This window comes from Filicampus tigris, chromosome 14 (assembly GCF_054856515.1).
Source record: "Filicampus tigris isolate MCC_2025a chromosome 14, RoL_Ftig_1.0, whole genome shotgun sequence".
Lineage (NCBI taxonomy): Eukaryota > Metazoa > Chordata > Actinopteri > Syngnathiformes > Syngnathidae > Filicampus > Filicampus tigris.
Window position 1 is genome coordinate 170,750 of NC_141230.1, and position 72,089 is coordinate 242,838.

General features: G+C 42.5%; 1 long non-coding RNA gene and 1 pseudogene across 2 annotated transcripts; both read right to left on the bottom strand.

Moving 5' to 3' along the window:
* Positions 1–10,191: 10,191 nt before the first annotated feature.
* Positions 10,192–41,538, bottom strand: LOC147136017 (uncharacterized; annotated as a pseudogene). Its single transcript, XR_015089727.1, has 2 exons — positions 41,115–41,538; positions 10,192–13,109 (listed from the first exon to the last, which is right to left on the bottom strand). The product of XR_015089727.1 is annotated as an uncharacterized LOC147136017 (transcript).
* On the bottom strand, positions 15,371–41,107 carry LOC147136018 (uncharacterized). Its single transcript, XR_015089728.1, has 2 exons — positions 39,307–41,107; positions 15,371–15,857 (listed from the first exon to the last, which is right to left on the bottom strand). It is a non-coding gene; the product is annotated as an uncharacterized LOC147136018 (long non-coding RNA).
* Positions 41,539–72,089: the final 30,551 nt, after the last annotated feature.

Genomic DNA, 72,089 nt, shown 5'->3' on the forward strand with positions numbered 1-72,089 from the left:
TTATTGTCTCTGGTGTGGCAGGTGACATACTGTGTGAATGAAGGCAGAGAGGAGGAAGGGGAGGCATGATTGAAGTCACCAGAGATGAGTACCAGGGCATTTGGGTGCTGTGTTTGTAGCCTGCTCACTGCTGCAGTCAAGACATCACAGGCTGTGTCGCTGCTGGCAGCTGGTGGGACGTAGACGGTCACCGCGATCACATGACTAAACTCTCGCGGGATGTAGAATGGCCTCATGCCAACAGCTAGCAGCTCAATATCCCTGCTGCAAAGCTGCTCCTTAATCGTGATGTGCCCAGGATTACACCATCTATCGTTCACAAACACAGCCAGCCCTCCTCCTTTCCTCTTTCCACTCTCCAACGTCCTGTCCGCGCGTATGATTTGGAAGCCGTCCAATTCTACGACCGCGTTCGGCGTTAGCGTTGTTAGCCACGACTCCGTGAATAGCATCAGGCTAGCCTCCCGGAAGAACCTCTCGTGCAGGGTAAGCGCCGCTAGCTCGTCCATCTTGTTGGGGAGCGATCTAACATTCCCCATGATAACAGACGGGAGGACGGGATGGTATCGTCTCCTCCTTTCGCGGCGTTTAACCCCCGCACGAGATCCCCGTCTCTTCCTCCTCAGCTCACGGGGGATATCGGGTCTCGCCCCGGGAGCCGGCGCATGGTTAGCACGGAGTGCTAACAGCTGATTCCGGCTGTAAACAATGGGGGCTCGGCTCCGAGCCAAGTCGCCGGACACGATCGCGCAAAAAATAGCCATCAGCAGCAGCAAGAATACCGCAGTTTGGGTGTCCATTGCTACGCAAGTTACGACTATCAATTATACAAAAAAGGTATGAGGTAGAGTAATATTAAAGAACAAAAACACACGAAAAGGCTCACCGATGAGCCGGAGCTACTGTAGCGGGCTGCCACTCGCGCGGCGCCGGAAGTCTAATGCAGTTAGCCACGTCAAGGCTTCGTTTTTCTAGTATATGGTTTTTGAACACAATCTTATTTGACTTTTGCTCGCTATCTGCAACCTCCGCTAATTCATGAAATGCAGCCAAAATCTTTAACAACGCCTTGGACAGATCAACCTTTTCTTCATCTTGAGGGGAAAAAGCCACACTCCTGCCCACAAGGGTGACAGAGCAGTCACTGACTGGGAGATGCGGAGGCAGTTCACGCAGGCTTAAGTATCGTGCCCACGTATCGATCATCATGGATAGTTGTTGTCCATCTTTCCCAAGGATCTGTGCATTTTTGAATGTCCTTCCTCTAACTCCCTCAATTATGGCCACGAGAGTTCGAGTTGTTCTCCCACAGACATTTCACACAAAGCATAGTTCATATCTTGAATGGCTATCGTCTCTCCTCTCCAGGAGAACTCCCTGCGCCCGCTTCCCACAGCTGTCTGACTCATGTTTTCGGCTGCGCTGAAAATTGTACTAAATATGAAATCTGTCCAAGCTTCGTCAAGCAGGCAGGTATAAGACACCAACTGTATATTAAACGTTCCACAGTTACAGGAATAAAAGTTATGTACACAACTAAATTAACCAGGTGACCATACGTCGACCACCAAGCCTCCGCTCAGTGGAAACAATAATCTAATATCCCACGGTTGACAGACATGTTACCAAAAATCAAACTCACGCGAAACCATTACACAGATCACAATTATTGACAAAAGCAGATAATCTTCAAACACTTAAATGTTGATTAAAACTGGCGACTCGGACAATCCCCGATTGCCCTATCTCGTGAACGCTGTATGAGCCGTAGTTATTGAAGTCGCCCGCAACACGCTGCTAATCAGCTGTGCGTCTCTCCGAAGCCCTTCAGCGGCACTCGGGTGCCCTTTTGTCACAAGGCTCCCGGGCCTTTCTGGTGGCTACCGTTGGCCAGACAGTCACACCCTCGTCTTCTCTAAACTACGTTAAACATACTGTACAGCAATTGCACCAACAAGCGCCAATACAACAATTAAACAACAACACTGCTTAAGTAAATATCGCCAATAACAACACACAAGCAAAAAAAATATCAACACAGGAAGATAAGATAAGATCAGAAGATAAGAATGCCTTTATTGATCCCACAGTGGGGAAATTTTCATTGTTACAGCAGCAAAGAAATATAGGTCACACAGGGACGGCGGCATAATGTAGCCATTAATGTATAACATTAAAGGCAAACATTCGGGATCAAACCTATGTAAATATAAGCAGTAACATGTGTATACACACCAACATACATCTACATAAAATGTATGAGGAACACTCATTTTGGCCTGTACATAGTACAGAGGAAAAATACTCTAAGTAAGTGACAGTGCTGCAGTGTGTGGGTGAAATGTAAGGAACAGCATTGGATAAAAATAAAACTAGACTAACAGTCGTGGGGAATGTTGAGTATTGCACGGTATTACAGTAGTGGGGAATATTGGGTATTGCACGATATGAGCTCAGGTGCAGGACTGCACAATTGCACTAATGTCTGCCAGTTTGTAGAGAGACTACACAATGTTCTTGTTAAAGAGTCTGACAGCAGCAGGCAAGAAGGAACGGCGGAATCTCTCCTTTGCACAGCGAGGGTGTAACAGTCTGTCACTGAAGGTGCTGTGGAGTGCTGTTAGGGTGCCCTGGAGGGGGTGGTCCGGGTTGCCCAGCATTGATGACAACTTGGCCAAAATCCTCCTGTCCCCCACCGAGTCCACAGAGTCCAGGGAGCAGCCCAGGACAGAGCCGGCCCTCCTGACCAGTTTGTCCAGCCGCTTCTTGTCCCGGGCCGAGACGCCGCCTGCCCAGGTGACCACTCCCTGGAAGATGATCGATGCAACCACCGAGTCATAAAAGTTCCTGAGGAGTGTCCCCTGAACCCCAAAAGACCTCAGTCTCCTGAGTAGGAAGAGTCTGCTCTGACTCTTCCTATAGAGGGCGTCTGTGTTGTCGCACCAGTCCAGTTTATTGTTCAGATGAACACCCAGGTACTTGTAAGTTGAGACTCTCTCAACATCTGTTCCCCGGATATTCACTGGTGCAGGTGAAGAGTGCTGGCGCCTACCGAAATCCACCACCATTTCTTTGGATTTCCCCGCATTGATCAGGAGGCGGTTCTGCTGGCACCAGTCCACAAAACCCTGAGTAAGTTCTCTGTACTCCCGATCATCTCCGCCTGTGATGAGGCCGACAATCGCAGAGTCGTCAGAGAACTTCTGCAGGTGACAGGTAGGGGTGTTGTAGTTGAAGTCCGAGGTGTAGAGGGTGAACAGGAAGGGAGCCAAGACCCTGTGGGGCCCCCGTGCTACAGAGGAGCACGTCAGACACACAGTCCTGTGTCCTCACATACTGTGGCCGGTTTGTGAGGTAGTCCTGGAAACACTTAAAGCACTATTTACAATGCTGCTTAAGTAAATAATGCCAGTATCAACACGCCAGCAACACAAATATCAACAATATACAGCAATACATCTTGAAACACTGCAAGCACTTTATATAACACTGCTTAAGTAAATAATGCCAATATCAACACACAAGCGACAAAAAATATCAATCAGCAATAAATTCATGAATTTATTGAGTATTTATCACTATTTTTCAGCAGTGCTCTTCAACTCTACTTTATGATAGAATCAGCATTGGGAGCTTTCGTGTCAACAGGCATTCCCTTACCTTTTGTTTTTTGCCAGCGCTGGTCTAAAGAATATTGTAGAGTTAAGAGCAAGCCTTCATCTCCAATGGACTCCCTCCTTGGAAGATCACGTCGGGGTCACCAATTTGTTGGAGTTGTTTGCACCAGGGCGCAAACCCAATTATCAATTCACAAAAACAACTCACTGTGTGTTCGTTTTATCTTTCAAAGGCATTCAAATATAAAAATAATAATAAAGACTCACACAAGTTGATTGAATTTTCCGTCTGTTTCTTTCAGTCTCTGTAGTTCAAGAATCTGACAAAAGTCAAGCTGGGCTGCTTTTCTTAACCTCGCTAGGGACTCGTACCCATGACGGGCACAGCGCTATCTGAAATGCAGCCCTCACATACATATATATATATATATATATATACTGCCCTAACAGAGGAAACGAATCTTCTCTCTCAGTGGCGTGTCACTCCAAGTGTTCGGTCATTTTGGCACCTCGAGTCCTGCCCTTGGCTGGCGGCTCCAGAGTCCCAAGGACTCAGCCCTGTGAAACACTCGAGGCCAACATTCCCCTCCACAAGCTTGTATGTTTTTACATGTACAGATAAAAGTGTGCATAACAATGAATGCCTGTTGGTGTGTGCGTGCGTGCGTGTGCGTGTGCGTGTGTGTCTGTGAGCTTACTCAAGACACTGTCTTATGACGGCTAATGTGTAGATAGATAGAAGATATTTAGCTAATTGTGTATGATGACCATAAATGTGCACTGCCATTACCAAAAATGTATAACACAATAACTATCTGATCCATGTATCACTAATACTGTATACTAATGAAACACATGAAATCATGATTGTCCATCTGCAATACAATAATCACTTGACTGTATCTAGCTATCATACCGGCTAATGTCAAATCCCCCATATCCTTCAATATATATATATATATATATATATATATATATATATATAAATGTAAGAATAATAATGCATTTTAGTATTCATGTGTTTGATTTTTAACATTAGGCCAACTTGCTTAGTGTGCTTTGCTTTCACATATGTATGTTAATTACACACACACACACACACACACACCCACACACTCACATAGACAATACAAGTTCATAGTGTTCCAGCTGCTTTCGCTCCCCTTTCCCTTAGAGCTGGAACACCTTTGTTATCAGGGACACCGAAGAATAATAAAAAGAAAGGGGGCGCAGGAGCCGGGCAGAGCGTTTTAGGAACTGTAATCGTACACTTCCCTGCGCTCTCCTTGCAAGTAAAAAGACAATATTGTTGTGGAATGTCTTCTCTCCTCATTGTGTGCATTGTTTATGAATGTCTCATTTGGTGTGAACCTGACAATATATATATATATGTATATATATATATATATATATATATATATATATATATATATATATATATATATATATATATATATATATATACATATGAAAAAAGGAAGAATATAAATACCAAGCTGCAGGCTGTGATCAGAATTTAGCTTTGACCGACCGCGACAGCTGATGATCACGACAGAACGTTCCCTAAAAATGTAAAGTTTTCATTCTCATAATAAAATTGACTTACCTTACTAGAATGCCATAGTGTAATTTATCCAATCCGTGCACTTTAAAACGCTTGTCGTCGTTGTGAAAAGTTAAAGTAAAAACGGACGCTTCTTCTTTCTCTTCTGGGGGAGTTCCGGCAAGATGGCGGACTGAGCTGATGCAACGGCTGTTGCTCTTGGTCAAATTCCTCAAATGTAGTAGTTGAAAACTAATTCCTTTCAAGAAAACTGGGTTACGACAAGAAATATGCCTAAACAGAAAATAGAACAGAAGAACAAAGGGGAAAACTCAACTTCTGACGCAAAAATCGGCGTTGTCTTGCCGGCTAGCAATATGGCTAAAGACGTGCTAGCGGAGGATCATTGCTACACAATGGAAGTTACCAGCAAGCACTCCAACTAAAACTTTGATACGCAAATGGAAGAAGCCGAATGATGATTCTTCGTTGGAGGTCATAATGAAAGTGCTAAACTCAAGATTTAATAAACTGGAAAATCAACTGGATGATATTAAGTCGCAGATTAAAGATAACAGCACGATAATAGACGGCCTAGCTAAGGCGCTGGAGTTTAACGCTGCAGAACTTGACGACTGTAAAAGTAAGGTGACTGATTTGGAAGTGAAAGTGACGAATTTGGAGAAGGAGAACACAGCACTTAAAGAAAAATTGGTTGAACAGGACAGATATGGCAGACGCTGGAATTTGAAAATAAGAGGCATCAAAGAAATGCAAAATGAGAAAATCAGAGAGCAGGTGGTGGATCTACTCAAGAAGATTGCACCTATGTGGGAGCAGAAGATGGACGACATGGTGGACACCGTGCATAGACTGGGAAGAAGGGAGGAGAGAAGAACACGCCAGGTGATCATCCAATTCGTCAAGCGACAACACAGAGATGAGATTTGGAAGATGAAAGGAATCCACTGTGTGTAAGGAGGCTGGAGTTCGTTTTTGTGAAGATATACCAATGGCAGACAAGGTGGCAAGGGAAATTCTATGGCCTCAGATTCAAGATGCAAGGAAAGCTGGAATGAAGGTATCCTTCCTGGGACCTTTCGGTTTCATTAATGGGAAACGGATTGAAATTAAAAACTGAACAAAAGATGTAACCTTGTTGAAGAATTTTCTGAAAGTTACTTGGAGAAGTACATTTATTTAAATTTTCTTAGAGGAATGTCGGTGTTAGGTACATATATTTCAATAAGGTGATTGCACTTTGATAATTCTCTTAAGTGTAATTTAGTCGGTTGTGTGTTTGTTTGTTTGTTTGTTTTAATGCCTTTTTTGAAATCTGAACTTTCTTTTATATCGTTGAATACCGAGGTCTTAATTTTGGAAAGGTTTGAAAGCACAATGTATATTTTTGCAGGAAACACATTCATGTGTGGAAGATGTTTTGTTTTGGAAAAACCAATGGGGTGATAAGGTTATTTTCTCTGATGGGAGTAATAGATCCGGCGGAGTGGCTATTTGTTTTAATAATTGTCCTGTGGAAATTGTTGTTTCTAAAATAGATACAGAGGGTCATTGGATTGTTGTGGTTGTAAATCTGAAAGGGTTTTTGCAATTCTGGTTAATATCTATGGATATCTACATAAAAAGTATGAGGAACCCCTCATTTTAGCCTGTACATAGTACAGAGGAAAAATACTCTAAGTAAGTGACAGTGCTGCCGTGAAATGTAAGGAACAGCATTGGATAAAAATAAAACTAGACTAACAGTAGTGGCGAATGTTGAGTATTCCACGATACAAGCTCAGGTGTAGGACTGCACAATTGCACTAATGTCCGCCAATGTTCTTGTTAAAGAGTCTGACAGCAGCAGGCAAGAAGGAGCGGCGGAATCTCTCCTTTGCACAGCGAGGGTGTAACAATATGTCACTGAAGGAGCTGTGGAGTGCTGTTAGGGTGCCCTGGAGGAGGTGGGCCGGCTTATCCAGCATTGATGACAGCATGGCCATCATCTTCCTGTCCCCAACTGAGTCCACAGAGTCCAGGGAGCAGCCAGGACAGAACCTCCTGACCAATTTGTCCAGCCGCTTCTTGTTCCGGGCCGAGACGCCGCCTGCCCAGGTGACCACTCCCTGGAAAATGACCGATGCAACCACCGAGTCATAAAATTTCCTGAGGAGTGTCCCCTGAACCCCAAAAGACCTCAGTCTCCTGAGTAGGAAGAGTCTGCTCTGACTCTTCCTATAGAGGGCATCTGTGTTGTCGCTCCAGTCCAGTTTATTGTTCATATGAACACCCAGGTACTTGTAAGTTGAGACTCTCATCTGTTCCCCGGATATTCACTGGTGCAGGTGCAGAGTGATAGCGCCTACAGAAATCCACCACCATTTCTTTGGATTTCCCCGCATTGATCAGGAGGCGGTTCTACTGGCACCAGTCAACAAAACCCTGAGTAAGTTCTCTGTACTCCCTATCATCTCCGCCTGTGATGAGCCCCACAATCGCAGAGTCATCAGAGAACTTCTGCAGGTGACAGGTGACCCTGCTGTAGTTGAAGTCCGAGGTGTAGAGGGTGAACAGGAACGGACCCAAGACAGTTCCCTGCGGGGCACCCCTGCTGCAGAGGAGCACGTCAGACACACAGTCCTGTGTCCTCACATAGTGTGGCCGGTTTGTGAGGTAGTCCTGGATCCATGTGGTGAGGTGGTGGGCCACTCCCGCCCGCTCCAGTTTGTCTCCCAATAGGGTGGGCTGGATGGTGTTGAAAGCTCTTGAGAAATCAAAGAACATGATTCTCACAGTGCTCCCCGCCTTCTCCAGGTGGGAGAGTGAAGTGTGGAGTAGGTAGATGATGGCATCATTCACACTGATGCCAGGCTGGTATGTGAACTGAAGTGGGTCAATTGAGCTCACCAGGGAGCTGGAGACAGTGGAGAAAAGAGGGGAGGGGTTGACACACCCAGCAGGAAGAGTAGGTGGAGGCTGCAGCAGGAGAGACATGGGCAGGCATCTGATCTAACCTACTGAAAAAGAGGTTCACCTCATTTGCCCACAGCAGGTCCCTCCCGGTCCGGGTCTTGGGTTGTCGTGGCCTGAGATGGTCTTCAGGCCCCTCCAGACTCCCCTGGCATTATTCTGCAGCAGCTGCTCCTCCATCCTCTTCCTGTAGTACCTTTTCCCCTCTCTGATCCTCCTTCTCAGCTGGCGCTGCACAATCTTCCGCTCCTCTTTGTTGCCTGATGCAAAAGCCCTCTTCTTCTCCTTCAGGAGAGCTTTTATGTCTGGTGTGACCAGGGTTTGTTGTTGGAGAAACACCTTACTGTCCTAGTAGGTATGGTGTTCTCCATGCAGAAATCTATATACTTTTCCTCATTTCACCCAACGTCTCACCATAGATTAATTGACGCCAAGCTTGCAGGAGCGCGGTTTCCTTCGTGGATAGCAAGATGACGGCTTTCAATTTAAAACTTGCATCATACGAACTTCTTCGTGTAGGTTCTGTTGGATTTTGACCCACATTTAATAACTTAACACACTCCAGTTTGTCAGTTAACATCCAAATTTTATTGCTCAACTTCTGCATACCACCTTATGCATAACCTAGTGCATAGCGCCCTCGCCTGTTAAACTCCTCCACCTGCAGTCACATCCTGTTAATGGTGTTATCAATACATAACAGATTTCATGATGAAGGGGCGAGGATTTGAAAATAATTAACTGTTTGTAATTTGTCGTACATGTTCTATCTGCCAAAGAAAAAGTTGCATATTCTTTTTTGCATAGTTTTTTAATTTTCATTCTAAGTTCCGGTTAGAGCGTGCATAGCTGCACCTTTATATAAACCACAAGCTGCTGTTGGAATGTTTTGCAGGTCTCGAGGGCATAAGCCCAATTAGCACTTTACAAAACAACAAAACTACTACAGGTAACTTACTCAACGTGTGTTCGTTTTATCTTTCAAGAAGGTCATGTCATGTCATCTTCCAAACCGCTTATCCTATATAGGGTCGCGGGGAGTTGCTGGAGCCTATCCCAGCCGTCAATGGGCGAAGGCAGACTACACCCCGAACTGGTCGCCAGCCAGTCGCAGGGCACACATAGACACTGTCACTGAGCGGGAATCGATCCCACGCTGCCCGCACACAACTCAGGCGTGTGTACCACTACACTATCAGCGGACCTTTCAAGAAGGTATCCAAAGTAAATAAAGACTCACACAAGTCGATTGAATTTTCTCATCTGTTTTCTTTTCAATCTCTGAAGTTCCGTAATTCTACAATGATTAGATCTGGGCAGCTTTTCCATCTTCGCGAATGCTCTCACTAGATGGGCACGGTCTTAACATGCAGCCCTACTGTCTTCAAAATCTATGTGGGTTGGTCTTCTCCCTGGCTGGCCCTGTCTGTAGGGCTGATCCTCTTCAGCTGGTCCCATGGTCAGATCTGGGCACACTGACTCTAACACTTAACAGATTATGCGATGTCTATAAATGTGTAATTGTCATATTGTTGTTTTTTTGTTAACCTGTTGGCTAATGTAAAGCCATTCATATAGATTTAGATCCGTAAGTGCAAAACCTAGGAAAAAAGTAGCGGCTTATAGTCTGGAAAATATGGTTAATATGACCGTTTAACTTAACACAGTATAAGGTAGGATACATTCTTATTTTATACATGTTACAGTGTATAAAATAAGGTATCCTGCCATAAATTTTGAGTTGAATGTTTTCTTAAAATTATTTAATGAGTAAAAGTGTTTTATAAAATAAATGAAGACAGTTTTAATTTGCTTTTTTTTTTTTTCATAATGAAAAAGATCTCAAAGTCCAATTTAAGGCAATGTCCGCTGATAGTGTAGTGGTACACACGCCTGAGTTGTGTGCGGGCAGCGTGGGATCGATTCCCGCTCAGTGACAGTGTCTATGCGTGCCCTGCGACTGGCTGGCGACCAGTTCGGGGTGTAGTCTGCCTTCGCCCATTGACGGCTGGGATAGGCTCCAGCAACTCCCCGCGACCCTGTATAGGATAAGCGGTTTGGAAGATGACATGACATGACAATTTAAGGCACATCCCCGCCCTTTAAACATGGAGAGTGCATTACAATGCAATCCAGGTCCACAATATTGAAAACGATGTAAAAAAAACAAAAAAAAAACAGAAAGCCAAGGAAACCACTGTTGAACTACAAGCCGGGCACTGTAGCTAATGCTACCAGCTAGCTGCTAGCCACTATCACCGGAGACTTGATGCAGTGAAGGTGTAATTAACTAAAGGTTTGTTAGCGTCCTAGATTAGGTACTGAATATGGTTTCGTGATGGCATTGTGTTGATGTCAGACGCAAGCGTTAAAATTGCAAAAAGGTAAACGGAAGTCAAGTTAGCCGTTACGCCACCACAGGCCAATTTCAAAGTAAAAGTCTAAGACTATTGCATTGGCATCAATGACTCAATGTGTTATTTGACAAGCTTTATTTTGAAGTTAGCCTTAGCGGAGTCGGCGTGTTTATTGAGTATGTTTGCAGCTTCCTTTACATGCCTGAGTGTTGGGACAAGAGGCAGAAAAAAATCCTCCATAAACAATTTGAGGATTTGTTTCACCCCAAGTTTCTAAAATGCTCCCATACATGTGATTTACGTAATCCATGAGGGTTTACAACTTCCTCTGCTGCTATTACAGTGAATGCGGACTAATCACGTCGCCTTAATATGAACGTGCATATTTTTTTTTTCACCAACCGTTGTGCGGTTCGTCGTGGATCACGGATCAAAGATGATCTGTTGCACCAATAGTGACTTGGTTACAGAGCAAACACAATTCAAGTTTCAACGCACGCATATTTGTCGGGCCACTCGGCCAAACTGATGATTTTCTAAATCAACCTTTCTTTTTTCAGTTTTGATAGCTTAAGTGTTTTTACAGAGCGAGCGCCAAAGAGAGGCGCCTCCACGGCTCACTCAGGCTTCTTCCTTTTCTACTCTTGTTTTGGGGGGAAACATCTGGCATAAAAAACACTTGGCCTCTCCCGCTCTGCAATCCTCTCAATTTCATGTGCAGGAAAAAGAGCTCTGAAGCCACTTCCTTATTCTTTTTCTACTGTCGGTAGAGAGGCATAGCACTGCACTACACCACAGCGCCTACTACCTTCCCAGGCGGTGTGTAACATAAGGATGTGTACATGTGGTGAACATCTGTTTTTTTTTTTTTTTTTTTGGCAATCTTTGGGGGTCTAGACCAACATGCTTGGCGGGCCTGATCTACACTGGACAAATCAGATCCATTGTGTTCAATGTTTTACCATTCGTTAATTTACTACACATCCACAAGAGACTTTTAAGAATATACAATACTTACAACACTAGGCAGTTTGATGAAAATCAAAGTCAAAGTAAATAGTTCCAGGTGGAGACATACATTTTCATTTACAGCTTATTTGATCACTGCTATTCTCACCAGCAGAATTGTCTATTAACCCATTAAAGCCTAAAGCGCCTGGCTCAACGGCTCCCAAAAAATTCTGCGACATCCTCCGCGGTCTCGCGACACCGTCACGTGTATACAGTATTCTGATGCATTAAATTGGCTAAGAGCTGGAGAATTGGATTAAAAAACAAGACACAGACGTATCCGCTCTCCCGGCTTTAAAGGTAGAACGATGCAACAGCACTCCTGGCTCTAGTGGTAGAAACGCAGTTATGCGCTCCCATCCTTAATGCGTTAACCCGGTCGTTGTGAGAGAAGTTAAGATGAGCAGGCAAACTATTTCTCACCATTATGGGTTCTTATGTGTTTTCTTAAGCATCCCTTATCAAAGAATCTTTGACAACAAATTGAGCAAGCATTTTTTTTCTCGCCAGTGTGTATTCTTGAGTGTCTTCTTAAGCTTCCATTCTCAGAAAATCTCTGACCACAAGCTGAGCAGGCAAAAGGTTTCTCACCAGAGTGCGTTCTCATGTGTGTTTTTAAGTTTCCCTTCTGAGAGAATTTTTGCCCACAAGCTGAGCAGGCAAAAGGTTTCTCTCCAGTGTGAGTTCTTGTGTGATTTGTTAACTGTATTTTAGTGGAGAATGTTTGACTACAAACTGAACAGGCAAAAGGTTTCTCACCAGTGTGCGTTCTTGTGTGTGTTGTCAAGTTTCCCTTATCAGAGAATCTTTGACAACAAACTGAGCACACAAAAGGTTTCTCTCCAGTATGTATTCTTGTGTGGGTTTTTAAGCTTCCGTTCTCAGAGAATCTTTGACCACAAATTGGGCAGACAAAAGGTTTTTCTCCAGTGTGGGTTCTTGTATGTGTTGTCAAATTGGTTTTTTGAGAATATCTTTGACCACAAACTGAGCAAACAAATGGTTTCTCCCCAGTGTGTGTTCTTCTGTGTACTTTTAAGTATCCCTTCTGAGTGAATCGTTTACCGCAATCTGAGCAGGCAAAAGGTTTTTCTCCAGTGTGTATTCTCAAGTGTTGTTTCAAACCCCACTTATAAGCAAATGTTTTACCACACTGAGAACATTTCCAGCATTTGTCATTAGTGTGACTTGTCACACCTTCAGTCTCATCAACATCGTCATCATCAGTGTCAAGAATGTGTGACATTGTATCCTCAAAATCTGATATTGGAGCTATGTTTGCCTGTGATTCTCCACTGTTGTCTTCATCGTCCTTTGTTGTCATGTGTTGACTTGGGCTACTGCTGCTCGGAGGTTCTGCACCTCTGCTATTCTCACTGTGACCGTCATTGTCAATCTTCAAACAGACACCAGTTAATGGTGACTTGATTATATCGTTCTCTTTTTTAATACATGGGGGCTCATGCTCGTCCTCTTTGATGTGGGTGGGCTCTGACTCCTCTTTGTTTTGAATGTCAAGGAGCTCTGGGGAATCTTTGTCCTCCACTTCCTCTTTAATGTGAAAGGACTCTGGCTCCTGCTGCTCAGGATGAACAATTTCACTGTCGTCTACAGGACACAAGATAACAAACACATTTGGTTTATCAGGTAAGCCAGATGTGTGAAACAACCAAGTCTAAAATAAAGTTCTTAAAACAATATGCATCCAGAATAGTAAGACAGTGGACCCTGCATATATATGGGGGCGGGTAAACTGTTTTCTGACTCAACTGGACTATTTCTAGAGTTCTTATTCTTTTCTTTTGACCAAGTTTATGTGTTTAAAATCACCCAAATGTTGATTTCTGACTGACAGTAATTGATGACTAAAGACGTTAGAATTTGTTTTACTGAATGCCAATTAAATAAAGATCCATGCTTGCCTGACTGCTTGCCCGCTAAATGTCAGAAATATAACCAGTCGGGGTTCGTGTGCGCATTCATGCTCTTGTCCGCTTCAGCCTGTGTAAGAGGAGAAGCGATCGCCACGGTATTTTTGATTTTGTGGCGGTGATCATGATGAGATCACGTTTTATGTCAATAAATCCAAACTATTGTGAAGAGCACGTTTATACTTTCACAGGTTGAAGTGGACAAGAGTAGTAATGTGCATTTGCATTTTGGTGGCGATAGGTCGACGTTTTAGACAACAGAACTGATAAAGCGAGCAATATTACCACACTTGCCTCCCTCCCATGACGTTAGACCGAAAACATAACATAAGCCACGCTCCAAAAGGAGGCGGGGCAATTTTGTAAATCTAATCACATAAAAAGACCTTAAATCATGAGTCTTTGGGGGCGGGGGGCACTTTAGTACTGATGTCATTTTTACATGCAAACCTATTATATAATTGCCAATGTTAAGCTCACCAAGTGTCAAGGTGTTCACTTGTGCATTTGCATGTCATTAACAGAGAAATGGCAGTGCACTACTTTTTCATTTTATTATATTTATTGTTGTGCCCTGCGACTGGCTGGCGACCAGTTCGGGGTGTAGTCTGCCTTCGCCCATTGACGGCTGGGATAGGCTCCAGCAACTCCCCGCGACCCTATATAGGATAAGCGGTTTGGAAGATGACATGACATGACATGACATTATATTTATTGTATTCTTTATTATTTGTTTAATTATGGTTATGTACTGTATGAAAAGAGAATACGTTGGATTGGCTGACGTTTGTATTACATATCTTGTTAAAAGTAAAACATTTTTAAACTAGACCTGCAAGCAGCTATAAAGGGCCCTCGTAGCCCTGGCAACATTGGGGTACTGGCACGTTGGGATGCTTGCACGTCGGAACTGGAATTTGTAGAAATGAAATGACATCAGAATAAAAGCAATTTTGTTCAAATATGACCAATATATGGCTCCAAGAGAATTTTTCGCAGGACTTGAGCTGTTACATATACCACCAAATTTCCGTAGATGTAGGTGAAACGTCCAAAAGGGGCTGATTTTTTTTAAAAATTGTAGGGGGCGGTAGCAAGCCAATTTTTTTTTTCAACACGATAAAAAAGAAAAATATTCATGAGTTTACCAGGCCTGATGTGATACAAAGTATCGTGAGATTTGGTGCATGTTTAGACCGTCAAAATCAGCATTGTTTTTTTGGCGAGCTGACGAAATTTTAGCTAGGCACTTAAAAGGGATTCAAGAAAAAATTTATATCACTGTGATCGCTCAGGATGACAAAATTATTCGGGATCAACGGGTAATTAATACAGTGTTTAAGGATTATGACAATGATTTATACACTTCGGAAGCTCCAGGCGATACAGAACCAATTCAAAACTTTTTCAAGGATTTGTATTTTCCACAGGTATTTCCGGAACTAGTCTCAGAATTGAATAAAGAAGTTAGGAATGCGATAGCCGGGCTTCAAGCCGGGAAGTAGTCTGGATTTGCTTTGCAGTTGGCTCCCTTCCTGACTGCTATATATGACGAGTCACTGTCCGTTGGTCAACTTCCACTTACTCTGAATCAGGCTTGCATAATACCTATTAGCGAAAAAAGGACCCATTAAAATGTGGGTCCTATAGGCCTATTTCGTTAGTATATGCAGATTACAAAATACAGTGGTACCCCTGCTTACAAAATTAATTGGTTCTGGAAGAAATTTCCGAACTAGAAAATTTTGTAAGTAGAGACGTGTTTTTCATGTATATGCCCTAATCCGTTCCAAGCACCTCAAAATTCAGACATAAATGTTTTATAAAGCATAAAAATGCATAAAAACATAACAAATTCATGTTACGATTAGATTATTGCACAATAAATGAGAGTTGTGCATAATGTAAAAAAACAAAGAAGAGAGTAAAGAATAAAAATGGTCATATACTTTTTAATTGCTGTCCAAGTCAAGTCAAGTCAAATTTATTTATATAGCCCTTAATCACAACAAAGTCTCAAAGGGCTTTACATATGCACCAGATCATATACACGACATCCCCTGATCTTAACCCCCAGGAGGGCAAGGAAAAACTAAAAAAAAAACATTTGGGGAAAAGTGAGAAATCGTGAGAAGGGACCGCAGTTGGGGGGATCCCCTTCCAGGATGATAAGGCTGCAATGGATGCAGAGTGGGCAACATTGAACACACATTATACAGTGTTTGTTAAAGTGATGTGATAGTTAATCCAATGAAGTGCTGCAGGAAGATGACATCGGTGAGGTGAGCAGGGGCCCAATGGTCAATGTAGAAATCTCCATAGCAGCGCCTCCAAGGATGTGGTCAGCCTCCAATCTTGTAGTAGTCAGTTGCTGTTAGATCGAACAGCAACCTTCAATTCGGTCGTCAACACCTAGTTCCCAAGCCTGGAAAAAGGGGGCAGAAAAAGAATAGAAGCAGCAGTAAAGAGGCCAAAAACAAACAGTTCAACTAAATGCAGAATTGTACAAATAAGTCTTAAGTCGCATTATAAACATTTCTACTGAGGTAGTGCCTCTAATATCCGCGGGTAGGGCATTCCAAAGCATCGGTGCCCGAATAGAAAACGCTCAGGAGCCTGCGAACTTCTTGGCTCTAGCGATCACTAAAAGGTCACTTTGTGACCGAAGGTTTCGGCTCGGAACATATGGTATCTCTAAGTCGACGAGATAGGAAGGTGCTAAGCCGTGCAGTATTTTGTAGGTAAGTAGCAAAACCTTGAAATCGCATCTCAAATGGACTGGGAGCCAATGCAAATTGGCTATCCATCCATCCATTATCTGTACCGCTTCTCCTCACAAGGGTCGCGGGGCGTGCTGGAGCCTATCCCAGCTGTCTTTGGGCAGTAGGCGGGGGACACCCTGAACTGGTTGCCAGCCAATCGCAGGGCACACAGAGACAAACATCCGCACTCACAATCACACCTAGGGGCAATTTAGAGTATCCAATCAACTTACCATGCATGTTTTTGGAATGTGGGAGGAAACCGGAGTGCCCGGAGAAAACCCACGCAGGCACGGGGAGAACATGCAAACTCCACACAGGGAGGCCGGAGCCGGGTTCGACCTCTGAACTGTGAGGCGGACGTGCTAACCAGTCGACCACCGTGCCGCCGCAAATTGGCTAATATCGGAGTAATATTATTGAACTTTCTCGTGCTTGTCAAGTCTTGCTGCGGAATTTTGGACTAACTGCAGACTTTTAATGCTAGACATGGGAAGACCAGAGAGCAAAACGTTACAATAATCGAGGCGAGACGTAACACGTGGATTAAAATTTCTGCATCACTGATCGACAGAATTGGACGAATTTTAGCAATATTACGGAGATGGAAAAATGCAGTTCAAGTAATATTCTTCCTCATCGCTTTTTGCCCTCTTTGATTCATGTTCTCTATCAGAAGTGTTTTTTGCCTGGCGTTTTGTAAAGAACTGATTTAATAATGTGGCGACTGTCGATACATTACGGTTATATTCTTTGGCGAGATTAACCAAACGCATCCCTTTTTCATACTTTTCTATTATCTTTGTTTGAATGGACAAAAAAACCCCTATTTTCTTATTTTTTTTCTTTTCCTCGTTTCTCCATCACTTTCTTGGGGTCCATAGCGAATACGCACGTAAATCTATCGGAACACATCATGGCCCGAGGGGCAAATGATGAGGACGCTGCATACATATCTATCACATATATATCTATCTACCTGTCTATCTACACACATAGACACATACGGTAGACGTCCCTCTTAGCCAATGGGAGCCAGGAAGATGCTAAATAGCCAATGGCAGAGCAGCTATGAGTATGTTGCATTCAGTAAACTCTGGAACTGCGAGTAGCAGCCCATACTTTTACCTTTCGTATCCTGAAATTTCTTTCGTAACAAGCGGTAATATTCTCCTGTTGAGGCGTTTCGTAACTTCAACATTTCGTATGAAGATACGTTCGTAAGTAGAGCAACCAATGTGTACTTGCCAAAATACACATCGTTTGGAGGTTGTTTTCCCTAGCATCATATCCCATGATCAGACAGGTTTTGTTCATCATAGACATTCATTTTTCAACATTCGGTGGCTATTTAATATAATTTACACACCAAGTCGGTCCGACTCGGAATATGTCATATCTTTGGATGCTGAAAAGGCCTTCAACAGAGTGGAATGGAACTATATGCTTGAGACGTTCAAGCCGTTTGGATTAGGAGCTACATTCATCTCTTGGATTAAATTATTATATTCTGGACCTGTGGCCAGAATATTAACTAATAATGTTCTTTCAGAGCCATTACAGTTACCGTGGAACACGCTAAGGATGTCCTTTGAGCCCTTTGCTTTTCGTTCTGGCCATTGAGCCCCTCGCTGTAGCCATTAGATCCAACCGAGTTTTAAAAAAGGATAAATAGAGGAGGCATAGACCATAGGGTCTCGTTGTACGTTGACGCTGCTCGGTCTTCTATTCCACCTGTCCTTGACTCTACAACGATTTGTCAGATTTTCTGGATACACATTGAACCTCCATAAAAGTGAGTTGATGCCTTTAGACATTGACGAATTTGAAATTGGGAATGTTAGCGTGCCCTTTAAAGTGGACACGAGTAACTTTTGTTACTTGGGAATAGTCATAACTAAACAATATAAGGGTCTGCTGGAGCATAATTTTGTAAAGTTGTTGGGTAGGACTAAGACGGTCCTGGCCAATTGGTCTAAACTCCCATTTTCGTTAGCAGCGCGGGTTAATGCCATCAAAATGACAGTGTTGCCCAGATATTTATACCTGTTTCAGTGTTTACCTATTTTCATTCCTGCCTCATATTTCAAGAAACTGGACTCAACTATATCTTCTTACATATGGAACAACAAACAGCCACGCTTACGTAAATAATTTTTGTAGAGGGCTAAAATTGATGGTGGTATGGCCCTTCCTAACTTTCGATTGTATTATTTGGCAGCGGATATAAACTGTATGGCATATTGGTCACACTATCATCAAAATGATAATAGTCCCATTTGGGTGCAAATGGAAGCACTTTCTTGTATCCACATCTCATTATCGATGCACCCTGTCAGCTGCATCACTGCATTTGACAGTGGGGTTTTTTCCATACCTGTCAACTTGTACCTTTTCCCCGTATTTTATACGTTTTTTGATCATTTCAAAATGTGTACGCTGTATAACAATTTTTGTACGGGAAAAAACAATTTAAAACTCGGTTTTTGTTAGACCAATCTTGTCTTGCCCATTTCGGCTCTAATCCGGAGCATCCATTAGCGATTCCGACTGCAAACTTCGGCCGACTTTCACAAGCAAAGATCCCCCCCGCACGTTGAGCGATAAACACTGTGTACGATTCTAGATAGAAATATCCGTTCCGTTTCCCCCACCGCTCCCGCTGAGCAATAAATACTGTGTAAGTTTATATACAGAAATGTACGGGCAAATTACAACTGTTTGTAAGATTCAGCACAGCCCGGGGTTGACAGGTATGGTTTTTGAAAGAATCCTGTAATATTTCACTCTCTTCGGATACTCTCTCAATTCAGGAAAACATTTGGGATGCTCGACACTTGCCTTTTTAGTCCATTAGCCTCAAATCATTGTTTCATACCTTAAAACAGTTGACAAAGCCTTTCTCTTGTGGTCTAATTTGGGTGTTAAGCGGCTTAATGACCTTTTTGTGGATGGTGTATTTGCCTCTTTCGCACGGCTAGTCCAAAGATTCAATATTCCTAATTCACATTTTTTTAGATACTTACATCTTAGAAGTTATGTTAAAACGGTTCTACCTCATTTCCCCAATAAAACTCCTACAACGATTATGGATGATATCATGTCTTTTGATCCAACATACAAAGGGGGTAGCGAGCATATACTTAGTTTAGTTTCCCATATGCAGGCTCCTTCCTTATCTAGAATTAAACACTTGTGGGAACAAGATCTCCAGGCTACACTTGCAGATGGACTTTGGTCTAAGATTTTAAGAAGGGTCCATTCTTCATCGATTTTCGCTCGTCATGCTCTGATTCAGTTTAAGGTAGTTCATCAGGTACACTATTCTAAGGTTAGACTGTCCAAATTCTTTACACAAATGAGCCCCTTGTGTGACAGGTGTAAAATGGCAGACGCAACCCTGATCCATAAATTTTCGTTATGCCCCACCTTAGCCATTTTTTGGAGGGGTGTTTTTGATGCGCTCTCCCTCTGTTAGGAGTTGGAATTGCCCCAGACCCTTTAATAGCGATGTTCGGAGTTTTGCCCGGGGGGTGGCGGCTACCTACTGGGGGGTGTAGGGTCATCGTTTTTTGCTCGACGTTTGATCCTTTTGAGGTGGAAGGAGGCTGCCCCACCCATAATCTCTCACTGGATAAGGGAAGTACTGATGAACCTCAAGCTTGATAAAATCAGATACACTATTCGTGGTTCTGTTATGAAATTTTATAGTACTTGGAAACCCTGTCTTACATTCTTTGATAATACTTGCACCCAATTGCAGGAATGACAAAGACGGTTGCTATGCTTTCTCAAATGTTATTTGAAGCAACAAACAATTCACATAAAAGCCATTCAAAACATGCCACGTTTTTTTGTTTACAAAATGGACAGTCGTAATATTGCAATAATAATGAACAATGAATAATGAAGAATAGCAGTGACCTGCATGTAAGACTGTAAGCACAAAGAGTGGGAATATTTAAAGGAAAAAAAAAAATAATAATAATAATAAATAAGTAAATAGCAATAATAAATAAATAAAGACAATAAAAATAAGATAACATTTGAACGATAGTAATACAAATAAAAAATAATTAAAGTAATGAATGAAGAAGACTAAAATCATAACATTTGATACTACAAACAATAATCACAACCCTTAAGAAACACAATTGTCCATGGCTTGCAAGAAAAAACAAAAACAACAAAAATAAACAATAACAACACTAACTTAACCCCCAAATTCAAACCCAAACCCCAAAAACCTACATCCAGACCTACAACCACTAAATCAAGTATTCCCAAGATAGGAGAGCAATGGATGCCAGATTCGTACAAAACCGTCCAGATTTTACTTACATACCTAATTTTTTCAAGATGACGCGTGTTTGTTAGCTCTGTGAGCCACATTCGAAAGACAGGAACATCTTTACCCTTCCACTGCTATAAAATGAGTTTCTTTGCTATGATCAGTGCATATGATAACAAGCATTTTTGCACATACCATAGACCTTTTGTTTCATTTGAAATCCCCCAAATAATCAGCATTAGACACGGGTCAATCTGGACGCCTAAGACATCTGATAAAAATGAAAAAATGTCAACCCAAAAAGTCTGAAGTTTCGGACCAAGCGCAAATCTATGCAGTAAATTTCCACATTGTGTCATGCTTTTTTTGCAAAGGGGAGAGCAATCAGGATAGATTTTGTGAATTTTCTCCTTTGGATAGTGTAGCCTATGAACAATTTTAAATTGGATCAAACAATGACAGGCGTTTATAGAACGTGTGCTCATATTGTGTAACGCCTCCTGCCAAATGTCCTCAGATAGGGGGATCCCAAATTCTTCTTCCCACTCACCCTTTCTTTTCGCAATTGAGGGAATGGAGACCTCTTGCAATGAGCCATAAAAAAGTGAAATCCTGTGTTCAGAGCCAAGGTAGTCGCACAGACTGCCATCCAAGATGTCGGGTTTGGCTTTCACGAATTGCGGTATGTGAGAGCGCACATAATTTCATATTTGTAGATTTCTGAAAAAATGATTAGGTGGCAGTCCAAATTTCTCCTGCAATTGATGGAAAGACATGAAGCTCTCCTTCGAGTACAAATCTTTCAACTTACTAATTCCTAGTTTTCTCCATAAATTGCAAGCGCCATTGGTACAGGATGGAGCGAAAGACTGATTAGATGAAATGACAAAGTCCTGAGCTTAAAGTATTTCACTATTTGTTTCCCAATCCATATTGTGCTGTGAATCACAAGGCTATCATTATAACATGCAGCTGTCAGAGGGGTGGGTGAGAGCAACACCGTGTCTCCCCTATAGAATAGGGGAGACATTGCTCCCGCTCCATCTGTACACCCACAGGAAGCAATGCTGTCTCATCCAACAGAAGAGCTATTGTACTTAAATTTGTTGCCCAATAATAGTACATGAAGTTCGGAAGTGCCAATCCTCCAAAAGATCTTCACCTACAAAGGTGTTCTTTTTTTATTATATGCGACTTGTAATTCCATATAAACGGCATAATAATGGCATTCATTTTTTTAAAAAGTGACTTGGGCAGAAACACAGGTATATTTTGGACTACATACAAATATGTGGAAGAAAAACCATACCTATTGCATTGACTCTCCCCACCAATGATAGTGGAAGCGTCCTCCAAAACTGAATGTTATTTCTCAGCTTCTCTAAAAGAGTAAGGACGTTTGCATTCACCAGGGAATTGTATTTCCTTGTTATATCAATGCCCAGGTAAGTTATCTTATCCAAAGTCACTTTAAACGGGAGATATGCAAGCCACTCCTGCTTTTCCAATTTTATGGGGAAACAATTCACTTTTACACCAATTAATCCTGTAACCCGCAAAGGTTCCAAATATATCAATGACTGACAAAATTGCAGGTATGGACGTGTGGGGTTCAGTTACATACAAAAAAATGTCATCAGTATAGAGTGGTATAATATTACTCGTATAAGCGGTGTCATGACCAAGTATATCCGGGTGAGTGCGGATTGTCTCTGCCAGAGGTTCCAGGGCAAGAGGAAACAATAGTGGATTGAGAACGCATCCTTGTCTAGTTCCCCCTGCAGTTTAAACTAGGTAGACGTCGTTTGGTTTGTAAGGATTCTGGCAGTAAGATTGTTATACATCAGTCTTATCCATGAAATAAAATCTTGTCCCAATTGAAATTTCTCCAACACAGCAAAAAAGTAAGGCCATTCCACTTGGTCAAACGCCTTTTCGGCGTCTAAACCAAGTACAGTAAGTATTCTCTAGTAAGAAATCATATTTGCATTGCCCAATCTTTCCTTATAACGGAATTTCCTTATGTGGGAAATGACTAAAAACTCCACTATTAAGTACAGGTATATGAATAAAATACAGTACAGTATAACAAACATGGTCCAAATACTGTTGAAAAAAATACTCTAACACCAATGCAGTACAGTACTGTACTTAGAGTAAACTGTACTGTATTTTAATGTTGACTTTTCTCAGACTTAGGAAAAAATTAGTCTCTTTTGAGTTGTCGTATTGGCTTCTTTCTTTGCTGTATGAAAATGTTTGTCTGTGTATCATACAGTTTTGTTGCTAATTGCAAGTAACTGTCCTGTTGATCATTACTGATGTCTGGTGATTCTTGTGCATACAAAAGGACACAATCATTTATTACGCCACTGTACTTCGTCCGTCAAGCCGCAAGCAATTTCCTTTGAGCAGGCAAACTGCTGGAATCGTACTGAGCCAGAATCAATTCCTTGTTTTTCAAAGTCTCGTAGATTTGAGTTTTTCCGACTCCATGTGTCTGCTGGATGTTTTTTACTTTGTGTCCAGCTTCGCTTAATGTATTGCACTCTCTCTTCCATGGTCATTACCGTTCTTCTTCATTTGGACGCCATGAGCTACAGACGAAAATGTAAATGAATACATTTTAAATCTTTTGCAATTCCAGCAAAACGCATGCCAAAGAAATAACATACATGTCGCCGTTTTGGATCCGATAATGGCGGAGCGGTCAAAGTTTTTCCATACTTACTTACTTCCATTGCGAGCCCTGGGTTTGGTTTTGTCGTACTGTCTAAGTATTTGGTTCCAATAGATGGCCAGAAGTCGCATTCAACAAGTTCATTATTTATTTTCCATACTTCCCTTCGTTCACGGCCTTCAAAATAAAAGCATACCAGCAAACCACTATACACAGCAAGGTTGCTACGGCGTATTTCCGGAAGTAGGAAAGACACCAGAAGTGCATGAACTCCACCTTGATGTGCCAGCGTCAAATTTGAGTGCTGCGTGCAGCTTAATATACTCCCGGAAACAAGTTGTTTTGAAACAGTTGAGTTCCAAGTCGGGGGGCGTCGCTTCAGACAGCGACAACAATGGATATCGTGCCTGCTACAACCATAAAGGGACAGAGATGGCCAGACTATGCATTTAATTTTATTGCCAAACTAGTTTGCTTTGCAGCAGCAACGAGCTGCGTGCTGCATCCTCTCTCTCCTCCTATCCATGTGGGAAACTGTATGCCATCGCTACATGTGACATAATGGACCGATCAGAGCAGCAACAATTCCTGATGGGTGCGTGGCATGTGTTGGAGCAACAGCACAATGCGTCGGTCACGTGAATGAATGCGGCAGTTGTCGCTCGCGCCGACACGGGAGTAGAAAGAAGCCTGAAAAGAAGCCTTTCGCTGAGTAGGTTAAATTCGTCCGCCTCGCGGCCACGTCAAACACATGAGGGCTGGACTAAAATCCACTTCGGACCATGCTTCGTCCAGCCATTTTTTAAAATTTGTCAGCCCCCACCACCCGCCCCAAAAATGGGCATCCGGCCGGGCCGGAGGGTACAACCCGCCCAGGGACGGACTGCCCAGCTCTGATCCTTATCTTTAGTAGGCATCCTTGCATTATCAGCCCTTTCCTGATGGGTTTAGAGTTCGCCAAACATCACAAATATTCTTATTTTCCAAGTATGTTTTAACAAAACTGCTGCTCCTACTTAATGTGATTTTCTTTGGAAGAGATTTATCTAAATATGGGTCTAGAACTAAATTAAAGTCCCCTCCTATCACCAAATTGGCATTGACTATATCAGGAGTCATTTTGAATACCTTTCTGAAGAATTCTTGGTCATCAAAATTAGGACCGGAAATATATAGCAATGTAATTGGAGTGGAATGCATCTCACCCGTAACCAGTATATATCTACCATTCTTATCCGCTAAAGTGGATATATGTCTAAAATGCACTAATTTTTTAATAAGTGTGGCCACCCTCCTGTCTTTTGCAGAAAACGTAGAAAGGTATAATTTAGGCCTGCACGATGCGTCTTTTGAACATCGCGATTGCGATGTGCGCATGCACATCGTAGGCGATGTTTTAACTTTTTTTTTTTTTCTTAGAACACGCACTTTTGTTTTGCTTCAAGAAAGCAGCAAGCTAGTCCGTGCTCTTACACAACCTGTCTCGCTCACCCCCTCCTCCTGCCAATCAGTCACCAGACCCTCACCCTCCACTCTGCTGTCTGCTCTGAAAACACTATGGAGGAGACGACAGCGGCAGAAGCGGCAGTGGATTTAGTCCCCAAAAGTAAGTCAACATCCAAAATATTAAAGTATTTCGGCTATAAAAAGGAAGATTCAGAACAACAAAACATCTTTTGCCAACAGTGCCTCACCGTTGTTGCTGCAATCGCCGTCACAAGCCCCTGTATGAGCAGCTCAAACTAAGAAGTGGGACCCGAGGTGAAACTTCATCTACTCGAAAAACAACTACAAACGCCTTCGCCAGCATAACCCCTGATGATAAGTCCAAACAGCACAGATAAGTCACGGATGCAATATGTTTTACAGACCGTTTTAGTTACTGTTATATTTTTGTGATCAACTCAGGGGACTAATGCACCTGCTCTTTAAGTTTTAATATTTGTGTTCTAATTTGTTTACAACTTCGCTGCAGTTTCACAAATTTTTCTACAATCTTCAAACAATCTTAATGTTATATTTTTGTAAACAATTCAGGCGCTAGTACACCTGCTTTTTAATTTTTAAATATTTTATAGTTTAAAGGTGTTCATAACTCTGCTGTGCTTTAGAGGTTTTTTATTTTTTTCTATTTTTTTAAATGACTCAAGTGTCTAGTGCACCTGCTCTTTTTATTTTTTTGTTTAGAATATGTTTAATATTTTGCTGCTGTTTACATTGAAGTGTGAAATACAATGTTAAATAATCTATTATGTTACAGAGACATGACCACTGTGATCCCTTTTATACACAACAATCATCATTCACAGATGAACCCCCTTAGTCTGGATTAAACGATATTATATCAATACAATGATGTCATGGTGAGCTAACCAAATTATTCCCAAACAAATCTATTCATCTGGTGAAAATTCTATTTTTAACATCGCAATATATATCGCAAACCCCCCAAAATCGCAATGTCATTTTTTTCCAACACCGTGCAGCCCTAGTATAATTGGCTTACCCATTTACATCTAAATCTGTAATGAGACTCATTCTTCAGAAACACAACATCTGCTTTAAGCGACTAAGTGCGATAGTACCTTGACTTTAAGTGCGATAGTACCTTGCCTCTTTTGACAGGCTCATTTACCCCTTTAACGTTCCATGTACAAAGAGTCAAATTCATCATTGCGTCCACTTTTGCATTATCCTGCATGTATCCAATTTATTGCAGCTTACTCTCCATATCTGGTAGGTCGGAATATGTAACCCCCCCACCCCCACACCCCCATTGAACATAATCACAACTCAAACACATTGAACAAGCAACCAGTGCATCCTAGCCATCATATTAACCTCAAAAAACTAAATAACACTAGCTAAATGAAAAACAACATAATATTTAAAGCTCTCTCTAACTTCCACTAACATAAAGTAGCTCCACAGCCAATCATAAACATATCACATCAAAGCATTCCCTGGGTCCAGAAACCCCACTCCCAGCATGAATGACGAAAAACAATCCAGAAACATGGCAACAGTGTTCCCAATCATATTATGTATGTCCGAGGAGCAAACAACATATCTTTATCTCGTAGCAGGTTCCTAGCGGGGATGAATGCTGCTCGGCGCTTCACGACAGCCTGGGCATGTCCCGAAAAATCAAAATGCGGTTGTCTCCGAGGGTCAGATGTTTCTTGCCTGAAACCTTCCAAAATATTTCCTCCACAGTATGACAGTAGTTGAGCCTCGCAGTTAAGTGCTGCAGTGTGCTCGGTCCAGCAGCAGTGTTTCCTCCAGGCCCAATGAGTCTCGCAGAAGTTGCGCCACAAAGTCCCTCACACGCTGTCCATGTTCTTTATCTTCTGGCACTCCAACTATCCCTATACGTTGCCTCCTTGAACAACCTTCCAGATCCATTAAATTTTTCAGTTAGTTGTTCCACTTGCCCCGTAAGATGCGTTACTTTTCTCTCCAGTTCCGGCACGGAGCTCGATGTACTTGAGGCAGATTTCGCCATGTCTTTAAGTTGGTTGTTATGTTGTTCTACTTCCTGCCTCAAAGATGAGACGGCCACCTCATTTTCAGCACTCAATGCTGCAATTTCACCTCGCAGAGTATTGCAAATGTCCATCTTGATCTGAGTCAATTTGGCGACCAAAGACGCAAACACGGTCAGCACTTGTTGGTTGTCTCGTGGGGGCTCCTCATTAACATTGCATGCGGCCTGGCTAGCATCATCATTTTCAGCCAAGGCTACAAACGAGGCCGCAGCTTCTGGCGCCGTTGGGTTTTGCGTTCATCTTTTTCGGTGACATTATCCGAGCAAAATGTGTTGTTCTGGATGATTAATTGGTGTTTTAAGCTCAAGACACACCTTTTTAGTTTGGCTTTCAACAACTTTTAAATAATTTATCTTTTCTTTTGATTGAAGATTATTTTTTTCTATCTTATCTTACTGATTCTAGTTCTTAGACTATACTACTGTTCTGTCTTTTAGTTTTGTTGCTCTCTGCCGTTGTCAGCTTTTAGCTCCAGTGTTTCCTCACGGGGGAGCCTCCGCTTTGAGGGAGGGGTGGCTGCCCTTCCCGCGGGGCCTGTCATCGCAGGGACTCCTTGGGTCTGGGTGGCCCGCGGCCTCTACACTTTGTGTGGGGTCCGCCTGTCTAATCCGGGCCTCTATGGTGGTGGCGCCCCTGTGGCCGTGGGCTGTCATTCCCCTCGGCGCGGAGAGCTCCCCTTGGGTACCCTTTCCTCATATGGTTTCTCTGTGCCTTGTCATGTCTTTTTAACACATTTTATCAGGTTGTGCAGTTTGTGTGGGTGTGTGTGAATGATTGCTGATGTACTAATGGATATCTGTCTTGGGTTTGTTGGGAGGGAGGGCATGAACGGATTTTTTTTTTTTTCTAATTATCTCTGTTTTGCTTTGAATGTTTTAAAGCACTTTGAGTTGCATTTTTATGTATGAAAAGTGCTATATAAAGAAAATGTGATTGATTGATGTGATTTGAAAAAAAAACTGTCTCACTTCGATGATTTTCGTAATTTCACCAACTTAGCTGTAGGAGCCACAGACGTGCGTGTCCTCACTCTACTATGACTATTGGTAGCTTACAGCTAGAATTCTTTATGGCGGGTACAAAAGAATAAAAACAAGAAGATTGTACATTCAACTTGTATTGAACTGTGCAGCTTGTACCAGCATTCCTGACTTGTTTTAGTGTTTTAGTTTTGAAATTGATGGCGATATTGTGGCCTTCATTTTTTTGTTTCAACTAATCTTGGCAGTTCTAGTGTCAAGTAATTTACGCAAAGTGCGTGCACTTTAGAGGAGAAACATGAGAGCAGCTATAGTTAATGTGGCGTTGATAATCGATTCTTTTATTTACATCAATGCATATTTTTAAAGCAGTTTAAATTGATTTTAGATGAATTGTTAAATCCTTAGAAAATTATCAAACGATGTGTAAATTCTTCATATGTGGTGTCAGAAATAAGATTTCAACTGATTGAAATACATAAATACAATTTCACACACAAAAAGTATTGCCTGTCTTATCGTCCAGTGATATTGAATAAAAAGAATGTATAACTACAAATAATATACCTGGTGAATTAATTAACTATGATGTGTTGTATATTTCTGCAATTTAGTAGTCATGATTTTGTCAAGTATTTTAATTTCTATTATGTCATTTTCTCGTGGCTCTGTATCGATCTCCACGTCCTCATTGACATGGTCTCCCAAGTCAGGCGGTCCATCTGAGGGTATGTGTTCATCGTCGATCTAGTTTAGGGGTGCCCATTACGTTGATCGCGATCGACCGGTCAATCGTAAAGGCATTGTGGGTAGATCGCCAGCCTATCATCCATCCTGACTCCTCACTACATTGCTACGTTCATGCCAACTGCGTTGGGACTGCGTTCTGGCAGCACGTGAATTGGAGTCAATGTAGTTCGCGCGGGCAGGCGCGGTTGCGTGCGGGGCGGCGCAAATGATGCGATTGGAGCGGTGGGAAGCGGAGCAAAGCACCGAAAATCCACCCATTCGCTCCATTCGGCGCGTGAGGTATATTTTAATATAGACTAGTGCAGTTAGACTTCATTTACGCCTGTGTTAAGTGAGAAGTGGCCGCTCATGTGTTCCAAGGGCAGCAGGTCACTGGCTTGCTAAGGGGGAGGCAGGATGTCCTCAGACAGGGGGTAAGCTCTCCTGTGCTTTGCCTGTCGTAAACTGAGTATTCTCAAGACAATCAATCTTAGCGGGTGCAACTAGAAGCAGACTTTGTGGCGCCTCTCGCCTTTGGGTCTTTTAGACGGGAAACAGACAAAGGAATTAGCTATTCAAGTGCGCCCAATGCACATGTAATTATCAAGTTTGAATATTCATCCTGCTCCCCATAAGAAAGGAGACGCGAGACGGGAGGAGTGCGCGCCACAGCAACTCAGAGAGCAACTTCTTTTGGCATCAGCTGTATGGGTCTCAATAAAATCTTGTTTCCGATCAACTGAATTGTTGGACAAGTCTTTTTCATCATCAACTCAGCCTGGCATTGCGTCTGCTCCGGACAGACGCATCGACTGACCCTGCTCATCTAAAGAAAATACACTACACGCGTATTCGGGATGTGCGCGACTAGTCGTTTAACCGTCTACAATTCATTAAATGTTTAGTATTTTACTAGTCGGTTAAACGCTGCATTTGCTGCAAGTATCACGCATCTTGTTGCGCACGCCTCTGCCTTAGCCTCTCTAAACAAGCTGAGCACCAAGAGAGAGAATTGCTCCCCTCCCCCCCGCCCACACGCACACATAGTAGGGGGCGGGGACACTAAGTTTGGGGAAGAATATTTAGAAAAATAAATTCTGATGGTGTCACAGCTACCATGAAAAACAACGGCACCGTTTGGCAGTATTTTGATGGAGCAGATGACAACAAGGTCTGTAGGCTTCATAAGCACAAACTCGCTTAAGACCACTCTCCCGGGGCGATGAGAAAGCACATCCAAACGCCAGATGTGAACCTGCAGGTCGATGGCGGCGGGGCCAGGCAGACGAGCGTTTGTTCCAGCCGGACTGGCGCAGTCATGCTCACCGCACAGCAAAGATTACCCAACTAATTTGTAAAATGACGCGATATGCTGCCGCTTTCTTTTGTTGAGGGAAAAGGGTTCGAAAAATGAATGCTGTATATCGAGCCTGAGTACGTGGTGCCAAGTCGCAAAACAATAACGCCCCAACTCAAGAGTAGCTATAACCAAATGAAAGAGGAGATGCTACAAGCGTTTGAGCGGGTCAACTATGTGGCGACAACTACAGACGGATGGACGTCCATAGCCACCAAATCTTACATGACTATAACGTGTCATTAAGTGGACAAAGGGCATCTCCGCAGGTGTGTGCTTCATGCGCCTTGGAGGAAAGACACACAGCTGAAAACTTGGCTGCTCACCTGCGGAGTGTGATGGGTACGTGACACTAGAAAATAAATTCGTCGCCTATGTGCATGGTAATGCACCAAACATGGCGAATGAGACCCTGCTGGACTGGGAGTCAGTACCATTACTCACTACATTATTCTTCATAAATGCCATGCATTGCATTGGCAAATGTATCATAAATGTATTTTTTTTTTCAATTGTTCACTTTAATTCAGTCAGTTGTTGTTACATCAATAGAATTTAAATTAACAAACTGTCAATGTTTGGGCTAAAATAACCCCTAATGTAAATACACAAAACATTTGCATTTTAAACTTTGAATTCAATATGTATTAAATTTCAAGTTTTCTTGCTGAAAGACTAGTCGCAAACGGGCAAATTAGTCGAAATTCCCATCCCATATAAAACAAGTCAACTTTTTGCCATTTCGCCTCACGGCAGCCAATCAGCATCGGGCATACTACGTCACACACAGCCAGACAGTGTCCTGTTCACTCGGCGGCTTTTTTAAAAAATTTTTTTTACAGTTCTTGAACTTTACCAAGACAGCTATATTGTCAGCATTAGCATAGTGTGCAAAAAAGTTGGCTTGTTTTATACACGCCGAATCGAGCGAATGGGCGGATTGTTGTTGCTGCAAATCTGTTTGAGGCTGGCTATCGTCGGGTACTGTCCGGACTATGTGCCCCTGGCTGATTCCATTCAGTGCAAGTCATCAGAGTAATGTAATTACAAAACATATTTTTTTTGTATTGTACTATGTAGGTTGATGCAGTCATGCAAGGTACACCAGTACACGGTACACAACAATAATTCTCAATATATGTTTAATAAATGTGTTTTGCATTTTTAGTAGGTGGTAGATCATTTTTACTCGGTCATGTCATAAGTAGCTCTCTGGCTGAAAAAGTGTGGGCACCCCTGATCTAGACTGTCATCAGTGTTTGTCTCCATCTCCAACTCTGCTGTTTTTTCAGCCCATTCCGTCTGGATCTCAGTCATCACTTGCAGTTACACTCAGACTCAGCATTCAGGGTCAGAGTTGTGGTAGGTTGATTGGACACTCTAAATTGCCCCTAGGTGTGACTGTGAGTGTGGATGTTTGTTTGTCTCTGTGTGCCCTGGAAACCAGTTCAGGGTGTGCCCCGCCTACTGCCCGAAGACAGCTGGGTTAGGCTCCAGCACGCCCACGACCCTTGTGAGGATAAGCGGTATAGATAATGGATGGACATTGAAACTAATATTTTCAATTAAAATGTGCACAACTTTGTTGGCTTGTGCATGAAAACTTCAAAATAGATACGACAGTCAATAAGGTCTTAGCACTACAGCATTGTAAACTGGAATTTTCTGGGAGTGTAGCTCAAAATCCATTAAATACTTGGGTTAATCCATCCATCCATCCATCCATTATCTATACCGCTTGTCCTCACAAGGGTCACGGACATGTTGGAGCCTATCCCAGCTGTCATCGGGCAGTAGGCAGGGGACACCCCGATCTGGTTGCCAGCCAATCCCAGGGCTACTTGGTTAATGTGTACTGATATATAATTTGGTCTTCTAGTTCATATACAACCGACAAATATATCAGCAGGCGTGCTTGTATATTAACAACAAGTTTGTACCACAAAAACATCAATGACAATCAATAATTTGTTAGAAGATAAACCTCACTCCCCACTTGTGTCACTACAGTTCTGTTAAAGATATCTCAAAGTATAAAACACAATCAGACTCAGTGACGTCTACAAACAAATTATGGGACATATATTTTGTTTTTTTTCTTTTGCATCAAACACTACAATGTCCTTGTTTTTTGTGTTCTATGAGACTACCCTATTTTCCGGGCTATAAGCCGCACCTTTATATAAGCTGCACCTATGTTGAAAACTTTTATATTTACTGCATTTACAGAACATAATGAACTGTAAATGTACATGTATGTACCTGAGCAGATTCTTTACTAACAGTGCAACGTTGTTGATTAAAACGGAACAGAACCAAGAGAAAATAAACAGTAGGGCTGTGCAATTAATCGAAATTCAATTACGATTTCGATTATTACACTCCACGATTACAAAATTGGCATAATTGTAAAAAAACAATTATTAATACTAATTTTGAGTTGTTTTGAGGCATGCACATTTACTCCGCTGCACCGCCTTCTCCAAGCTAGCTAGCCAGCCAGCCCGCACGTCACACTGCACACGCTCCTACTTAATGTTTTAACAGAGTAGCAGACCTAAAAATGGCACAAGACCCGCCACAGGAACGACTTGGAAACAAGCAAGGCAAGGTAAATCGCTTATTTGGTTACATTTTGGGTTTGCCGTGGTAGACGCCGAGCAAAGACATATAAAGTGCAAGTTGTCGTTGCATCCACCGGCAACACAACAAATCTATTCAACCATCTATTGGTTTACGATGATGTTATCATACACCAAAGCAAGAAAACACAGAGTAAGATTTGGCGTCGTCTGCAACGCAATCTCAGTCGTAGAAACACTGTACGCAGCAACCCCCACCCATCAATCGGAGGGACACAAAAGATAACAGAATCTAATGCCCGGACAAGGCTTCCAAATGTTTAGGGCACAGACTCCACTTCGCAATCGGCACGAGGGATTTATTTTAAATAACATATCTTATGCAAATATACACTACTTTTACTAGCACAAAAATAGAAACCATGCTAAACACTATTCGATTATTAAATTTCTTTTGTAGTCTATAATATGAAGTCAAATATTTTGTGTTCATTTTTGTTTCAAATTGCTTAAAATGCAATTTGCAAACATTATTGGTCATTATATTGTAATAGTTTATATATGGCCTACTGTAATTTAGAAGTATTGTATAGATTACGTACTAGTATGTAACAGTCAACATTCAAAATAGTTTGACCCAATCAGCATATTCAATTTATAATTACTTTAACTTTGTCTACTATATGTAAATATTACTTTAAAAACAAAAAACAAAAAGGCTCCAGACAAAGGTCTAAATGTATAGATGAATAGCATGTCTGTTATTCTGTCAAAATTGGCATTTTACTCCAAGCAGTTTACTACTTTGGCAATTTATAAGTGCATAGCAAATTAACTTGTTTCTTTATTCAAGGAAACCATACTTTAATTTATACATTTGCACTTTAAAAAAAAATTAAAATGTAATAAATGTTGTTGGGTCCAAAACGAACTTAAATTATTATAGCGTTTCAAAGAATTTTGTCTTAATATTTTTTACATGTTTAAACATGTTTTGTAGCAAAAAAAAATTATCGTTTGAATAATATTACCTAATTAATCGTGATTAATATTTTTTTCATAATCGAGCAGCCCTCATAAACAGTACCATATTTTCAAAAGTCTTAAAAGGCACAAAAGAGAGAGTCAGAAAAGAGCCAGAGCTCAAAGGTCCCCGCGTACACTGCGGCCTCCTTTTTGGGAACATTCTGGCTTTCCTGTTGCCCATCGCCGATGGGGAAAGGTGCGTGGATAAATCCGAAAGTTGTGTGCCAACATTGCTACATGAAATCGGCGGCTATGTTGTGGCTAGCAGTCTAACATGCACGGCATCATCCGACTGGGAATGTTTCTTAGACGAGGAAGCAAGCAGTGTTTTAAGCCCAAAACGCCAAACTTAAATAGCGAGATTTGTCACATTGCAGCGTCTTCCAGGAACACGCCGTCAGACGTAGTTTAATTATCACGTTTTTATTAATCCAAGTACAACTGCTCGCGCTCTTCTTTCTCCGCTGCTCCACTCGCTTGCCCTACGATGCATTCATGAACCTCGGAAACATCACAACTCCGCAACACACAAATCCGACCACAACACAGATAACCCAATTCGTTACAATATGCTGTTAAACATTCAAAGATTTCAATGCCTAAAAAGTGTATACAATTACATAAAGACTTTTTAAAGTTACTGTATTTTTTTCATTATGAAAAGAGTTTTAATATAGTTAGCAATAATTGTAACTGTTGTTGTATGTGTTTTTTTTAAATCACAAAAAGTGTATACATGTGCTGTAATGACAACTTGTCTTTAACTTGAATACTTAGGTAGGTTATAGGCTATTGCTGCTGAGTGTTTAAAGATTTTAGTGTCTTAATAATTTACAAAATTAAGAGATCTTTATTGTTAGTGCATTTTTTATTCTGGTGTAATTTCTTAGAATATCACCCGAATGGTTCGCTTTTATTTCTTTTTTCGAAAAAAGTACAGTTTACTTGTCATCTTTTCAAAATAAAAATATTAAAAAAAAAAAAAAATCCAATCAAAAGGGCTGGATGAACGAGGAGAAAATGAGAGAGTGGCTGACTGCGGGTGATTTTCCCCAAATACTGTATATATTTCTACCTCGTACCTAATCGCTTCACTGTATAAATGCCCCGACACGCTGGACCACATTTACTTCTGCAAACACGGGAGTGACATCTTCTCGCATGCAGGCCACTTTCGTGACGCATTTGTTCATACAACAGGCAAGACCGAGGTCGCATTTAAAATGTAATATGAAAGCTTACACACACAAAAAATCAGATTTTTAAAAAAAAATCAGAATTGAGCATTAAGACCTGCGGTGTGAACCTAGCCAAAGAGACCGGATGTTTTTTTAGGCACGTCAGCGACGCTGTTAAAATCTGTGACTCCATGCGCACCCATCTCACAGCTGCTGTGAAAAAAAAAAATGAAGCAAATGAACTCAGATCTTGCCATTATTCCCGTAGGCTTAACAAAGGAACTCCAACCACTGGACATCGGTGTAAATAGGGCATTCAAAGTTAAGTTGCGAGCGGCGTGGGAGCGATGGATGACGGACGGCGAACACAGCTTCACAAAGACTGGGAAGCAGCGCCAGGCAAGTTTCGCCACAATTTGTGAATGGATTGTGGATACTTGGGCTAAAGTGTCTGCTTGCACTGTTGTGCGAGCTTTTGCAAAAACCGGCATCGTTTCTGAGGAGCTACACGGCAACAAAACTGACTCGGACAATGACGAAAGCGAACCTGGCGTGTTTAATGGAGAGCTTTCCCAGCTGTTTCGGATACCGAAGATGAGGACTTTGATGTATTTGTGGATGACAGTTAATCACTGACAATTACGTGAGTACATTGTTAAATGTTTCAATAAAAAACAACCAAACTCAGTTTTGCTCCCGCTGCTTTTAAAAACATACGTTAGCATGCTTGCTGCCGTGTGTTTTAAGCTATCGTATGTTTTACCATGCCTGCGCCAATAATGCGATGCCCGCCTTATGTGTGTGTTAAATACAGAAATAGCACCTGTAACTGAGGCTGTGCCTTTTAATACGATGCGCCTTTTGGTCGTGAAAATACGGTACTTATCATCGGCCGGCTGCCGCTACAATTTGTCAGCTAATGTCTACCAGACTCCACCATCCATTTTTCTACTACATATATGTGAACTGTCTTGTTTTATGCTAATAAAGTCAGCCAATCTTTCAGCCAAACACACGACGTGCTGCCAACTGTACTAAATCAGCAATAGCATTTCACATCGAAACAACAGAACATACGTAGCATCAGCCAATCACATTCATGTGCACTTCAGGGACCTCTTGGAAAACATAAAATCAAAGAACTACAGCACCTAATGCAATAACCTAGTGCATATTGCCCTCGCCTGTTGAACTCCTCCACCTGCAGTCACATCCAGTTAATAGCTGGGCAAATGTATTGTATTGACTTGTACTGTAATTCCGGTTAGGGCACCCCGAGCGGTGGAAGAAAAATCCACAGAATAGCCGCACCGGACTATAAACCGCATGGCTCAAAACCTAGGCAAAAAGTCACGGCTTATAGTCTGGAAAATAAGGTACTTAAATTAATCAATAAAAACGGAGCGACCAATTTAGCAAGAGCTATTAACAGTATCCATACAATACATAGGGGTGGGCGATATGGGGGGGAAAAAAAAAAAAAAACAATATTTTTTCAAAAAACTCGATATATTTTACAAAATATATTTTAAATTTGCACTTGCTTCACAGACCAATTGTGGATAGACAGCGTTTGTGAACAACATCTCTTTTCAATTGCTAAATACAGCTTCTCTAAAACATAATGATATTCTACACAATATTTAACAATAAAGAGAAAAACATTATGTATATGCTTACATTGATTTTTGGGAATATTTATGTCATTCATTTAAATGTCTCTGCTGTTATTCCATAATGATGTGACATTTTGAGCTGCAGTAAGTACTGGGGTACCACTGCTGATTACTACTAGAGGAATCAGAATGAGAGAAAGGTGTTTACTACAGCAATCAGAATGAGAAAAAAATGTATTCATGTGAATGTGTCACCCAGCGAGAGAAAAAAAAAAAAAGACGTCGTCATGACAACACCCATTCTTATACATTGGCCACCGTATTGAGAATAAAGTTAAATAACAAAACTGCAATTTACCGAAAAGTGTATTTTCCTACTCATTCATCGCTGTGATATGTAGACTTGTGACTTTATTCATTTTTGGGTGGCGTCACACTAATAAGCTGTCGTAGTTTGTGCAACAACATGCCTCAGGAATACAGGCTAGTTATGAATGTTGCGGACTAAAAGCGTGTAAACTGAATGTTAACCGATCATCCAGGATGTCACGTTTGACTTGCTTGCTAAAATACTGAGCGTGTGTGTGCGTGAGTACGTTTATATTTGTTGGTTCAACTCGGAGGGCGGCACGGTGGTCGACTGGTTAGCACGTCCGCCTCACAGTTCAGAGGTCGTGGGTTCGATCCCGGCTCCGGCCTCCCTGTGTGGAGTTTGCATGTTCTCCCCGTGCCTGCGTGGGTTTTCTCCGGGCACTCCGGTTTCCTCCCACATTCCAAAAACATGCATGGTAAGTTGATTGGATACTCTAAATTGCCCCTAGGTGTGATTGTGAGTGCGGATGTTTGTCTCTGTGTGCCCTGCGATTGGCTGGCAACCAGTTCAGGGTGTCCCCCGCCTACTGCCCAAAGACAGCTGGGATAGGCTCCAGCACGCCCCGCGACCCTTGTGAGGAGAAGCGGTACAGATAATGGATGGATGGATGGTTCAACTCGGCAGCTGTTTTCTGAGTGTATGTGTTTAAGCTTTTGCTTAGCGTGCTTGCGTGGCCGCCAAGTTTTTCTCGTAATCCATATGGCTCGTGGTGCAACAGAATTGCTCTTCACGGTGAGTGCTTTGGCACATCTAACAATGTTATTCCCACCGACGTCAGTCTTGTCAACCCCAAACCATTTACAGACTACGGAGGACGTGGACTCGCACTTCGCTATGAATCCCCGCTCGACACTCCTCTATGTTTTGAAACAGCTCCGCTGCAGTGTGGACAGAGTCTCATGACCGGGTCCTGCCCGCTGATTCGGCAAATGATTATCACTTCCTCTTCCTCTGCAGTCAATGCACCCTGATTTTCAGCACTTCCTCATACTTTGCAGCCGCCGACTTGACTCGAGTCGTTATGCTTTTAGAGGCAGTATCAATACTCAATAATGTAAAATTACACATCGTGAAAGCAAGATTGACGATGATATCGATATCAAAATATATCGCCCACCTCTAACAATACATACAATTTTTGTCGACGTGCTGAATTGTGGGTACGGGTGACTAAAATACAGTATGGTTACAGATTTGACTAAACGTGGAAAACAGATCTACATTAGCCACGTACTAATCGTAACAGTGAAACATGTCATTAGATTGACGTAAACCTGTCATGTCATGTCATCTTCCAAACCGCTTATCCTATACAGGGTCGCGGGGAGTTGCTGGAGCCTATCCCAGCCGTCAATGGGCGAAGGCAGACTACACCCCGAACTGGTCGCCAGCCAGTCGCAGGGCACACATAGACACTGTCACTGAGCGGGAATCGATCCCACGCTGCCCGCGCACAACTCAGGCGTGTGTACCACTACACTATCAGCGGACTGACGTAAACCTATGAGTCCAAAGTAGAGGTGGGCGATATTTATTATCGATATCGTGAACGCAAGGTTCACGATGTGTAATTTTACATTATCGAGTTTTAATACTGCCTCTGACTCGAGTCAGTTGACGGCCGCAAAATATGAGGAAATGCTGAAAAATCAGTGCGCATTGATGGCAGAGGAGGAGGAAATTCGCCGAATCAGTGGGCAGAACCCGGTCACATGACACTGTCCGCACTACAGCCAAGCCGTTTCCTCCTCATTTCGTGGAGGAGTGTCTAGCGGGACTTCTTAGTGAGGTTCGAGTCCGCGTCGTCCGTAGTCTGTAAATGCTTTGGAGTTGACTGACGTCGGTGGGAATAACATCGTTAGATGTGCCAAAACGGTCACCGTGAAGAGCAATTTTGTTGCAACACGAGCCATATGGATTACAAGGAAAACTTGCCGACCGCGCAAGCACGCTAAACAAAAGCTTAAACACAAATAGTCAGAAAACAGTCGCCGAGTTGAACCAACAAATATAAACGCATGCACTCACTCACGCACACACACACTCAATACTTTCGCGAGAAAGTCAAAAGATCATCCTGGACTAGCCTGTATTCCGGAGACATGTTGCACAAACTACGGCGGCTTATTAGTGTGACGCCAGCATACACCCAAACATGAATAAAGTTACAAGTATACATGTCACAGCGTTGAAATAATGGGAAAATGCGCTTTTTGGTAAATTGCAGTTTTGTTATTCAACTTTATTCTGAATACGTTGGCCAATGTATGAGAATGGGTGTTGTCATGACGACGTCTTTTTTTTCTCTCGCTGGTTGACACTTCGTCACACGTCACATATCAAATACATTTTTTGTCATTCTGATTGCTGTAGTTAACACCATTTTTTCATTCTTATTGCTCTAATAGTTGGCAGTGGTACACCAGTACTTATTGCAGCTCAAAATGTCACATCATTATAGAATAACAGCAAAGACATTTAAATGACTTAAATATTCCCAAAAATCAATGTTCGTCCATACATTATGTTTTGCAGTAGCTGTATTTAGCAATTTAAAAGAGATGTTGTTCACAAACACCGTCTATCTACAATTGGTCTGTGAAGAAAGTGCAGATTCAAAATATTTTCTGTAGAATATCGTCAATTTATCGTTAGTTTTTTGAAAAAATAAAGATTTTTATTTTTTGCTCATATCGCCCACCCCTAGTCCAAAGCTATTATTTAAGATAGAACAACTTTTTGCTGACTTTACCTGCTGTGAAGATGCGTCTCCTGCTTGAAGCACCGTCCGATCCGCTCGCCATCTTTGTTTTCTTCTCTACGCATACGCAGGGGGGGCGAATCGCGGATCGATTAACTCCCCTAGGTACATGTCTGATACCTGTGTGACGTCATCCTAATTGGCATGTTGTATTGATTCGACCTCTCACAAAGTCATTTGTATCCTCAGCTGGCAATTCGTGCGTAGTGAAGATTTGTAGTCGTAGAAGCGACAGTTGTATTCACAAAGCAATGAACTCAGATTTTGGATTTGTACTCCCAAGAAAACATTTCACACACATAATGATTTTGATTCATAATCACAAGAAAAATATTCAAACCCTCACAATTTTGATTTGTACTTACAAGAAAAAAAAATCAATCCCTCACAATTTTGATTCATACTCAAAAGAAAAAAATAAATCAAACCCTCACAATTTTTATTTGTATTCACGGGGATAATTAAAACACACATTATTACTATTACAGATACGAATCGTTAATCACGCATACGCCTTTTTAGACAGCTACTGTAATTTACTCCATAGACACACTGCACTCCCACAAAAGTGCATCAACGGTCAGTGCGTCATCTACTGGAGAAACGTGGGCACTGCATGGACAAGAAGAAATCATTGAATTATTCTTTTTTTTTTTCTTTTCGTTTTTCGGCTGGCTGGATTAAAAATTAAAAGGTCTTGCAGAAAAGGCTCCAAGGCCGTATATCAATCTTTCCGGCATCCATTAAAGTTCAACTGAGAATATGCAGTCCTCTGGTAGTTAGCATTAGCATAGCGAGCATTAAAGGTACAAGATAGAAGGGCAAGGGCTCCCCGAGAACCTTTCAGGGTTCTGCCATAACCTTTCAACCATTTCATCAAGTAATAAAGTGATTCGTTTTCTTCATTATTCTCATTTCAACTTGTCATTGGCGACGTAGTGAACAGGGAGCGCGAACCCTAGAAAAAAGACTGGTTCAATTACTATTGCGATGAATAATCCAGTGCACTTTATGGTCTGAAAAATATTGTAACTTAATCAGATATACTACTATTCTTGATTTTAGATTTTTAAAAATATGTGTCCATATCCTTTGTTTTAAGACGAGGTGCATCATGTATTTTTTTAATATACTTGTGTGTTTTTCTTTCATTGCAGCGATTTCTAAGTAAATATGTTTTGTTTGATCCTGTACACCAGTAATAAATCTCAGCGAGTAATGAAAAACATAAACCCTATCAACCTTTTATGAAGAGAGGAGAAAATAATTTTCTATTGTGATCAGAAAAGTGGATAAATTGAAGCTGTTGAACACACAATGGTGTGATTGTACGGTAGTTCTAAACCTTAACCTTTTTCTCGTTACATTGATTACAACATACTGGTTAGGTATATGTAAAGCAACATAAAGTCCCTTCCCCTTCCCCCAGTAGTCGAGTACAGAGTAGGGAGTAATTGCGATTTTTACAGAACAATGGTGACCGGATGGTGAAGAATGGTGAAAAAAAGACACTTGGTTTGCCCTTGGTCAAATTGTTGGGCTGTTCATACCGGAGTTAGGATGTTAGTTGAAAACTAATCCAGTCATTCAAGCCCTTTCGGACATAAAAGCTCGCAAGGCAAATGGCTGGGCTGTGGACTTTCTAGTCCTAATTCAGCACTATGACGAAGTATCGCGTGTTAAATCAATTTTGTAAATTTCCGTATTGGCCACTACTACAATCACAAGTTGATCCCAGAAATGTTGCTAACAACAGAAAATGGGTAGTCTAAAAAAGTGACCGTAAATTGTGCACAAACCTGCTCTATGAAGCACATCTCGAAGCCGCTTCTTGCAAATAGCGTCCAGTAGTTGCCGCTTGTTCTCTTTCACGTCACGAAGTTTCTCTTCGTAATCTGCTGTTTTTCTTGCGCACATTTTCAAACGATAATCGCTTGACTTTATGATAACACTTGAGGCTCATAAACGCGTTACTTTGTTTGCGGCTAGAAAGCTACAACTAAACCAAACTCAGCAGGGCCGAAAAGCCTCAACGTGCACCGAGACTATTTGAATGAACAAAGATTTAATGAATGCACTTTTAATTCCAGAGAAGTAGCGATGGCCGTTCCGCGTCAATACGCAATTACGTTCGCTACTACTATTTCAGAAATATGTAGTTTAGAAAGTGTGACAGTTTCGTCAAAAAGACGTATGCGGAGGTAGCGCTGTAGCTAATAATGTACGGCAAAGACAGTGGGACATACTTTGTCAGGAACGCGCGATTTATAAAAACAACAGACGAGCAAAAGTAAATGCTATATGTAACAAATATCCGTGCTTTTACAAATAATTTAATAAAAACATTTAGTTGTAAAGATTTATCTTATCTTATTGTTGTAATTGTATGCAATTGTTATTATATTTTGTGTACCTTAAAGTCAATTCACGTGTTAGTGATACAAATTATGTCCAAGTGGAGATGCCGAGCGAGTAAAAATTGGCCGGACGTTCGATTAGGTGGTGGGCCGAGAGCAGATTTCGTGCGTTTAAAACATCCCAGGATTGATTTAATTCTTGTTTCTTCGTTTTGTTATCATCAGTTTTCAACAAATCCCAAATTGTTGGCATTACTCTTACCTCTTGCAATTTTTTTTATTCAGCGTTAACTTTGCGTACATTACTGGGTCCGACAAACCAAGCCGAGTAGTATGGGTGATAATCTGTGCCATCGGAGTTTGGATTCGAAATTCTAACGCTGAATTTTTTTTTTTTTTTGCATAAAAAATCCCAACATTGAATTCTTTTTCACCATTGAAATTCAACATGTAAAAAAAATGCCTGGAAAAAATTTAGCTGCCAATAGAATTCAACAGCAAAAAATAAATAAAATAAAATAAAAATTTAAGTGCAAACAATTCAGCTACAAAAAAATTGCTTTGCTTGTCTCACGTGTCTGTCTGCGCTTTCCTCTTTTTCCACTGCTTGCGACAAGGTATCGGCGGCGTACATGTATTTTCGTGGTGTGTATATCATGTGTACGTCGTATTTTTGTAGCCTGATTAGCATGCGCGGTATCCGTACCGGACAGTCATTCAAGGTTTTGTTCATGATTGACACCAAAGGTTTATGATCAGTTTCCACTTCAAACCTCTGGCCGTAGACGAATTGATGGAAACGCTCACATGCATACAAACTTGCCAACAATCCTTTCTCAATTTGGGCGTATCTTGATTCAGCACTTGTTAAGGCATGGGACGCGTATGCAACAGGTGACCATTGGTCTTTATGTTGCTGCAGCAGCACTGCTCCCAGGCCATACTGTGAAGCATCTGCTGAAATCCTGGTGCTCTTTTCTGGGTCGTAGAACTTTAATACAGGCTCTTGTGTCAGAGTCTCGTTCTGTTTTTTTAAACATTGCTCTTGTTCGTGGGACCATATCCATTCATTCTTTTGTTCCAAAATAGTCCTGAGAGGTGCCGACTGTGTTGACAGTTGAGGAATGAACTTGACAAGGTAGGTGACCATGCCTAGAAACCGTCTGACCTCATCTTTGTTGGTTGGTCTTTCCATGTTGTCGATTGCTGAAGTTTTTCTCGGGTCTGGCTTCACTCCCACTCACGTCTCCCATGAAGGTAAGTGATTCCACTCCAAACTCTAATTTGTCTTTGTTTAGTTTTAAGTTCACCTCCCTCATCTTGTCCAACACTTGTTTCAGTCTTTCGTCATGTTCTTCTCGAGTTGAGCCCCAAACTATGATGTCATCCATCATTGTCTCCACTCCAGGTATGTGCTCGAAAATCATGTGTATGGTTTTGTGGTAGACTTCTGGTGCTGACAAGATACCATAAGGCAGACGAAGAAACCTGCACCTGTCCTCCAGGGTGTTGAATGTACACAATCGAGAACTCTCCTCATCTAGCCTCAGCTGCCAGAAACCCGACGAAACATCTAATTTATTGAACCATTTGGCCCCAGCAAATTGTGCCATGATTTCTTCTCTAGTTGGTAACTTGAAGTGTTCTCTTTTTATTGCTTTGTTTAGATCCCTTGGATCCAAGCATGTCTCAGAGGACCTGTTTTCTTTTGCACAACAACCAATGAGCTGACCCATTCAGTTGGCTCATCAATCTTTGATGACTCCTAGTTTTTCCATTCGCGCTAATTCATCCTTCAGTTTTTTCCACAGTGCAAAAGGAACCTTTCTGCAAGGGTGCACAACAGGAGTCACATCTTTATCCAAGTGGATTTTATGCAGTCCAGGAGGACATCCAAGTCCTTCGAAACAGTCTTTATACTCCTCCATGAGGGAGTCTTGAGCATTTGCTGTCTCTGATGAAGTCACTACAAACACTTTTTTTTTACCAGATTGAGCTTCATGCATGCACTGAGTCCCAGAATTGGTTGTACACTCATATGTGAGTGTTTTGTAGTTCTTCAAAGACAACAGGTTCACATGAGCACCTGTATCAAGCTTGAACGGAATGATTGTCTCGTTAACTGTGATTGGCACAATCCATTCCTCTTTTTCAGTTGTGCACGCGTGCACCGCATCCACAATATACTCCTCACTGTCGTCATCTTCTTCAACAGTGTGAACTTTGGGTCTTGTAGCTGCCTTACAACATTTTGCATAATGATTTCCCTTTCCATAGTTGTTACAGGATTTTCCAAATGCAGGACAAGATTTTGGCTTGTGACTGTATCCACATTTGCTGCATTTAAACTATTACGATTACTTTTTTTGGCCTTTCTGTTTGGCAAATGTCTTCTTTTGTTGTTCTTCATGTATGGCATGCACTGTTGTTTCACCTCTCTTAGCTCTTTCGCTTGTGCTCGGGTGGTTTCTGCTGCTCTACACATACTGACAAACTTGTCCAGTGTAAGTCCAGTTTCTCCAAGCAGTCTCTCTCTGAGTGCATTATCCAATGTACCACAAACAATCCTGTCTCTCACTAAGGAGTCTCTCAGAGTGTCGAATTCACACGCTTTGCTTAATGTGTGTAGCTCTGCCAAGTACTGATCAAAAGGTACTCCTTGCCTCTGGTCATGTGTGAAAAACTTGTACCTTTCAAAAGTCACATTTTGTTTAGGTACAAAGTACTCTTCAAACTTTGTCATTAGTTGTGCCACAGTCAAGTTCGATACATCCAGCTGAAAGCTATTGTATGTCCAATGCATCTCCTATCACATGCAACAGAATGTGAGCCTTGAGTTTTTCATCCTCGCCTCCTGCTCCGCTTGCTGCTAAATATGCAGTAAATTTTTGCTTGAAACGCTTCCAATTATCGGCAAGATTACCAGTGAGTTGCATTAAGATTGGTGGATTTATTTTATCCATGACCACACTTTGGGGTTCGTGACCGGGATTACACAGATTTTTTTGTTGTTGTTGCTTTTGGCGGTCCTTTAACTCGGACACTGGATTCTCTTCTGCATGTTCGATCTGTCCTCTGTCCTTAGTCCCATTTCACTTCACCATCGGTCCTGGCCAACACACATCGTAGCAAGATGCGCTAGCATGTCTTTTTCTTCCCCCTCCCGTGCTACGTGGCTCCTCCGTGGCAAACCTTCTTTTCCCCGAAGCTGCTCATGACCACTTCTGACACCATGTGTTGTCTTTCAGCTCATGAAAGATGCAGACAAGGCATTTAGTTTTTACTCTGGCTCTTTACTCGTGTCCTTAGCATAGCATGAACATACTACTGCCTGCGGTTGGCAGTCAAGCGCACTCCACCCTCCTGGCATGCTGGGTAACGTAGTCCTTATGTTCTTACGCTCATAACACCACACACATCGTACGGTTTCTACTCTATGGACTATATGCACGCAACACTTCTGCGTTCGATGTAAGGCACCGAAGCTTCCAGTGCAGGGTAGATGCTGTAGCAGAGCGTGTTGTTCATGTGATGCAACTCTAGCCCAAGTCCGTAACAGGGACAAGGAGTGCTCCTTTGTTTAATACTAGGACCACCCGAATTCTAAAACTACTTAGATCTCCTAGAGCCATCATTTTTCTTTGATGGAACAGTTTAAAATGTTTAAATGCATGTAAAAAAACCTTAATGTGGCTTAATGAAAGCAAACTACGATCGATCACCACCAAAATACTTTGGCAATTGCTTTGATATTTTCAGAGATTGAAATGGGCATAAGTGGAGACGTGCATGTGAATTTTGGTGGCAATTGGTCGTAGTTTAATAAAATTAAGCCACAATCAGCTTTTTACATAAAGGGTTTTTTGACGGCTTGTGCTTTGGCAAAGATGTCATTGCCTAAAATGATTATTATTCTTATTATAGTATAACAGTTAAAGCAGCAATGGGCAAGAAATCGACCTTAAAGCAGAAGTCAACCCAAACGTTTTTTTTTTCAAGAATATGTTCCCGCACAGCATTCTGATTAATTTTGCATTAGTGGAATATAAATTAAGCAGCAAAATGCACTAGCCATCTCTGGGGGTGGCCATTTTGTCTTCTATCGACTGAAAATGACATCACAACTGCTCACAACGACCAATCACGGCTGACCTGTCTTCTGAATTTGAGCCGTGAATGGTCATTGTGAGCAGTTGTTATGTCATTTTCAGTCGACAGAAGACTAAATACCGCCCCCAGAGATGGCTTAAAACGAGTGGATTAACACTTATTCCACAAACGCAATATTTATCAGAATGCCCAGTTTCAACTAGTGGGCTTGCATAGAACATATTCTTGAAAAAAAATGTTTGAGTTGACTTTCCCTTTGCTAAAAAAAAATTCACAACTCTTTTGATGAAACATTGACTTACAAGTGGTTGAATGGGACTTTGTCATGCCCTGGGGGGGTCTGTATCATTTTTACTGTCATAAAACAACGTTGAGGAGGATGGGATCAACCCTGGCACACAAAAAAAGCACAATTGTCCTGAATTGCTTTACGGCATACTCACTTACTCCTTTCGCGATTGCATGCATGCATGCATTATCTATACCACTTATCCTCACAAGGGTCACGGGGAGTGCTGGAGCCTATCCCAGCAGTCTTCGGCAGTAGGCGGGGGACACCCTGAATTGGTTGCCAGCCAATCGCAGGGCACACAGAGACAAAACAAACATCTGCACCCACAATCACACCTAGGGGCAATTGTGTCCAATCAATCTACCAAGCATGTTTTTAGAATGTGGGAGGAAACCGGAGTACCCGGAGAAAACCCACGCAGGCACGGGGAGAACATGCAAACTCCACACAGGGAGGCCGGGGCTGGGATCGAACCCACGACCTCTGAACTGTGAGGCGGACGTGCTAACCAGTTGGTACCGTGCCGCCCCTTTCGCGAACGTTTACGCGCTATTACTGGTGTCATGGCAGCCCCAATACAAACAAAGAAAAGTATTGTTTAAACAAAATTAGATTAATTACCTCATCATAGGGGTGGGTGATATGACGATATTAGATCGTTAAGCGGTTTAACGTGTGCACGATCTCATAAAGCCGAAAGATCGTTTGATCGTCTACATGGCACATTCTAAACAGTTAATCTCCATGGCAGCGCAAAGCCGCTGACGCATATATCCGACCAAGCAATTACAGCACGCACAGTGCACCGTACGTGACACTCCCCGCCTCCCTGTTTGTTTGTATAGGAGCGCTATAGCATAAAGTCACCACAAAGCAGAGTTGGTCCTGAAAAGAAACTCCACATCCACAGTGTCGATTTGGTTTGGCTTTTCCTCAGAGGAGAAAGCGCAACCAGTTGTTTGCAAAGTTTGCAGAGACTCGGTTCGGACATCAGTGCCGACAGCTAAAGCAAACGGAGATCAGGCCATTGGTAGCCGGGGGCAGCCGCTAGCTCCAAGCTAACGCAACCCACGGTAACACAGCCATTTAACAAGAGCACTCCATATGAAAAAACAAGCAAGCATTGTAAAGAAGTAACTGAGGCAGTGACTTAATCATTACCTTGCTGAAGACATGATTCCCATTAAAACAGTGGAAAACGAGGGCTTTAAAAGACTCTTCAAAGTACTAGACCTGCGTTACGAGCTTTACATTATTAATCAGCAACCGCGTGTTACCTTTTATGTTTACATTCTCTGCACATTTTGATAAAAATTGTCACTATTCAAATTAAAACCTGTTTAGAAAGCTTAGCTGACTTAAAAGGTCATTTTTTTTCTTTTAGCGTTTTATACACATTTTAATATATGTTTTACATGTTTAACATGAGTAAAATGGTCAGAAATGTGCAAATTAGTCAAAAAAAACAATGTAAAAAAATAATCATGATAAAATCGTGATTGTGATTTTACTTTTAAAAAATCATGATCTGATATTTTTACCAGATCGCCCACCCCTACCTCATCGCTATTCATTTTTCACACACCCACTGGAAATAGAAATGTAATTCAGTCCAACTTGGAGGCCAGCGAGAGCTCAGGATTTCACGACACTACGCGCTGGCGAGCATGGGAAATATTGTTGACTTTTTTTCAAAACACTACCGCTTGTGTCCATATGGCGCTACCATAATCAACAAAAACTGACATATGACAGTGTTGCACAGATAATGCAGTACTATACAATAGAAACTCAAATAGTGTGAAAGTCCATTTAAATAGATAAAGCGCTGCGGGATGACTCCTTCGGAGAAGTAGGTCCTCCTCAGAATCTGGCCTGGTTAGTCAATCTCCATTGCAGCGCCTCCAAGGAAGTGGCCCACCTCAGATCTTGTCCCGATCAGTCGGTGCAATATCTGTACAGCAGCATCCACTTTGGTCATCGTCATCCAGCCGCTTCTCTAAGCAGGGAGGAGGGGGCAGGAAAAAAAAAACAACTTTAGATATAAGAAGTTTACAATTTTCATTTTTCGTCAATTTTACATTGGGTGTACACAATGAACCTCACAATGTCAACGTCTTCATAGAATTTCAACAGGTCTTCAGCTAAAAAAAAGTAAACATTAGTGGAGACAAAACCAGCTGTTTTTGCTCCTCATCCAGGTCTTCCTCACGGCCAAAATACTTGGAAAGCATTTCCATGGTCTCCACCACTTCCTCTTCCTCCATTAGAGGTAGTTAAAAAAAACTATATCAGGCGGTCTATGTTCAAAACTCTTTGATCTTAATCCTGATTTATGGGTTTATAGGTCAAAGGTCATGGTCATAAATATTATATTTGATTTCAATAGTTTCCGTGACATCTGGAAGTGGTCAATTTAACTATCGTACATCTGGGGGTCATTATTTTCTGTGAAGTAGTCAAAAGGTCAAAGTAGTATATGTCAGGGTATGTTTGAACATTATTTGATATATGTCTTGAGTGTTGTTTTATGTTTAAAAGGTTAGAATGTATCATCTTACCTAGGGAATGTGAGAAGAAGGAGGAGGAGGAGGGGGGCGAGCGCACGGTATCGTTTCACGCACACACACACATTGTAAACAGTAGAGGATGGAGAACGGCCTCGTGTTTTTCCTGTAGGCTCATAAAAAAAGGTGACTCCAGGAATTTAAACATTCTGGATTCTAAACAAGAAGTGAGTAGATGCTTCCTTCCAAGGCCGCGCCGGTGGTCTGCCCAAGGTAATTAAGCAACTTTCTGTAGAGGGGTAAAAAACAGACTCCGGGATTTGAACGTAAAATCAGTCAATGTGTTTTTATGGGGGGTTATCTTACTAAACATCAATAGGTCATAAAAAAGCAGTATGTTTTAAAATGTGACGTTGGTTTAGGTTCATGAGGGTATATGTCCGGGCAAGTTTAGGACATGTACAGACAGGGATCAGAGAGAGTGTGTTGGAGGGAGGTAACCTGGCTAGACTTTTAATTTGATACATGTACACAAGTCAGGAATAGTTGTATTAGAATTATGTACAAAGTCTTGAATAATTGTGTGTATAGTTTGTGTGAGCGATCTATAAAATAATTTAAAAAGCATACCTGTGATTCTGTTGTTGAGGACGTGATGATGGTCAAAAACTGTGGGTCTAAAGCGCGCTGAAAAAACTGTGAAAAGTGTGTATGTATGGACTTTAAAAAACATTAGGAAAACTAGAATGTTAGATTGGTCTGAGGAAAAACTAAAATGTTAGATTGGTAAGGTTAACATGATTATGGTTGTAGACAGAAGCAGAGAGAGAGAGAGAGAGAGAGAGAGAGAGAGAGAGAGGGGGGTGGTTATCGATTGCATGAAAGTTTGATCAGTCCTCCCACACATCCGACATCCTGTCCGTTGTATAGACAGATGTTATGTTTACACACACACACACACACACCCACGCACACACACACACACACACACACACACACACCCACACAATTTTTTATCATTCTTGTAGATATTTTACACCTTAATTGTGGTAATGGAAGACTACCAGGCTCTAAATACACCAGCACCGATAGATATGGAAATAACCGAAAATCAATCACCCGATAGATCAGAATTCTCCCCCCCGAGTAGCGACACCATTAAAAAACATGATTCAAGCTATAAACGAGGGTTGTTTTATTGATGGTCACGAATCGCAAAAAATACCATCCCCTCTAAAAAACATGATTCGTGAAATAAATGAAGGGGATATTCCTCCTTATAGTGATGCAGACGAAACAGGGGATGCTCATAACACACATGTACAAAGCGCTAATACGACGATGCAAATGGATGTACAACCACACCATTCACGGAATAGGGGTGATCATAACACATACATACAGAGCGCTAATACAGCGATGCAAATGAATGTACAACCCCATCATTCGCGCGATACGAACGCACGAGACGTTTACAACATCAGATCACAGACAGGGGGCGTGCATCCTTCGTTAGACAAAACCGAACATGGGGGTGGGGTTTTAATAACACGGCGACCTCATTTCAACAATATTGAATTCAGGAGGCATCTAAACACACCAATGGGGGTAGCTAACCCCGATTTCGCAACATTCTACACGCACATAGAAAACAACACAAACACACTAGCTGATGAGTCAAGCATAATCTCAGTATTAGATTGTGCCATGTGCTCAAGCATATCACCCACCGCCTCTGTGATATCATTCGACGCATCGGTTACATCGATTTGTCGATGAACCCGCCCACCTTCACCCACTATTTCGGCTTGAACCCTATCGCCACGTTCCACTACTCTCGGGACATATAAAGGGGACTGCGCATGACCGGGTGACGTATTCAGTACGGCGACGCCGAGTGGGCGTGACTTCTACGTCACATTGGCCTCCAACGCTAGCTCTAATATATACAATGATAATACGATAGCCGAATTCAGAGTAGCGTTGGCGCAACACATGAATCTAGAGGGTAATTGGGAAGTAGGATTAACTGAGATAACCTACCCGCAAACGTTACATACTATAACCGCGGATCGAACTGCATTTTATAACAGAATACCACCCCACGCAGACCCAGAAGCACGAACACCGACGAGCACAGAAAAGACGGATCGTCTTTTACTACGACAACTACATGTGAAACCCGGCGTTATTGAGGATCCGGAAAGATTGGCTCGCGATATACAAACTCTTTTACAGGCGAAAATGGGTCAAGAGCTTACCCTTCAATATGACATATGCGCGCATAAATTTCACCCATCCACCCATCCATTATTGATACCGCTTATCCTCACAAGGGTCGCGGGGCGTGCTGGAGCCTATCCCAGCTGTCTTCGGGCAGTGGGTGGGGGACACCCTGAATCGGTTGCCCGATACCGGCACCCCACCCTACAGATAAAAAGGCGGGTAATTACCATTTCTTCATTCACACCAACGTGATTCAGCACCAAGCAGTTGGTGATGCGTACGTTCTGTCTACGTACGGTCTCTGTTGCGCACGGTACCGATTGAGGGGAGGTACGGTGAAATTATAAATAAGTCATTTAAACATACATATTATCTACCTGTGAATAAAAGACATATCCAGCATATTGGAATCCGCATCAGAAGCGACCAGAACAAACCTGTTGATTTTAAATACAGCAAAGTTATCGTCGTCCTACATTTCAGACCGAGATAAAAACATGGTTTTGATCACAAAGCACCAAGACCCGCAACGCTTTGTAAATTATTATGAATCTTAAGCCGGTGGGTTCTTCCCGGGTTTTCACGGCAGCCCTGTACAGTACAGATGTGGTTTAGGATCTATTTTTGCCAAATTATTCCGTTTTGTAGCGCCCTTAGTAAAAAAAAAGGGGTCACCATGGCCAAACCACACCTTCAGACTGCAGTAATTGCAGGTGATGTCGCTGGTTGTGTGACTGAAAAAAATTAAACGAAAAGGCGATGAGCAGCGCGGATCGGGTCTTATTGTCATAAATCGAAGGAGGACAAAAAGACCTACGGGCTATTAAAAAAAGGCCACGCACCGTCAAAAAGAAGTCATTACCCGGTAGACGAGGCATGAGAAGCATCGTGTATATATTCTCTTAAAAATGGCTCTCATAAATCGCAAGAATGCGCAGTAAGTGAATTAGACCTGTTTTCCCTGCCCATGACCCAACTATCCATTGACCATAGTCAATACATGGAAATACTCCCCCTGGCGGCTATAGTGGATAGCGCCCCCCTTGAATTCTTTCTTCCGGGTTCTTCCTCTAAATACATAGATCTCACGGGTACGTTGCGACAACTACGTTTAAAAATCATTCGTACAGATGTTTCAAACATCCCACTGGCCGAACGTGTGGGAATAATAAATTAGCCGTTGAATACCATATTCAGTCAGGTGGATGTGACGTTTGGGGATAAACTGATTTTGCAGTCCAGCTCAACCTACCCATACCGCGCTATGATCGAGACTTTGTTAAACTATTTCAGCGACACGCTGCATTCGCAATTTAGCGTATCTATGTTTACTAAAGATACAGGGGGGCAAACGGATTCCATAGTTTTTGAGGGAACCGACGTGAACGCTGGCATGTTACAAAGAGCCCGTCAAATCGAGGGGTCACGTGACTTTGAGGTGATAGGACCTTTGCACGCCGATATTTTCTTCGGTGAGCGTTACCTTTTAGATAAACGTAGATCTAAGGCTGAAATTAACCAGAGCCAGCGACGAATTCTGCCTGATGAGCACACAGGACAGCGACGCCTGTCTAAAAATATTAGGAGCATCGCTTTATGTGAAAAAAGTAACCGCATCCCCCGCAGTGGCTTTGGGTCACGCCGTTGCGCTTCAAAAGGTAAATGCGTTATACCCACTCACCCGTGTGACCGTCAAAACATTTTCTATTTCGCAAAACTCGAGGATCTGAAATCACGATAATCTTTTTCTTGGACAGGTCCTAAACAAATAGTTTTGGCTTTGGTTAACCATCATGGGTAGACGGGACTTAAATCCATTTAATTTTGCTCATCACAACATTGAATATCTAGCTCTCACGCAAGAAGGACGTCAAATTCCCTCGAAAGCCTTCCAGCCCAGATTTAACACCGGAAATGCGACGCGTGAATTCCATAATTTATACACGGCTACGGGGCATTATATGAAAGATTTACCGCTGTGTATCGATCATGAGGACTTCAATCAAGGTTACGCCCTTTTTGTTTTTAACCTAAATCCTATCACTGATTCGGGAGCTGTCTCAGCCGTTACATCTGGTGTTTTGAGGCTTGAATTACGCCTCAGGACTCAGAAACCACAACACGACGCTTGTGGTTTATGCGTGTTATGATTCCATTCTGGAGATCAACTCGAAAAGAGAGGTGTTAATGGACTATTATTAATACGATGAATGCTGTGGAATTTAATGATATTATGAAGCGTCTACAGGGCGGGTTATTCGCCAGAGTTTTTGCGTCGAATGAGTTGACATATGGGAGTGACACACCCCCTAAATACTATATTGTAAACACACACCCGCGCAGCATGCCGGGGAACATTGGTTGGCTTTAACGATAGAGGATGACGGCATCGCAACATTTTTTTACCCTTTTGGATTACTCCCCGACCCAGTTTATTACCCTACGAGTATTAAATCATTCCTCGAAAAGCATTCTACCCATATAATTTATCATAATCGCCAATTACAGCATGTGTTGTGGGATGCGTGCAGTCAACATTGTGTCTATTATTGACGTACCCGGAAGTATTAAAGTGCTACCCCGATGACGTCATCAACAACGATGCAATGGTAGCCGGATATGTGGAAAAACAACGCCGCAACATTCATTGTACGACGCGAGCCGGCCAGATATCACGATCTTTTCACCATTTAAAAAAATGTAATTGTCTGAAACATTTAGATGTTTTTCCAAAATGTTTTTATTCAATAATAAAAAATAATAAAGTTACAGAGTTGTATGTGTATTTTTATTTACATTCCAACACATTCGTAAAAAACATTCCAACCAATTAATACATCGTCCATTTCAACTAATCCGCTTCCTCTGTCGTGTTCTTGTTCTTTTTACAACAGCACCGACGTCTGGTCCTCCGTTGCTTTTCATACATTTTAATCGTTCACGAGCATCTTGGTTTTAGACGGTCGTCTCTGGTATGTTTAACAGCGAAAACAGCGAGCAAAAAATCGCCCCAGCCTGTGGGCTTGTACCCCGATACCTTTTTACCGAGTAAATCAGTCATATGCGATCCTTTGATGGGTTTACCCTTAAATGTAAACTCATTACGAGGGGTCCAAGCAGTCTCATCGTTTGATAATTTCCTTAAAATATAATCGGCTTTTTTAACGAGGATTTATGGTATCCGTAATGTCAACCCATGAACGCGTCTCCTCTTCCGCATTCTTCGGTGTCTCCATGGTAACGGGAGCTGTTTCAGGACCCGCTGCTTCAGGACCGGTTAGGGTGATGGTTAGGCATTCAGCATCCTTTTGCCTTTGTAGCCCTAAATAACGATGCAGTAGGGTGTGATACTTTTTAATTTTATCATATTGATTCAAACTCCGATCCTCCAATACTCGTAACATCTCGGCATCCAGATTACGTTCGCCGTTCTCTCCGATGGTCGGCTCCGGTCTAGTCATACGCTCTAGTTGGTGGGGCGCTATTAGGTACATCTTTTAGGTGTTTTCCAAACTCATAGCACATTTTGTTTACCTATTTATCAGACCGCTGACGACTCCCCCAAACATAGGAGCTAACGTCCCTAATATAGGAAGAAAGAATCCTCCCTTCTGAACCAACACAGCGCGTTTATTTTTTAGACTCTTTTTCCTATCGGCCAATAGGCGAATATCCTTTTTATGCTTAGCCAGTTTCTTGTATTGTGTTTGCTTTAAAGTTATGTGGCCTTTTAAAAGATTTAACGCAATCTCGCACAATGCTCTCACCAGACTATCGGGACCGCGTAAAAGTATGTGTTTACGTTTCTTGGGTTTGGCTTGAAACAATGATCTGAGCAGAGGGGCGTTTGATTTTAAAAGCCTTGACATAGCCACTAGCTTTTAGGTATGTAAACAATAGGCCACTGGTTGTGAAGTATACCGGTCCGTAGTCTGTATTATTCTGGACACTCTGGCGTCAGATCCAACAGTAAATAACCGCGTGCATTTCTCGTGGCATCCTCATAGCTTTCTAAAAAATACTTTTTGTTTGAGGGAAAAATCTGATTAGCCAAAATCGACGTCTGTAACTTGTCACGGTATAATATGATTACTATTTAGACTGATGGTACGGCTATATTTCCCCTGGTGAAAAACGTTCTGCGTCAGCATAATAACGCTCATATTTCGATGATACCTGTACTGTGTGAATATTCTCACCACTTCAGGATGGTCGGCTGCTTGGAAGATGACATCATCCAGAACCACCAGATGGCTCTGTTGAGCCGGGAACATTTCATAATCATCAAATGAGTCAGGAAGTCCTTTGACAAATTAAATTGTTTTATTCATTTTCAGAAGCTCATCGTACATGGGTTGGTACGATGTGTAAACCCATACAATGTTATCGGGTACATTTCTCATCACATGGTCAGAATCATGCAAAAGTGATTTCACAAAAACAGTCTTTCCACAACCGTTGGGTCCCGAAATAAGGCATGAGAATGGCGTTGCTAATCTATGGTCGAAATCAACTTGATTAAAAGACATTTTCTAATTTTAATCCTCAAAATTTTTAAAAAGAACCTTAATCTCACCAGAGTGTACGTGCCCACATTCGCATCCTCTGACGTTTGTTACCCGACGTGTGTGTGTGTGTGTGTGGGTGTGTGTGGGTGTGCGTGTGTGTGTGTGTGTTAATATCCGAATGGAAGGCTACGACCGCCGGAAATAAGACGTTGCTTGTCATACACCACGCACATTTTCTTCATGAATGACACGTTTTCAGGTGGAACCCCTTTTCATCACGAACAATGTTGTGCTGGGGCGTCTCGATTCCGGCTGATTGGGCGCCCATTGTGCTGACATAATCACCAACCATCTCCTTAACGCTGTCGTTGTTGATGTGCTGAGCGCTCTGGTGGGATTGCATGATGCCCTTGAATTTTATCACCGTTTTCCCTCCAATCCTTGTCACGTACGCGTAGCTTTTGGGACCTGCTGAGACAAATTCTTGGATACAGTCACCATCCAGTTCATCGGTCAGATTGCCTAGATAGTCACCGAGCGGTAAAATGTGCTCACCCTCTTTCACAGTGTACACGATGCTATCGGAATCTGTATATAGGACGCGTTCTTGGAGGAACTCCAGAAAGTTGTACATTTTTAGACGCGCATAAACGGTTGTGAAACATGCGGCGGGAATATTTGATGTTTTGGACGGTGGGGGTTCTGTGTTATGGTTGTAGCTGTACTGTATCAGCGATCTTTTTTCATTGAGGAAAGGAAAACTTTTATTTCATACAACCCCGAAAAAAGCATCATGAAAAATTTGTTCGTATCGGCTACGATTTTGGTTTGATTCATGTTATCACGTTGCACTAGCTTCCCCCAGAGTCCCTTCATCGCTAATTTCGACACCTGTCATTTGCCGCGATTTAATTTAATTTTGGAGGGGTCCAATTGAATACCTTGGTGAGTGAGGTAGTTATCGATGTATCGTTTGCGGCCCTCCTAATCGGTGACGTGCGCGGGGTACCCCGACACCTCTTGTTTCCCTTTGAGAAATGTGTTCATGTATTCTTTAAAAATATTATCGTCTGCAGTGTTGTAATGCCATACCTCGTAAATAGGAGAGACGGTGTAACCTAGATCGAGTGCCTTGTTGAGTTCAGAGGTCGTCCAGACACCCGATAACGCCCTCTGCTCGTCGTCGTGCATACAGGCTGTTTCCTGATTGTTAATTTCTGCACGTGCGACAAAGTGTAAAAGTTAATTTACCTTTAGAGGTTCTGTGCGGGTTCAGTCACTGATAGTGTAGTGGTACATACGCCTGAGTTGTGTGTGGGCAGCGTGGGATCGATTCCCGCTCAGTGACGGTGTCTGTGTGTGCCCTGCGACTGGCTGGCAACCAGTTTGGGGTGTAAGCGGTTTGGAAGATGACATGACATGGTTCTGTGCGGCAGTAGCAGAAAATAGAGCCCTCTTGGCGGATTAACGACGGCTTTGATGAACCCGAAATATGTGCGGGGATCGGCAAAATCATGATGAATGATGGTCGGATGCCCCACTCGATAGGCATATGTGCTGTTGATAAAGGGATATAGAGAGGTGACATCGACGTACAATACTTTCTCATCGGGTTCTGCCGTATAATGCAATACATAAGCGCTTGTTCCCCCCCCCCAAAGAGGGCCTGGCGCGATTTAAGAGGCTCTGGGAATTTAAGATAAGATAAGATAAGAATGCCTTTATTGATCCCACAGTGGGGACATTTTCATTGTTACAGCAGCAAAGATATAGGTCACACAGGGACGGCGGCATAATGTGGCCATTAATGTATAACATTGACGGCAAACATTTAGGATCAAACCTATGTAAATATACGCAGTAACATGTGTATATACACATGTATATACACACCAACCTACATCTACATAAAAAGTATGAGGAACACTCATTTCGGCCTGTACATAGTACAGAGGAAAAAATACTCTAAGTAAGTGACAGTGCTGCAGTGCTGTAGTGAAATGTAAGGGACAGCATTGGATAAAAATAAAACTAGACTAACAGTAGTGGGGAATGTTGAGTATTGCACGGTATTACAGTAGTGGGGAATATTGGGTATTGCACGATATGAGCTCAGGTGCAGGACTGCACAATTGCACTAATGTCCGCCAGTTTGTAGAGACTACACAATGTTCTTGTTAAAGAGTCTGACAGCAGCAGGCAAGAAGGAACGGCGGAATCTCTCCTTTGCACAGCGAGGGTGTAACAGTCTGTCACTGAAGGAGCTGTGGAGTGCTGTTAGGGTGCCCTGGAGGGGGTGGGCCGGGTTGTCCAGCATTGATGACAGCTTGGCCAACATGCTCCTGTCCCCCACCGAGTCCACAGAGTCCAGGGAGCAGCCCAGGACAGAGCCGGCCCTCCTGACCAGTTTGTCCAGCCGCTTCTTGTCCCGGGCCGAGACGCCGCCTGCCCAGGTGACCACTCCCTGGAAGATGACTGATGCAACCACCGAGTCATAAAAGTTCCTGAGGAGTGTCCCCTGAACCCCAAAAGACCTCAGTCTCCTGAGTAGGAAGAGTCTGCTCTGACTCTTCCTATAGAGGGCGTCTGTGTTGTCGCACCAGTCCAGTTTATTGTTCAGATGAACACCCAGGTACTTGTAAGTTGAGACTCTCTCAACATCTGTTCCCCGGATATTCACTGGTGCAGGTGAAGAGTGCTGGCGCCTACCGAAATCCACCACCATTTCTTTGGATTTCCCCGCATTGATCAGGAGGCGGTTCTGCTGGCACCAGTCCACAAAACCCTGAGTAAGTTCTCTGTACTCCCGATCATCTCCGCCTGTGATGAGGCCGACAATCGCAGAGTCGTCAGAGAACTTCTGCAGGTGACAGGTAGGGGTGTTGTAGTTGAAGTCCGAGGTGTAGAGGGTGAACAGGAAGGGAGCCAAGACAGTTCCCTGTGGGGCCCCCGTGCTACAGAGGAGCACGTCAGACACACAGTCCTGTGTCCTCACATACTGTGGCCGGTTTGTGAGGTAGTCCTGGATCCATGTGGTGAGGTGGTGGGCCACCCCCGCCCGCTCCAGCTTGTCTCCCAGTAGGGTGGGCTGGATGGTGTTGAAAGCACTGGAGAAATCAAAGAACATGATCCTCACAGTGCTCCCCGCCTTCTCCAGGTGGGAGAGTGAAGTGTGGAGGAGGTAGATGATGGCATCATCCACACTGATGCCAGGCTGATATGCGAACTGGAGTGGGTCCATTGAGGAGCTCACCAGGGGGCGCAGGTGGACAAGGACCAGTCTCTCCAGGGTCTTCATCAGGTGAGACGTTAGCGCCACTGGTCTGAAGCTGTTGAGCTCCTTCGGGTGGGGGGTCTTTGGCACCGGGACCAGGCAGGATGTTTTCCATAGCTGGGGGACCCTGCCCAGCTTCAGGCTCAGGTTGAACATGTGCTGGACAATTCCACACAGCTGGTCTGCGCAGGATTTGAGGAGCTGGGGGCTGATGCCATCTGGACCCGCTGCCTTCCTCGCCTTCATCTTCTTCAGCTGGTTCCTCACCTGAGATGTTGTGAAGGCTGGGCAGGAGGGAGTGGTGGCTATCTGGTGTAGCTGGGAGCTGGAGACTGTGGAGAAAAGGGGGGAGGGGGTGACACGCCCAGCAGGAGGAGTAGGTGGAGGCTGCAGCAGGAGAGACTGAGTGGAGGCAGGCATCTGATCGAACCTATTGAAAAAGAGGTTCAGCTCATTCGCCCACTGCAGGTCCCCCCCAGTCCGGGTCCTGGGTTGTCCGTGGCCTGAGATGGTCTTCAGGCCCCTCCAGACTCCCCTGGCGTTATTCTGCAGCAGCTGCTCCTCCATCCTCTTCCTGTAGGACCTTTTCCCCTCTCTGATCCTCCTCCTCAGCTGGCGCTGCACAGTCCTCCGCTCCTCTATGTTGCCTGACGCAAAAGCCCTCCTCTTCTCCTTCAGGAGAGCTTTTATGTCTGGTGTGATCCAGGAATTGTTGTTGGAGAAACACCTTACTGTCCTGGTGGGTATGGTGTTCTCCATGCAGAAATTTATATAGTCTGTAACAGTGTCCGTTAGACTACTAATGTCTTCCCCGTGAGCATCGCTGAATACTTCCCACACAGTTGTGCTGAAGCAGTCCTTTAAGGCCTCCTCGGCCTCTCCAGACCATCTCTGAACCGTGCGGGTCACAGCTGGCTGCCTGCGGACCAGAGGTTTGTACACAGACTGGAGAGCCACCAGGTTGTGATCAGCTTTGCCCAGCGGGGGGAGGGGCAGTGATGTGTATGCCTCCTTGGTGTTGGCATAGAAAAGGTCCAGTGTTTTATTGTCTCTGGTGTGGCAGGTGACATACTGTGTGAATGAAGGCAGAGAGGAGGAAGGGGAGGCATGATTGAAGTCACCAGAGATGAGTACCAGGGCATTTGGGTGCTGTGTTTGTAGCCTGCTCACTGCTGCAGTCAAGACATCACAGGCTGTGTCGCTGCTGGCAGCTGGTGGGACGTAGACGGTCACCGCGATCACATGACTAAACTCTCGCGGGATGTAGAATGGCCTCATGCCAACAGCTAGCAGCTCAATATCCCTGCTGCAAAGCTGCTCCTTAATCGTGATGTGCCCAGGATTACACCATCTATCGTTCACAAACACAGCCAGCCCTCCTCCTTTCCTCTTTCCACTCTCCAGCGTCCTGTCCGCGCGAATGATTTGGAAGCCGTCCAATTCTACGACCGCGTTCACAATGGGGGCTCGGCTCCGAACCAAGTCGCCGGACACGATCGCGCAAAAAATAGCCATCAGCAGCAGCAAGAATACCGCAGTTTGGGTGTCCATTGCTACGCAAGTTACGACTATCAACTATATGAAAAAGGTATGAGGTAGAGTAATATTAAAGAACAAAAGCACACAAAAAGGCTCACCGATGAGCCGGAGCTCGTAAGAAATCATGCACCTCGGGAATTGTTTTTTTCATATGAAGCCATTGATGTTCCCAGATAACTTTGACACGCAGTCCGTGTTTGTCTCTCAGCTCCTGTATTTTTCTTTTAGTAGCGTCGTACTTTTCCTGAAAGGGGTGTTTTGTTGTGGGGCATATTTCACTTGGGTCAAAACATTCCGGACAGCCGTGGTGATTACAACCCATATATTCGTAAACAACAGCCTCCCCCTCTACAGTTGAGAAACCATCTGCACTGTACCTTCCGATTCTGACCTCGCCGGTGTTCAGAGCATGTTGGATATGTATGTTATGGCTATGCATCAGCCATAATAGATACTGGATAGAGTCGTGCGAAAACGCTCTGTTTCGACCCCTGTAGTTATCAGCCGGGGTTATGCCTAATGTTTTAGGCGTTAAAAACCTACTGCGGAAAACATGCATACACGCCAATGCTATGGTGATAGAATTGAACGGATCTGTACCCGTCGCATCGACGAATTTCTCTCTAAATTTCTCACAACCCCGCATTAAGAAATTGACATCGTTTCTGCAATACATTAACGCATCCTTTGCAAAATCGAAGACTGACTCGCTAGCTTTAGCGTACCAGTCGTAAAACTCTGTGCGTTGAGACGCAGCCATGCGTTCAACATCGTAGTATTGTGGATCTGGTTACGGGCCTACATAGTTTAGATGTTCCAGCGAGCTAAATTTGTGAGGAAAATACCCCTTAGACATATCCTCGAATCCTAATGCTTTTGGCATAGCGCTTAGCGGCATGGTTAGGAATGACAGTGAGTCGATATACCTCATCCTTTGATCAAGGTCTGTGAGACACAGGACTTTGCTACCTAGCATTAAAATGTTCACTTTAACATCCATATCTATCATTTTGTTGAACAGAATGTAGGAATCAAATCCTCTTGCATTATGCGCAATAAAGGTTGCTTTTTGAAATCGGGGCTGTCTGTAATAGTTGATAAATCAATCTACACAGTTAGTGCCGAACCAGTATTTAGCCTCCTTAGATTTTGCACAGACCAGGTACGGTTTGTGCTTACCATCGCCATCTACATATGTTTCGAAATCATAGTGGATTATCTGTTTGCACTGCGGCTCAGCTTTTATGGACTCTATGTAACACATAATGTGGATCTAATAACGCCTCCTCCGCTTCAGGGAGGGTTTGATCGCACAGCGTACATTTAGCTTTGTAGCATTTATGTTTAGCTCGATCACCGCCCGACTTTACATAATATTGCAGATGGCATTTTACACATTTTCTATAAGTGTCACAGTTACTAGCAGCGAATGACGATCTTGTCATTTTGTCTGGGGTCTTTATGTCTATTAAAGCACTCTGTTTTATGACATGTTTTGTTACAACGCCCACAACGGACGGGTTCTGCATGTTGTTGTTTACACATCGGATTGAGACAGATGCTGCAATGCCCTTTACACGAGTGTGTATGTCTATTTTCATGAACATTGTAGCAATGTCTGCAGAAATAGGTGTGACCCGTGAACCTTTCGATCGATTTTATGCCATAATAATGACCGTCTAACAACCATATGAACAATGTGTCTTTGTCCGCTCGGGTGTAGTTTGTCTCGAAAAAAGAAAGAGGACGGCAGTCGTCATCACGGTAAACCACAACTATTTTGCGCCTGGTGAGTTTTTCAAATTTGTGCACGTCAGACAGATTAACAGCCGTGTGACAACTCAACCCCACACTTTCCTGCTGAATGACAGCTTGTTGCATCGCCTGGTTCGATGTCAGCTCACTGTTTAGCAGATGGGCTAGACATATCGAGAAACACAGTTTATTGTTTTTATTATAAACCATGTACAGATGTTGTTTTTTCCTCCTTAATAGTTCAGCGTTTGTAGATTTTAAGAAACGTCGACGGGGACCGATACGACCGCGCATAGCATGCACAACTTGTACAACCAATTCAAGGTCTGAGTCAAGCATAATGTCAGTATTAGATTGTGACATGTGCTCAAGCATAACACCCACCGCCTCTGTGATATCATTCGACGCATCGGTTACATTGATTTGTCGATGAACCTGCTCATCTTCACCCAGTATTTCGGCTTGAACCCTATCGCCTATTGCACTACTCTGCTTACCTCATCAGCTAGTGTGTTTATATTGTTTTCTATGTGCGTGTAGAATGTTGCGAAATCGGGGTTAGCTACCCCCATTGGTGTGTTTAGACGCCTCCTGAAATATTGTTGAAATGAGGTCGCCGCGTTATTAAAACCCCACCCCCATATTCGGTATTGTCTAACGAAGGATGCACGCCCCCTGTCTGTGATCTGATGTTGTAAACGTCTCGTGCGTTCGTATCGCGCGAATGATGGGGTTGTACATTCATTTGCATCGCCGTATTAGCGCTCTGTATGTACGTGTTGTGAACACCCCCATTCCGTGAATGGTGCGGTTGTACATCCATTTGCATCGTCGTATTAGCACTTTGTACATGTGTGTTATGAGCATCCCCTGTTTCGTCTGCATCACTATAAGGAGGAATATCCCCTTCATTTATTTCACGAATCATGTTTTTTTAGAGGGGATGGTATTTTTTGCGATTCGTGACCATCAATAAAACAACCCTCGTTTATAGCTTGAATCATGTTTTTTAATGGTGTCGCTACTCGGAGGGGGGGAGAGAATTCTGATCTATCGGGTGATTGATTTTCGGTTATTTCCATATCTATCGGTGGTGGTGTATTTAGAGCCCGGTAGTCTTCCATTACCACAATTAAGGTGTAAAATATCTACAAGAATGATAAAAAATCGTGTGTGGGTGTTTGTGTGTGTGTAAACATAACATCTGTCTATACAACGGACAGGATGTCGGATGTGTGCGGCATGTGATGCCACCTCGCCTGTAGGTGAGTCCCTAGTGTCGTCTTTGACGGGTTCTTCCGCGTCTCGTGCGAATGATGTAACTTCTGCAGCGCCATTTCCGGGTTCCCGTGTTCTGCGTGAGGCCTCTGGTCAAGCTGTCTTGAGCGGCGGCTTCATGGGTGAAATAACGGTGGGTATTAATATTCTTCTTCTTTTGACGGTGTCAGTGATCGTGTATTATTCAATGTTACCCAGCCCATTCACTTCATACGAATAATTTAGAACAAAAACACCCTGACACAAGTGAGCACGTGTATTCTAGCTAGCTAGCTAGCTATATGTGACGTTAGCATTAGCCGGGGTATTGATTTGAATAGAAATGTTCTCACCGTTGCTTGTATGACGTCGCTCGTATTCTTCGCCGACGAGCATCAGAGCGTGGTCAGATATGTCATCTGGGTCTGATCCAAACACTTTGGCGCTACGCGCTGGCGAATGTTGGTTAACGTGCGCTGAGCAGTTGAGACGCGTCCCCGCCATCATTCCTCGGGGGCGTGTCGCACTCTTGCTTCGGAGTCCCGTCAGGGTTGCTTAAGAGTGGTGCGTTGATCAGCGTGCTGATGGAACCGTCATCAATATGCGACGCACCTGGTGTATACTCATCGTCATCAGCATGCGCTATAGGATCGTATGTCTGTAACCCGCTCCTGTTAATCTCACGATTCGTCGCCTCTTCAACATATATGTAAGATAAAAATGTTTAATAAGATAAAAATACTTAAGGATATAGTGTAGAAAATAATATACCACCTTAGTCTGTCTGTGTAAAATATACGTATCTGTAATCATCAGTCCGTGACGCTGTTTTTAGCTAAAACAACAACTGTAATAGAGGCTGAAAAAACAATTAACAGAATATATTAGAGCTTTCTAAAAATAACTCACGGCGTTTATACGCCTCCATGCTTCCATATATATCTATAAGAAATATTAAAACAATTTAGATATAACAATATCTTGTAGAATGTCATTACATAAAAAAAACAATAATTAGCTTTAGCCATGTCTCCGATGTACGACGTACGCTAACTTTTCAAGAATGAGGGACGACTGATCAAACTTTCATGCAATCGATAACCACGCCCCTATGTCTCTCTCTCTCGCACTCTCTTCTCTCTCTCTCTGCTTCTGTCTACAACCGTAATCATGTTAACTTTACCAATCTAACATTTTTGTTTTTCCTCCGACCAATCTAACATTTTAATTTTCTAATGTTTTTTCAAGTCCATACATACGCACTTTTCACAGTTTTTTCAGCGCACTTTAGACCCAGAGTTTTTGATCATCACGTCCTCAACAACAGAATCACAGGTATGCTTTTTAAATTATTTTATAGATTGCTCACACAAAGTATACACACAATTATTCAAGGTAAGATGATACATTCTAACCTTTTAAACATAAAACAACACTTAAGACATATATCAAATAATGTTCAAACATACCCTGACATATACTACTTTGACCTTATGACTACTTCACAGAAAATAATCACCCCCTGATGTACGATAGTTAAATTTACCACTTCCAGATGTCACGGAAACTATTAAAATCAAATATAATATTTATGACCATGACCTTTGACCTATAAAGCCATAAATCAGGATTAAGATCAAAGAGTTTTGAACACAAACTGCCTGATATGTTTTTTTTGTATTTCCACCCTTGACAAGGACAGGTGATGATGTTTGTCAATCCACATAGCTGCTGTTTTGCAGTCATGAATTGCTTTAAACATCAGCGTTTTCTATGGAAAAAAAAAGGAAAAAAAAAAGTTTGTTGATCTTGTTGTTGTTGTTGCTCCTCTTGCTTCAAAAAATATTTTTTTCATTATTCAAATATATATTTTTTTTTCAAGTTTAAAAGCATCGAGGTTTTAAAGACGTATTTCCCTGAAACTGTCACAGTAAAGAGATTTAAAACAAGCCTGCCAAGGCTGAAGTTTTCCATCAGTAGTATACACCACCATTTGCTCAAATGCAGGCAGTCAGTCGGAAAAAAACAAACACACATTAGCACATTTAAGGACCTTTTTGGACCACAAATATCTGATTTGCAATAATAGGAACATATTGCACAAAACGAGTTTAATGTGAGTTTAATGAGTGGAATATTGTGAATTTGAAATTGAAATGGTGGAAATGTGAAAATGTTGAATGTGCCAATGGAAATGAATGGTGAATAGTTGAATTTGTGTGACTTATTTAAGGGTGAATGTGTGGGAAGTAGGAATTTGGGGTGTGTTGAAAAGCTTAATGTGAGTTGATTGAGCTGAATGTTGTGAATTTGAAATTGGAATGGTGTAAATGTGAAAGCGTTGAATGTGCCAATGGAAATGACTAGTGAATAATGGCATTTGTGTGGGTTCTTTAAGGGTGAATGAGTTGAATGTGTGGGAAGTCGGAGTTTTGGGTGTGTTGAAAAGCTGAATGTGAGTTGAATGAGTTGAATGTTGTGAATTTGAAATTGGAATGGTGTAAATGTGAAAAGTTGAATGTGCCAATGGAAATAAATGGTGAATAGTTGAATTTGTGTGGCTTTTTTAAGTGTGAATGAGTTGAATATGTGGGAAGTTGGAATTTTGGGTGTGGTGAAAAGCTGTGAGTTGAATGAGCTGAATGTTGTGAATTTCAAATTGGAATGGTGTAAAAGTGAAGTGTTGAATCTGCAATTGGGAATGAATGGTGATTTTTTTGTGGCTTATTTAAGGTTGCATAAGTTGAATTTTTGGGAAGTAGGAATTGTGGGTGTGTTGAAAAGCAATACAAATGTGAGTTGAATGAGATGAATCTTGTGAATTTGAAACTGGAATGGTGGAAATGGGAAATGTTGAAAGTGCCATTAGAAAATAATGTTTTTTTGGGGGTGAAAAACGGTAAATTTAAGGGAAACGGTAAATTTCGAAAAAAAAATACTACCCCGGAAGGCATGAATTTTCCGAATGTTTTGAAACTTGAATGAAGCAGATCGGGTGAAAAATGTGGAAGGAGACATATGCCCAAAAAAGTGTTAAAAAGTGGAATAATATACAATAGGAATAACATGTGTGAAGGCGAATGCCTTCACACAACAAGAGAATGCAATTTCTGGAGAAATTGCATGTGAAGGCAAAGGAAGATAAAAGAAACTGCGGAATGCGTTGGAATGGAGCTGAATAAAGAAGAATAAAGTTGTATGAAGTGGAATTAAATGGAATGAAGATGAACGATGTTGAATGAAGTGGAATGAAGTGGAATGAAGTTCAATTAAGTTGTATGACCTCGAATGATGCACAATGGCCTGGAATGAGGACATAAAAAACAGAAGGTAAGCAAGAAAAGAGGAAGTAAGGAAACACTTCACTTCTGGGTCACTTGGGTCACTTCCGGGTGACATCCGGGTAACTTGGAAAACTTCCAGGTCATTTGGGTAACTACCGGGTCAATTGGAGTCACTTCCGGGTCACTTCCAGCTCATTTCCGTGTCACTTGGGGTCACTTAGTATCACTTCCAGGTACTTGGGGGTCACTTCCGGGTCATTTGGGTCATTTCTGGCTCACTTCCGGGTGACATCCGAGTCATTTGGTCACTTCCGGGTCACTAGTGGTCACTTCCGGGTCACCTGGGGTCACTTCAAGGTCACCTAGGGGTCACTTAGGGTCACTTCAGGGTGTCCCAATACTTTTGAACAATATGGCCGCTTCATGAGGGACACCTGGGGATGAGAATTCTGGGTGTCCCAATACTTTTGAACAACATGGCCACTTCATTAGGGACACCTAGGGATGACAATTCTGGGTGTCCCAATACTTTTGAACATTATGGCCGCCACACCAGGGGAGGCCAACGGGCCAGAGTTCTAGCTGTAGCTTATGTCCCTCTCCAAGATGGCCGCCTTACTGGGGCTGGCGGAGGGGGGAGAATCATGGGTGTAGCTAATATCTCCGCAATGAAAACAAAAAGTTGAAAAGCTTATTGAGTTGAATGAGTTGAATGACTTGAATTTTTGGAAACTGGAATGGTGAAAATGTGAAATGTTGAATGTGCCATTAAGAATGAATGGGACTTTTTGGGGTGAAAGACGGGAAATGTTGGGGGAACCCTAAATGTTATGGGCGAAAAAAATACAAATTGTGATGACATGAATTTTTGGAATAATTTGAAATCCGAACGGGGTGAATCAGATGAAGTATGTGGAAGTAATTAATGTTTGAATTGTGCCATTGGAAAGGAATGGGGTTTTTTGGGGTGCAAAAGGTTGAATTATGGGGAAACCCTAAATGTTAGGGGTGTAAACAAAAAGGAGAAGCCATGGTATGAATTTTTGGAATAGTTTAAAGTTCGAACGGGGTGAATCGGATGAATTACGTGGAAGTAGCGGCGCGCCAAAAAAGTGGGGAGGAATAAAATAGAAGAAGAAGAAAGGTGAATGGTGTAGAATAACATATGTGTGAAGATGGTGTAGAATAACATATGTGTGAAGGCCTTTGCCTTCACACAACTAGAGAATGCAATTTCTGGAGAAATTTCGTGTGAAGACAAAGGAAGCTGAAAAGAAACTGCGGAATGCGTTGGAATGAAGTTGAATAAAGTGGAATAAAGTTGAATGATACTGCCGCGCGAGTGGCAGCCCGCTACAGTAGCTCCGGCTCATCGGTGAGCCTTTTCGTGTGTTTTTGTTCTTTAATATTACTCTACCTCATACCTTTTTCATATAGTTGATAGTCATAACTTGCGTAGCAATGGACACCCAAACTGCGGTATTCTTGCTGCTGCTGATGGCTATTTTTTGCGCGATCGTGTCCGGCGACTTGGTTCGGAGCCGAGCCCCCATTGTTTACAGCCGGAATCAGCTGTTAGCACTCTGTGCTAACCATGCGCCGGCTCCCGGGGCGAGACCCGATATCCCCCGTGAGCTGAGGAGGAAGAGACGGGGATCTCGTGCGGGGGTTAAACGCCGGGAAAGGAGGGGACGATACCATCCCGTCCTCCCGTCTGTTATCATGGGGAATGTTAGATCGCTCCCCAGCAAGATGGACGAGCTAGCGGCGCTTACCCGGCACGAGAGGGACTTCCGGGAGGCTAGCCTGATGCTATTCACGGAGTCGTGGCTAACAGCGCTAACGCCGAACGCGGTCGTAGAATTGGACGGCTTCCAAATCATACGCGCGGACAGGACGCTGGAGAGTGGAAAGAGGAAAGGAGGAGGGCTGGCTGTGTTTGTGAACGATAGATGGTGTAATCCTGGGCACATCACGATTAAGGAGCAGCTTTGCAGCAGGGATATTGAGCTGCTAGCTGTTGGCATGAGGCCATTCTACATCCCGCGAGAGTTTAGTCATGTGATCGCGGTGACCGTCTACGTCCCACCAGCTGCCAGCGGCGACACAGCCTGTGATGTCTTGACTGCAGCAGTGAGCAGGCTACAAACACAGCACCCAAATGCCCTGGTACTCATCTCTGGTGACTTCAATCATGCCTCCCCTTCCTCCTCTCTGCCTTCATTCACACAGTATGTCACCACCTTAATATGTATAAGATATATAAACGACATACATTTTATGTGTTTGTATATGGAGGGTTTGAAGCGCAGGTGATCCACATATAATTCAGTTAAAACGTAATTTTCAGGTGAAACTTTTAAAACCTTTTTCATACGGGATCAAGAGGTCAAAGCGTAGACTACTGCATCCATGTGAAAGTGGCAGGAAAATAACAGGTACCAAATTTTCCACTAGGTGGTCAGGGGGTTGGCCACACCTTTTCCCTCTGTGGCTACAAACCTGGGAAAAGTGTAAGTTTCTGGCAGTATTTAGAATAAATTTTAAGACGAGCTGTGTTTCTGTTTTTTCTGTTAAAAGATTGAATGTTTTGGTTTGGTGAGTTTTGGGAGATTAAAACTGTTTTGGGATAGGTTTTAACTGATACATTCTTTCTCCATGTTCTATATATATCCTTTAGACAGGGAATACTTAGCAATTGGTTCGGAAAATTTGACTAAATAGTTCTTTATCTATTTACCAAGTGATATGTATTAAATATAAACAGGCTGGACGATAGATGTTCTGTGAAGTTAAGACGACCTTTGTCATGACAATTCTGAAGGGACAAGACATTGTTTAATAAAATACCGGACTGAAAACTGTGTTATCTACAAGCTGGTTGGCATTACAGGTCCAGGATTCCCAACCACGTCCAGGAGGAACAAGAAGAGCTATATCACAGCGATTGGATGGGCAAAATCCACCGATGACAGTCATAAAATTTGGCACACGCTGGCTGAATCGAGTAACTGCTAGCACAAATTTTAATGTACAAATGGCGGACGCGCCAGGGGGTGTGTCTCTGAGTGGAATTGGAAAGCACCTTTTTGCGGAGTGAATGAGATACTAACCAGTGAATAAAGGTGTGAACGGAAGGTGGAAGTTTGAATGTGTATGAGATTTGAGAGGATGTTTAAGGGACGGGCCCCCGGGATAGAAAACCTGATTTGGGGACCGACAAGCCCTTTTCAGCACTTGGGGGGGCAATGGGTCCATGGCCGGATCAACCCATTGCATCAATCCCATTTCATTCCCAGTTATTGATTTGCAATATTGCTATTGAAAAAAAAAAAAAATCAACAAACATTTTTTTTTTTTGACTAACCAAATTCATCCATCAAGTAAATGAATAATTGGACTGCAAATGGACAAAACACAAGACAGGTGTTGATAAACCTGAAATTTGAATGAAATTTGACTATGAATTATTGCCTCCCAATTGGAGTGGAATCTGTGTGTGAGAGTCATTATTATTATTACCATTTTAAATGTGATTGAGATACCAAACGATAGGATTAGCTGGAGGATGTATTATGTCCCTTTAAGATTTAAGGCTTGGACATTGTCCAAAACAAACTGAATAAGAACAGACAAAGTGTTTTATTTTGAATGAATGTTATACATTTTTTGGAAATACTTAAAAGCTATTGAGGAAATGGTGTTGACATAGTTGCTAAGATAATTTTATCAATAAAAGAAGTGCTGGAGTTTTAAGTATAATACAAATATGTTGAGAAATTGACATTTTGTTGTGAAAATATTTTTGGGGAAAGTGAATTGTTTTATATGACACGGGCAAAGATAGATGCACAAAATACACTTTTAGTAATTAAATACCTTTCCGACCAGTTGAATACTACGAACAATTATAACAATAATTCTAAACAGATGCTGGACATTTCTTGCTTTAATGCAACAATTGGACATTTACACACAATTAGGAAATGTACCATAAAATGTACACTTGTCCATGTTACGTAGGCTTTCCTAAATTTCTATGCTTTGCAAAGATGATGTCTTTATATTTGTTTTAAACTGTCTTATGTTAAGGCTTTTCCGTACATCTATTCCTTTATTACTTATTCCAAAATTTAACTCGATGAATACTAAAGATAAAAACTCTTTTGTTGTGCGTGTATAGCGAACCTTGAAATTTAAGTTGTCCCATTAATTTATAACCCCCCTCCCTTTCAGTAAACATTTCCTGTTTATTTCCCGGTAATAAATTATTTCGAACTTTGGAGATTATTTGGACGGTTCGGAATTAAGTTTATTAGTCTGTTCATTACAATGGTGAGGTTTAATAATAGGAAAGGACTACTTGTTAATCTTCATTATTACCATAAATAATCACCTTATCTTAAATATGTCCATAGGAGTAGTGCTAAGCATGTTTGTATTTTGTGGATGCTGGTGTGTTCCTTGCATTAGGGCCTTGGTCGCCAGGAGTACCAATCGTGCGGTGGGCAGTCTTGGGGAAGGGCACCTGCCCTACCAGGCCGCCCAGGTGGAGGGGCATATCGTCATGCCTGTCCCGGAGGTTCAAGGACTTCAACGAGGAGAACAACATCGTCGATTTTAGGGTCCACGATAACTGATTAACATATAGGTTGTTGATTTTGCTTGCTCATGTGCTCATATTCTTCATTGCTCACATCGGTACACTAATAATTAACATGTACCCAGTCCATTACAGGTCACATATTTTTGTTGTATTGTTTAGAAATCTTCCACATGCTGCAGTGTGTTCCCTGAGGCTCAGTGGCAATTAACGGGGAAGGTCCGATGGGGAGTTGGGGGGGCGGACCCTGGAACATTGTCGAGTAGTTGTAGGGGATCACACACACCTACATTTGGTCAGGATACACAAACAGGTAGGTGGGACAAACTGACCTTTTGGCCAGTTCAAAACAGGGATGAACATTTTTCAGAAAAGCTCAAATTTTAGCTGAGTGATCCATAAGGTCACTCAGATGGGGTTGCTAGACTAGGCCTCTTTGGCATATATGTTTAGATAGGTGACTTGAGCCGGACCGTTATCTTGCTGTGATCTTTCTCTTGCTTGGCCTTCCGTGGCAAACTTATTTGTTGATTTCATTAGTGGTCACACATAGTCACAGGGGCTATCTTCACAGCTGCGTCTCGATTTTTCTGGCACACTTCATGAGTCTAAATTTATGGTGACCCCACTTTTGTGGGGTCAAAAGAGGGAGGAGCTCTTTTTTTACAAATGACTAAATTCTAAATTATGTCGGCCTCAGTAGTTGAGGCCGAAAGACGGTCTGAAGGATCTGAATTTATAAGAATGGCTTTATATTCGCCAACAGATTAACCAAAAACCAAATTGGGAATTACACATCGCATAATCAGTTCAAAGTCAGCGCGCCCTGATCTGAGCACGGGACCAGCTGGTTAAGATCAGCCAGGAAGGAGACCAACCCACATTATGTTTAGATTTTGAAGACAGTATAAATGTGAGGGCTGCATGTTAGACCGCGCCCCATTTCTGCCCTTGCCCGTCTCTGGTGAGAGCATTCGCGAGGATGGAAAAGCTGCCCAGATCTGCTTATTGTATGATTACTGAACTTCAGAGATGGTCAAGAAAACTGACGGGAAAATTCAA